The sequence below is a fragment of the Lathyrus oleraceus genome, chromosome 5 (genome assembly GCF_024323335.1).
Source record: "Lathyrus oleraceus cultivar Zhongwan6 chromosome 5, CAAS_Psat_ZW6_1.0, whole genome shotgun sequence".
In the NCBI taxonomy this organism is placed as follows: Eukaryota; Viridiplantae; Streptophyta; class Magnoliopsida; order Fabales; family Fabaceae; genus Lathyrus; species Lathyrus oleraceus.
The window spans coordinates 69811149-69883237 of NC_066583.1; the positions used below are offsets into that span (position 1 = coordinate 69811149).

Sequence of the window (72089 nt, forward strand, 5' to 3'; positions counted from 1 at the left end):
GTGGATATGGCGCCGGATAGGGACCAACTGAGGTCCATGTCTCAGAAAGATAAGGAGACATTCAAGGAGTATGCGCAGTGTTGGAGGGAGTTGGCTGCCCAGATCACTCCTCCTTTGGAGGAGAAGGAGATGACGAAAATCTTTCTCAAAACCCTGAGTTCATTTTCTTATGAACGCATGATTGCCAGTTCCCCTAGTGATTTTATCGAAATGGTAAACATGGGGATGAGACTTGAAGAAGGGGTCCGTGAAGGACGATTGTCGAAAGAGGAGGCGTCAACCAGCAAGAAGCATGGGAGTAATTTCAGTAAGAGGAAGGACAATGAGACCAATGTTATTTCAATTGGGAGGCAGAGGAGGCCTAAAGCAAGAAGAAATCAACCACCCCGTCAACATCATCATCATCAAGTATCTTCCATTATTCCAGTGTTTTCAAATCAGCCAGCAACACCAATTCAACAACAACAACATCAGTATCAAAATCAATGTCAACAACAACAACCGCAACAAAGAACAAACACCTACAACAACAACAATTCCAACAACAATCATCATCAGCAACAGAACTTTGAGAGAAAGAAGGTCTCTTTCGACCCGATTCCTATGTCGTATGTCGAACTGTACCCATCTTTAGTCCTCAAGAATTTGATTCAACTGAGGAATCCACCACAGATACCAGAACCACTTCCTTGGTGGTACAAACCTGAACTTCGATGTGCTTTTCATCAGGGTGCACCTGGGCACGATATTGAGAACTGTTATCCGCTGAAGTATGAGGTGCAAAAGCTTATGAAGAGTGGAATGGTGTCTTTTGAAGACCGCGCGCCTAATGTGAAAACTAATCCTTTGCCCGCTCATGGGAATAACTCAGTGAATATGGTGGACAGTTGTCCTGGTGAATACAAAGTTTTTGATTTGCGTTTTATCCGTGGGTCCTTGGTGCAGATACACAAGGACATTTGTCTGGTGAGTGAATGTGAACATGATCACGATGATTGTGATATTTGTAGTATGAACCCAAGAGGGTGTGTTTCCGTGAAAAGGGACATCTATCGTCTGATGGATGAAGGCATGATTCAAATTTGTCAATCCCATCATGAAGATGACGATGTTAATATCATTGTTCCTGTTTTCAAGCAACCCTCAGAGCGGTTGGTAATTCAGTATGATAGCAGCAAGAACGTCAGCAATATATCAGTTTCGCCGTTGGTAATACGGTTGGCGGGCCATGTCCCATATGCATCTGATAAGGCTGTACCATATCAATAAAATGCTACGATGATAGAGAAAGGTCAAGAGGTCTCGTTGCCTACGACCAATTCAATAGTGAGCATTGCAGATGTTACGAAGGTGACCCGTAGTGGTCGAGTTTTTGGACCGTTGATCCCGGAGAATAGAGAAGAATTGATTGTTGGTAAGAAGGCGGAGGTGCCTAGTGTAGATCCTGTCGGTTGTTCAAGAGATAAGTCTGGTGAATCCAGCAATTTGAAAGCCAATAGTGATAATGATGAGGTACTCCAACTGATCAAGAGGAGTGAATTCAATGTGGTTGAGCAGTTGCTCAAAACCCCCTCTAAGATTTACGTGTTGTCTCTGCTTTTGAATTCTGAAGCACATAGAGAAGCACTCCAGAGAGTTCTCGAACAGGAATACATGGAGCAAGATGTTATTGTGGCTCAATTTGATCATATTGTAGCTAACATCACTTCATGCAATAATTTGAGCTTTTGCGATGAAGAACTCCCTGAGGAGGGAAGAAATCACAATTTGGCTTTGCACATTTCGATGAATTGCTGAAATTCTGGTATCAGATATGAGATGTCGAAGGTAATGTCACGATACTAATATCTGAACAATATAAACAGGATAAAAGATAAAGAACAGTAATGCAAGTGACACAAGCAATTGTTAACCCAGTTCGGTACAAACTCACCTACGTCTGGGGGCTACCAAGCCAGGAAGGAAATCCACTAAACAAAATTAGTTCAAAGACTCTCAGTAAACAACTTCAAGTTACAGTCTTTTCACCTAATCTCTACTCGTGTGACTTCTACCTAAGAACTCTTAGATATGAGATCCTACTCACTCCCCCTCAATCACAACAGTGATATAAAACAAGAATTACAATGAAAAGAAGACACTCTTCAAGAACACATACTTGATCTTGCTTAAAAGCTTCAATCAAGTAAACACACACTCATGCTTCAAAGCTTAGAGTGGACAAATTACAACTCAAAAATAAGTCCAATTCAATCATCTATGGATGAATGAATGGCTCACAATACACACGACCACACAAGACTAAAACCCTTATTCTCTCTCAATATTTCGTTCGTTATTTCTTGTGTATAAAACCAGGTTTTCCATGCCCTATTTATAGAATCGTTTGGCTGGGCTTGGACATCATAAAACCCTAAAACTATTTTACATTCATATCTTTTCATGACAGCTGATTATATCTCGTTGGAAAATAAGTCAATCTGGTTGTAATTATTGATTGAATGGCGCGTTCAATCATCTCTTTAATCATACATAGATTAGCATAAAAAACGCAATCACACAATACATACCATTCAAACTGAATGTTCTGTACACAGATGTCATGACATCGGGTCTGACATCTCAATGAAATCCTGCATATTCACATTTTAAACACCCTGCAGGTACATGTTATCTTATGTCAAGACAACACTTGTGATAACTTGTGAACACTCTAGGTTTTACCAAAATTGTTGCCAGCACATAGAACCAACAAACTCCCTCTTTGGCAAATTTTGGCTAAAACATACATCAGACCATTTGTTCACAAGAGTAAAAAAAACACATCAGCAGTTTAGCAGCAGAAGTAATAAAACATACATTTACTAGCTAAAATAGCAACTAGTAAACACACATTAAACACACATGTGCTTCTTCTCCCCCTCAATCTGCTCAACACAGACATCTCCTTCAACAACACCTGTAACATACACCTCCTCATCTGACATCTCTTTCAACAACACATGTACTAAACAGATTATCTCAAACATGCATCATCTTCAATATCATCTGTCATCTGTTTATAGCATAGCTACTTTAGCTACAGCTCTTTTAGCTACTTCTCCCCCTTTTTAGCCAAAAGAGACCAAAGAGGCCAATGAGACAAAAGAAATGTCTATTAGTCCAACAGAATGTCACATAGAATGTCAAAACATATTATTAGGTGTTACAGAACCACAAACAAACACAACTATATAAGCTGAGATAAAATTCAGAGACATAAAAAAGAACCCAAAAATTACATTAAGGCATCAAAACAAGAGTGCCAAAAAAAAACACCATCAGAATATCCAGAACAGCACACCATCAGACAAGTGAGAGACAACTTCAACAAAACTTAGTCAGAGGAGCTAGCATCTTCATCAGCTTCAGAACCAGAACTGCCACTTGATTCATCTTGAGATTCAGACCTCTCACTGGAGGTTTAGACTTCTGTTTCCTTGGCTTGTCCAACATTATCTCTATCACCTTGCTTCAATCTATTAATCAGAACCTCCAAAGCTTCTTTCCTGGCTTTAGCTACCCTTATCCCAGTCTCCAATTACTTACAAGTTTCTTTCAATTCAGCAATCAGACCACCTTAGAGGTTGGCTTCTTCACAACAGATGTCATGACAATGTCATTGACATGACTGCCTTCAAATTATTTGTAATGAACTGACAGGTGAGGTTTTCTTCTACTAGGAATATCATTTGTGCTCAGAATTCCAGGTTTCTGGCTCATGATTATCCCATAAATCATTGAGGGAAAAGCTATGGGCAGCTTCACTGTATTTGTAGAAGCATGTTTGACAATTTGTTCAAACATGAATCTACCATAATCAAAATTCAGCTTGGTTCCAACAGCAAATATGAACCTTCCAAGAGCATTTGAGATTGTAAAGATGTGATTGGTTGGTACCCAATTTGCTGAGCCTATCTTGTGCAAGATAGCATATTTCACAGTTAGCTTTCCAGCATGAAGATGCTTCTTGCTAGGCCACTCCTTGATTTGTCTAGCAGTTATTTCCTTATAGACCTCATTGTCTGTGGCTTCTAGTTCACACGCACCTTCTGTTCCTCTTCCTAGGAACTTATTAATCATAGTTGGAGAAAACTTGATACACTTCCCTCTAACAAACAGCTTACAAAACTCTTTGTTGTTTTTATCAGCAATGTCCTCAGGGATGTTCACCACAAATTCTTTAACCAAACCTTCAAAACACTGAGATAACCCACTAACAGTTTTCATTAATCCAGAAGATTTAATCAGGTTCATGACCTCTTTAACCTCCACAACATCCTTGCCCAGTTCTCTTTCCACAACCACTCTCCTTTGGATTACAAACTTCCATTTTGCTGCTCCATCTTCAAGATGAAAGGAAATATTATCCAAGTGTACAACAACAACTTTTGTAGGGGATTTTCTAACAATTGTCTTCTTGATAGGAGAGATGTTAGGGACATCTTCTTCAATATCTTCATCTGAGTCAGAACTTTCTCGTACTTTTCTCTTCTTCACCTCCACTTTACTCCAAGACTTTGAGGGGCCTACAGCAGTAGCCTTCTTAGCAGTTTTGGTTGTCATCATCTCAGCCACCGACCTACCCTTTCTGGTCTTCATCCTCTTAGCTACACTTGGCTTCAAGTGATGAAGCAAGTTATCATCTTCATCATCCGAGCTCTCATCTTCCAGGTCAATCACATTCTTAGCAGAGTCATGCTTCTTAGACTGAGAAGCATTTGCAGTAGGTGATGCTACAGATTTCTTACTAGACAAAGTTTTCCCTAAAGAACACAATCCTTCAGCAATGGATAAAGACACACAATTTTGTTTCTTACTAAACCATGATATTAAGTTGTTCCCCAAGAAGAAACATCCTCCTGATGTGCTTTTCCTATCATCAGCACTTCAAGCCCAGTCAGCATCACAATATCCAGTCAGCATAGATCCAAATCCATGAGTATACAACATCCCATAGTCACTGATGCCATTGACATATTTCAGTATCCTTTTCACTTGGTTTATGAGACTGACTTTTGGTTCAACTTGATATCTAGCACAAACACCTATAGCAAAAGCAATGTCAGGTCTGCTTGTTGTGAGATATAGCAGACTTCCTATCGTGCTTCTGTAGAGACTTTGATATACACTAACACCATTTTCATCTTTGGAGACTTTCAGATGTGTAGGAGCAGGTGTCCTTTTATGACTTTCATTCTCCATGCCAAACTTCTTAACAATGTTTTTGGCATATTTGCTTTGAGATAGAAAGATAGAATATTCCATCTGCTTGACTTGTAGCCCAAGAAAATAGGTCAGCTCTCCAACAAGGCTCATTTCAAATTCAGACTGCATTTATTAACAAAATGTTCGACCATCTGATTTGACATCCCACCAAACACAATATCATCCACATATATTTGAGCCACCATGAGTTTTCCTCCTTCATTCTTAACAAATAGGGTCTTGTCAATGTCTCCTTTCCTATATCCATTGTTAATGAGAAACACTGTGAGTCTATCATACCAAGCCCTAGGAGCTTGTTTCAAACCATAAAGGGCTTTCCTCAGCTTATACACATGTTTTGGAAGATTTGGATCTGTAAATCCTTTAGGTTGTTCAACATACACTTCCTCATTTAAGTAACCATTCAAGAAGACACTTTTTACATCCATTTGGAACAGTTTAAACTTCAGAATACAGGCCACTCCAAGCAATAGTCTAATGGACTCAAGGCGAGCTACAGGGGCAAATGTTTCATCAAAGTCAACTCCTTCAACTTAAGTGTATCCTTGTGCTACTAATCTTGCTTTATTTTTAGTAACCACCCCTTGTTCATCAAATTTATTCTTGTAAACCCACTTTGTTCCAATGACATTTATTCCTTCAGGTCTTGGAACCAGTTCCCATACTTCATTTCTCTTGAATTGGCCTAACTCTTCCTGCATGGCATTGATCCAGAATTCATCAGTCAAGGTTTCCTTGATATTCCTAGGCTCAATCTTGGACATAAAACAGCCATGTGAGATCATTTCCCTTGATCTAGTTGTGACCCCTTTATTTTGGTCTCCTATAATGAGATCTTTATGTTGATCCTTCTGAATTCTAATAGAGGGTCCCTTATTAATTTTGTCAGCTTCAGGTTCAGCTTGAGTGAGTTCACTCTCATTACTTTTGTCTGGGAAATCAGCTGGGGGATCATTTAGGGATGTCTCAACATCGTCTATGACATCAGTCTGCTGATCATCAACCACAACATTGATAGATTCCATCATTACTTTTGTTCTGGAATTAAAGACTCTAAATGCCCTACTGTTTGTTGAGTAACCCAGAAATATTCCTTCATCACTCTTGGGATCCATCTTCCTTCTTTGTTCACGATCAGTCAAGATATAACATTTACTACCAAACACGTGGAAGTATTTGACTGTAGGTCTTCTCCCTTTCCAGACTTCATATAAAGTAGTAGAAGTCCCTTTCTTCAAGGTTACTCTGTTGTAAACATAGCAGGCTGTGTTCATAGCTTCAGCCCAGAAGTAGTAGGGCAATTTCTTAGCATGGATCATAGCTCTGGCTGATTCTTGGAGAGTTCTATTTTTCCTTTCTACCACACCATTTTGCTGAGGAGTAATGGGAGATGAGAACTCATGACTGTATCTGGAGAAGTCATTCACCACCACATAAGCTTACTTCTTCCCACCAAGACTTTCCACCTGCATGGGTCTCATCAAGTCCATGTGAAGAAGTTCCAGCACTCTGGAAGTGGTGTCATGTCTGAGCTTCTGATGTGACATCTTTGTCTGTTTTCCAATCTGACATTCTCCACAAACTCTTCCTTCATCAATCTTCAAGTTAGGAATTCCTCTGGTAGCTTCAACAAATATAATCCTCTTCATTCCTTTAAGATGCAGATGGCCCAATTTTTGATGCCATATCTTCACTTCTTCTTCTTTGGCTAGAGTACACATTGATGAATAACCAGTTTCTTGAGAACTCCACATATAACAGTTGTCCTTAGACCTGACTCCTTTCATGATCACTTCATTTTCTTTATTAGTAATCAGACATTCAGTTTTTGTGAAGTTTACAGTTAGACCTTGGTCACATAGTTGGCTGATGCTTATTAGGTTTGCAGTCAGTCCTTTAACAAGTAAGACATTGTCAAGGTTAGGGACTCCATGGCAGTCTAGCTTTCCAATCCCCTTTATTTCACCATTTGCTTCATCACCAAAGGTTACATAACTAGTGGCATCAGGATGAAGGTCAATTAGTAGGTTTTTGCTTCCATTCATGTGTCTGGAGCATCCACTGTCAAAATACCAGTCTTCTTTGGCTAAAACTCTAAAGGAAGTGTGAGCTATCAGGTTAGTAGCACCAGTCCTAGGAACCCACTGTTTTCTGTTGACAGGGATGTGGTGTTTGGGTCTAGGTTGATGATGAGAAGGACTAGGATAGCCATACAACTTATAGCAGAATGGTTTTATGTGGCCAAATTTTCCACAGTAATGACATCTCCATCTTTGGTGTTTTCCTTTATGCTGTCTTTCCTTATGATATTGTGACACATGATGTGACATCTTTGATTTGCTACCAGTGTGACTACACTCAGGTTTGGATTCATTGAACCAAAGGCCAGACTTGACTCCTGCCATTTTTCCAGTTTGGAGAATTTTGTCTAAGGTGTCAGATCCATTGTTCAGCATTCTGACATACTTTGTCATCTCATCCAGTTTGGAGTTCAAGAACACTACTTCAGTCTTCAACTTAGAGATGGTTTCCAAGTGTTATGCCTTCTCATTCTCCAGTTGTATTATCACTTTCTTCTGACTTTCCACTTGTTGACACACTTTTTCACTTATGTGACACAACTTTCTGTAGGTAGTGGCTAACTCATCAAAGGTTACTTCATCATCACTTAAGTCTTCATCAGAACCCCATCTTTCAGTCAAGGCAATCACAAGATTTGCAGACTCTCCTTTTGTTTCACTTTCATCAGACCAAGTAGCAGCAAGACTCTTCTTCTGTTTCTTGAGGTAGGTCCCACATTCAGCTCTAATGTGTCCATACCCATCACATTCATGGCACTGAACTCCTTTTCCTTCTTTGGACTTTTCATCAGATCTTGTTCTTCTACCAGCATTATTGGACCTACTGATGTCAGATGAGATGTTCTTGACATTAGAATTAGACCTTACATCCATCTTTTTCAGAAGTTTATTAAACAGTCTTCCCAGCAATGCTACATCATTTGCTAGATCCTCATCAATATCTTAACCACTTTCTTCCTCTTTCTCTTCAGTGTTTGACATGAAGGTTATGCTTTTGACTTTCTTTTCAGATCCATCACACATTCCCAATTCAAATGTTTGGAGGGATCCAATTAGCTCATCCACTCTCATATTGCAAATGTCTTGAGACTCTTCTATGGCTGTTATTTTCATGGCAAATCTCTTAGGAAGTTACCTGAGTATTTTCCTCACTAGTTTTTCATCTGACATCTTCTCACCCAGGGCTCCTGAGGCATTAGCAATTTCAAGGATATTCATGTGAAAGTCATGAATGTTTTCATCTTCTTTCATCATTAAATTTTTAAACTTGGTAGTGAGCAGTTGCAATCTAAACATCTTCACTCTAGAGGTGCCTTCATGAGTGGTTTTGAGAATATTCCAAGCATCTTTAGCCACCTCACAGTTGTTCACCAATCTGAAGATGTTCTTGTCAACCCCATTGAATATATCATTCAATGCTTTAGAGTTTCCAAGGGCTAGATTATCCTCCTCCTTGGTCCATTCTTCCTTAGCCTTCTTCTCAGTTGTAGCTTCTCCTTCCTTAGTAATAACTGGATGTTCCCAGCCTGTTAAAACAGCCTTCCAAGCCTTATTATCCAAAGATTTCAGGAAGGCTACCATTCGAGGTTTCCAGTAGTCATAGTTGGATCCATCCAGGATAGGTGGTCTGTGAACAAATCCTCCGTCTCTACCCATAGTACCAGAAAGTACCGTCCCTAGATCTCACCCAGAACCAGGGCAAGATGCCTGCTCTGATACCAATTGAAATTCTGGTATCAGATATGAGATGTCGAAGGTAATGTCACGACACTAATATCTGAACAATATAAACAGGATAAAAGATAAAGAACAGTAATGCAAGTGACACAAGCAATTGTTAACCCATTTCGGTGTAAACTCACCTACATCTGGGGGCTACCAAGTCAGGAAGAAAATCCACTAAACAGAATTAGTTCAAAGACTCTCAGTAAATAACTTCAAGTTACAGTCTTTTCACCTAATCTCTACCCGTGTGACTTCTACCTAAGAACTCTTAGATATGAGATCCTACTCACTCCCCCTCAATCACAACAGTGATATAAAACAAGAATTACAATGAAAAGAAGACACTCTTCAAGAACACATACTTGATCTTGCTTAAAAGTTTCAATCAAGTAAACACACACTCATGCTTCAAAGCTTAGAGTGGACAAATTACAACTCAAAAATAAGTCCAATTCAATCATCTATGGATGAATGAATGGCTCACAATACACACGACCACACAAGACTAAAATCCTTATTCTCTCTCAATATTTCGTTCATTATTTCTTGTGTATAAAACCAGGTTTTCCATGCCCTGTTTATAGAATCGTTTGGTTGGGCTTGGACATCATAAAACCCTAAAACTATTTTTCCATTCATATCTTCTCATGACAGCTGATTATATCCCGTTGGAAAATAAGTCAATCTGGTTGTAATTACTGATTGAATGGCGCATTCAATCATCTCTTCAATCATACATAGATTAGCATAAAAAATGCAATCACACAATACATAACATTCAGACTGAACATTTTGTATACAGGTGTCATGACATTGGGTCTGACATCTCAGTAAAATCATGCATATTCACATTTTAAACACCCTCCAGATATATGTTATCTTATGTCAAGACAACAATTGTGACAACTTGTGAACACTCTAGGTTTTACCAAAATTGCTGCCAACACATAGAACCAACAATTGCGAAGAAGATGCTTTGTCAAATGTGCTAGTTGACACCGGTTCGTCACTCAATGTGCTTCTGAAGTCAACTTTGTCGAAGCTATCTTATCAAGGAGCTCCCATGAGTTATAATGGAGTAATTGTCAAAGCCTTCGATGGCTCTCGCAAGAATGTCATTGGAGAAGTGGATCTTCTAGTCAAGATAGGTTCGAATGATTTTCAAATTACTTTCCAGGTAATGGATATTCACCCAGCTTATAGCTGTTTGTTGGGAAGACCGTGGATTCATGAAGCAGGAGATGTTACTTCCACTCTGCATCAGAAGCTTAAATTTGTTAAGAAAGGTAAGTTGGTGATTGTTGGAGGTGAGAAAGCGTTATTGGTCAGCCATCTGTCATCTTTCTCGTATGTAGAAGCTGAGGATGAGGTTGGAATGTCGTTCCAAGCCTTATCTATTACTGCTGAGAAGAGAGTCGGGGAACATATGTCCTCTCTGAAAGATGCTCAAAAGATTGTTTAAGAACGTCCTGTTGATCAGTGGGGGCGCGTGGTAGAGGTCGCCGACAACAAGGGAAGAACCGGTTTGGGGTTCCAGAAGGGCTCGTCAAGCGTTAGATCAGAAGAGATGCAACTAAGCTTCCGTAGCGGAGGGTTTATTCATGGGAATGAACAACACTAAGCTGTTGTGTTAGAGGATAGTAAAGAGGCAGACTGCACCAACTTTATGACGCATGGACAGACATGCAACAATTGGACTGCGGTTGATATTCTTGTTATTTTGCATTGATCTAAGTAATTGCTTTATAATTTAAAATCCTTCTCCTATGCCTAAGGGAGAAGTGAACATTGTTTGGGCATTTTAAATTGATCATCAATAAAATTAATTCTATTCATCCACATCTTTGATTTTTATTTTTACTTTTTGCTTATTTCTGAAAATGGTAATCACAAAAAACATAAATAAACAATATAATTTTCCATCTGCATAATATTTGGTCACAAATTCACTTCTCTAAAATCAAAATATTAAATCATTATGCAGGTTGGTTCCTAACCCCATTGAATACAATGACCCTTCTCCTTCTTCGAATTTTGTATTCCCTGTGTTTGAAGCCGAGGAGGAAAGTGATGTAGAAGTAAGTGATGAATTGTCTCATCTTCTTGAGCAAGATGAGAAGATTATTCAACCATTTGAAGAGAAGATTGAGCTAGTCAACTTGGGTTCCGAAGATGATGTGAAGGAAGTCAAGATTGGGTCTCGACTATGTCTAGATGCTAAGAAGGGGTTGATTGATCTTCTTCGAGAATATTCATATGTGTTTGCTTGGTCCTATCAAGACATGCCTGGGTTGGATTATGATATTGTGGAGCATAGATTGTCGTTGAAGCCAAAATGCCCGCTAGTCAAGCAGAAGTTGAGAAGAACGCATCCTGATATGGTTGTGAAGATCAAAAAGGAAGTTCAGAGGCAGATTGATGTCGGTTTCCTTGTAACCGCTGAATATCCGCAATGGGTGACCAATATTATGCATGTACCGAAGAAAGATGGAAAAGTCCGCATGTGCGTCGATTATAGAGATTTGAATAAAGCCAGTCCGAAAGATGATTTTCCTCTACCATACATTGATATGTTGGTAGACAATACTGGTAAATTCAAAGTCTTTTCGTTTATGGATGGATTTTCCGGATATAACCAGATTAAGATGGCATCCGAGGATATGGAGAAGACCACATTCATTACACCCTGGGGAACATTCTATTATAGAGTGATGCCTTTCGGTCTAAAGAATGCTGGTGCAACTTACCAGAGAGCAATGACTACTCTTTTCATGATATGATGCATAAAGGAATCGAGGTTTTTGTCGATGACATGATTGCTAAATCAATTGATAAAGAGGAACATGTTGAGCATTTGTTGAAGCTATTCCAACGTTTGAGGAAGTATAAAATCTGCTTGAATCCCAATAAGTGTACTTTTGGTGTTCGTTCTGGTAAGTTGTTGGGCTTTATTGTCAACGAGAAAGGTATTGAAGTTGATCCTGCCAAGGTCAAAGCAATACAAAAGATGCATGCGCCCAAAACTGAGAAGCAAGTTAGAGGTTTTCTCGGCCGCTTGAATTATATTTCCAGATTCATTTCCCACATGACTGCCACATGTGCGCCTATATTCAAGCTTCTTCGAAAAGATCAGTCTTGTGATTGGACCAAAGACTGCCAGAAAGAATTTGATAGTATCAAGGAATATCTGCTTGAGCCTCTGATTTTGTCTCCACCTGTTGAAGGAAGACCGTTGATCATGTATTTGATTGTGCTAGAAGATAATATGGGTTGTGTTCTTGGTTAGCAAGATGAGACTAGAAAGGAAGAATTTGCAATTTACTACCTCAGAAAGAAGTTCACCGACTGTGAGACTCGGTATTCAATGCTTGAGAAGACTTGTTGCGGATTGGCTTGGGCTGTTAAGCGTCTGCGTCAGTATATGTTGGATCATACTACTTGGTTGATGTCCAAAATGGATCCAATCAAGTATATATTTGAGAAGCTTGCTTTAACTGGGAGGATTGCCCGTTGGCAGATGTTGTTATCAGAATATGATATCGAATACCGATCTCATAAAGCGATCAAAGGTAGTATCTTGGCTGACCATTTGGCTCACCAACCAATTGAAGATTATCAGTCAGTGCAGTACGACTTTCTTGATGAAGAGATTTTATACTTGAAAATGAAAGATTGTGATGAACCATTGCTTGAAGAAGGGTCAGAACCTGGTTCCAGTTGGGGCATGGTATTTGATGGAGCTGTTAATCAATATGGAAATGACATTGGGGTAGTGATTATTACTCCTCAAGGCACGCATCTACCATTTACAGCTAGATTGACTTTCAAGTGTACAAACAACATGGTAGAATATGAAGCTTGCATTATGGGGCTTGAAGAGGCCATGAATCTCAGAATCAAGTATTTGGATGTCTTCGGTGATTCGACTTTGGTTGTGAATCAGATCAAGGGAGAATGGGAGACAAATCAACCCGGTTTAATACCATATAGAGATTATGCGAGGAGAATTTCAACTTTCTTTACAAAGGTTGAGTTTCATCATATCCCTTTAGATGAAAACTGGATGGCAGATGCTCTTGCAACGTTGGCATCAATGATTATGGTGAAGTATGGAGTGAAGTTCCCAATTTATCTGTGATGCGTCTTGGTAGGCCAGCTCATGTGTATGTTGTTGAAGAAATCAAAGATGAGAAGCCGTGGTATTATGACATCAAATGTTTCCTCCAAAGTCAGATTTACCCGCCCGGGGCATCTTTGAAGGATAAGAAGACTTTGAGAAGATTAACCGGTAATTTCTGCTTGAATGGTGATGTACTATACAAGAGAAACTTCGACATGGTTTTGCTCAGATGCGTGGATAGACACGAAGTGGACTTGTTGATGACCGAAGTGCATGAAGGTTCCTTTGGTACTCATTCTAATGGACATGCAATGGCGAAGAAGATGTTGCGAGCAGGTTACTATTGGCTGACAATAGAATCTAATCGTTGCAAGTTTGTAAAGAAGTGCCACAAGTGTCAAATTTATGCTGATAAGATTCATGTTCCTCCGAAACTATTGAATGTTATCTCTTTCCCAGGGCCCTTTTCCATGTGGGGAATTGATATGATTGGGATGATTGAGCCCAAAGCTTTGAATGGACATCATTTCATTTTGGTGGCAATTGATTACTTCACAAAATGGGTTGAAGCGGTATCATACACAAATGTAACCAAGCAAGTTGTTGTAAGGTTTATCAAGAATCAAATCATATGCTGTTATGGTGTGCCAAGTAAGATCATTACTGAAAATGGATCGAACTTGAATAACAACATGGTGGAAGCTCTTTGCAAAGACTTCAAGATTGCACATCATAATTCTTCTCCTTATAGACCCAAGATGAATGGGGTTGTTGAAGCTGCGAATAAGAATATCAAGAAGATTATTCAGAAGCATCTGAGGTTCCCCAAGCAGTAACTCTTCGAGTATCTCTAGACATCAGTGTTGATTCATTTCCTCAGCAGAGTGTTGTTATCCCTAGCTAACGGATTCAGTTCCCCGGTGGAGTGTTTGTTCCCCAGTGGAGTTTCTTTCTGTTTCCCCAGCTGTGTTGGTTGATTCAGATACCCTGTGGCATGTCCTTGTCCCCAACAGAGTTTCGACCTTCCCAACGGAGTTCGTATTTCCTCAGCAGGTAGATCATCATCAGAAGACGTTTGATCTCTCCCCAGTAGAACACTTTGGTGTCCCCACCAATTGTCATATCTTCGCTCCCAGTCAGAGTTTCCTCCTGGTTCCTGAGCATCTTTTGGTTTTGTTCCCCAGTAGGGTTGTCTCCCATTTTTATGGTGTTGACCTAAAATTCCCTATGGTATGGATGTTTTATCCTCAGCAGATCTCCATCCCCATCCAGGGTTGAGCCTTTGGGTTGTTGATCTCTCTGTTCTCTGACAGTTTATCTCCATGATTTTTGTGGATTGATCGAGGATTATACCGGTGGTTCAATTTCTTTGCGACACCTCTGTATCCTTCATGATCGTTTTATCAGCATAATCACCATATATACATATACATGTACACTCATATAAATTCATGATTTGCATATCTTACATCTTCATATTTGATTTGTTTGAGATTCTCATTCTTTGTTATGGAGGTACTTCATCCCCATACTAAATCTGGTGTATGTCCTCTTTCAATTGTAGAGTGTCAGCCCCTAAGTAGAAAATACTTTAACCTTTCTCTATTTCCCCACTGAGTCTGTTTCCTCGTGGATTATTATTATTTCAGTTTCCTCTCCAGCGAATTTCCTTGATGGAATTACTCCCATTGAGTTATGTCCTCATGGGGTTGAGTCTTGATTGACCGTTTTCTTTCTAGCTCTTACCTAGATAGATATCTTGGTCCCCTAAGAGTCTATTACCCAGTAACTGGTAATATTCTTCTTAGTTTGCAGTTTGTTACTTCTTGCCCAAAACCCGACAAAAGTACCCTCTTTCTCTCCAGTAGAGCCCCCTTGAAGTATCCTTGATGTGTTCATCCTAACCGGCGACAAATATCTTTCCTTCCCCCCGCAGAAGTCTATCCTTGATATGTTCACTTTAACCAGTGACGGATATTCTCTTCTTTGGTATGCTACCCAGTAACCGGTAGTTATAAATCCTATTGTTCTCCTCAACAGAGTCTATCCTTGATATGTTCATCTTAACCGATGACAGATTTTCTCTTTGATTGGTCTTCGACCCAGTAACCGATAGTTGTAAATCCTATTGTTCCCCTTTCAGAGTCTATCCTTGATATGTTCACTTTAACCGGTGACGGATTTTCTCTTTGGTTGGTCTTCTACCCAGTAACTGGTAGTTGTAAATCCTGCTTTATCCCCTCGCAGAGTTTAATCCTTGATATGTTCATCCTAACCGGTGACGGATTTTTCTCTCCAACAGTTTTCTATCCAGTTTTCGATAGATGTAATTCCCTTTTGTGGATTCAGTTGGTATATCCTTGATATGTTCGTCCTAACCGATGAGGGGTATCCTCCTTGACATCCTCAGGCAAGTCTATCCTTGATATGTTCATCCTAACCGGTGACGGATTTTCTTCCCTGTCGAGTTTATCCTTGATATGTTCATCCTAACCGATGACAGATACTCTCACCCTTGGTCTTCTGCCCAGTAACTGGTAGTTGTAAATCCTGTTTTCTGCAGTTTTCCCCAGCAAGGTTATTCTTACCCAGTAACCGGTAATGAATATTCCTCATGGATTTTCCTCAACGAGTCATCCTTGATATGTTCATCTTAACCGATGACGGATGTTCTCTCTGTCAGATCTTTATTATCTCCTTACCCAGTAGCAGGTAGTAGGTAATAGATTTCTGCTCCTCCTGTGTTGAAGTTTATTTCTTCCCCAGTTGAGTTGAGTGTGTTTTCCTTAATGAAATCGTTTTGTCTCCAGCGTGAGTCAAGTCTTTCAATCTTACTCGTATCCCCTGCAGATGTTTGTTTCTCTCCTACATGAGTAGAATATTTCAGTGTTATCCTGATTTATTCGTATCTCCTGCAGATGCTTGTTTATCCCCCGACTGAGTCTTTCCATTTTTTATGGAATCCCTCGAATCCTCAGCAGTTTTAAGTCGTAGCCTGGCCTACGCATAAGTCCCTTTTATCCCCCAGAGTCTCTGTCTCCCCAGTAAGTTTTCCTTACGAAATGCATTATACTCATGCGGACTTTCGGTCTCTCTGATTTCTTTTCCTTTGTGGCAATATTTCCCCACAAAGCATTAACTTTTGCATTCATGTCATATGCATCATGAGGTCTCTTAGGGACCAAAATTTATTTCTCTATATTGTTATTTAAGCTCATTCTCCTGAGTCGAGACGAAGATTTTAACCTTCACCTCCTCAGTTAGAATGTCCTTAAATAGGGTCAGCTGTAAGACCCCAATGTCGAAGGATTTAGATGAAGATGATGTCGACCCAACCCAATATAGAAGACTTATTGGGTCACTTCGATACCTTTGTCACACAAGGCCTGACTTAGCATACAATGTAAGTATGGTGAGTAGGTTCATACAGAAGCCAAAGGTATCACATCTAGCAGCGACAAAGAGGATACTAAGGTATCTGAAAGTAACTCTCGACTATGGTATTTTATTTCCTGTAATTGATGAAGGAAAAGAATGCAAATTAGTGGGATACACCGACTCAAGTTGGTGTGGTGATACTGAGGATCGAAAATCCACAATTGGTTATGTGTTTATGCTAGGTGGTGCACTAGTTGCTTGGAGTTTGAGAAAGGAGCCAGTAGTGGCATTATCATCATGTGAAGCAGAATACATAACTGCTTCTCTTTGTGCATGTCAAGCAACATGGATGGTGAATCTGGTCGAAGAGATAACATCGAAGAGTCATGGAGAAATTGCCATGAAGATCGACTGCTTGTCAACTATCAATCTGGCGAAGAATCCGATAGCACATGGTCGAAGCAAGCACATCGAAATGAGGTTCCATTATCTTCGAGAGCAGGTAGCAGATGGGAAGATGAATGTGGAACACTGCAGAACTGAGAATCAGATTGCAGACATCATGACAAAGGGAGTGCGGGTCGAAGTGTTCAGAAGACTAAGAGCTATGATGAATGTAGATAGTTTAGACACAATAAATTAGGTGATGTGTTGAATTGTAATTCCTTGTGTCGAAGCAGGTTGCTCGACAGAAGCAAGGAAATGTCGAACCACCTAGTGTGTTGAATAATGTTAGCTAATTTTTGGCTTTTATAGTTTTGGACTTTGGCTTGAGGTCCAAGTTAAACTAAATCTATAAATAGAGGGAATAACCCTTATTTTCATATAAAAGTGAATAGAGTATCCACAATACACTGTATTCACAATATTTTGCAGTTGCAAAGTGAATAACAAGTTTTCCACAGTTTGTGGGCAGAGAGAAACTCTGCAGAATTTTATTACTCTTCACCTTCGTCATTCTATACACTATCTTTTTCTCCATTGTTCTTCTCTTTTCGTTGTTATTGTGTGGGTAATAACAATCTTGTTCGTCAAGATTGATTGAAATTCTCCAAAGGTTTTGGAGGATTTCCAACATCGTATTTATACAACTTTGCATTTATCATGGACCACACAAAACTGTCGGTGCAATCACAGCGGTTCGAAACTGTCGACAAAATTCTGACCGTTTAAAATTTGAAACAAATTAAACTACCAAAAATTTCACTTTGGTTGAAATTTCCATTATAACACAGTACTTTTAATATTTTCGATAATATTGCAAAAATGCAAAAATTTCAAAAATTCGACTATATTAAAAATTATAAATACACTATCAAAAATTTAACTTCTTTCAAAAGTTTTAAATTTTCTACCAAAAATTTTATGCAAAAATGTGTTTTAAATTTTTATCAATAGCAATTATAAAATCATAAAATCATAAGAGGTGTCAGAGTGACAAGTTAAAAACTCACAGGGGTGTCAGTGTGGACCCGAATGAAGCGAGCCTAAAAACCCTTGGGCTTGGGTCGACCGGGATTGATTGAGAGTGCCGCGCGCCAACCATTTGTGTTTTGGCGCTTCTTTTTGGCGAGTTTTGCTCTTTACACTTTCCGGCGAGAAAGGAAGCAACGGTGACTATCTATGACTTGGTGGGAAGGCGTTCAGGAATCCAGGGTTCTCGTTGCCCCCGGTAACAACACTCTCATTTTTTTTATAACTTTTTTCAATTATTTTTTTGTTTAATAACTTTTACATCAAATTTTGATTCTTCTTTGCAAGTGCAGATCCTGGCACCGATGGAAATGGTTCGGGACGAATGCTATTGCTTCGTCATCCTAAATCTGGTAACGCAAATATCACACATTTGTCACACTCACAAAAATATGATTTAGGTCTCTTTGAATAAACAGCTTAATTAAGCACTTATTATATAAGAGCTTATCTATGAAGCATAAACACAAAAATAAGCACTTATTATGCAGTGTGAAGTACCTTCACTTGTATAAGGCATGTTTGAACTGACTTATTTTTGTGTTTATGTTTTCATTTGCTTTGCAGGAAAGGCAACACAATATCTCTTTGTAAATGGAATGCTTCAAGAGTTTCAATGGTTTAAGAACTTGTACGGGTCTTGGTTTTTGGGAGATTATACTAGTGAAGGTAGATGTTTGATTATCTAAGATGCAATGCAGTGCATTTTTTTTTCTTTCTATTTCATGTTTTTATTGTACTTATGCACATTATTTTCTCTCAATCTCATCAACCTTTTGTTTGTCGAAATCATCGCGTATGCTTTTCTTTGAAATAATGTCTTTGTTCCTGCTTGGTTTATCCTCTGAATGAAAGCATCATGATTTCTCTTGTTAAGTTAATAGTCTTTAGGTTTTTTCACTTGCGAAGAAACTCTAGTGAAACAAAGATTTTGGCAGATGTTCTATCATGTTTTATCATTAGTCTTACTACTAATTTTTGTTTTCCAACAGATGGTCGACTGTATTTATCCACGCCTGTTGATCCTGTTTTCATCATGCTGCCCATATTTGAGGAAGCTAGAATGAAGGTAATTTCTGTTTCTTTTCAACCATGGAAACTGAAAACAATGGTCATTTATTTTCATAGTTCTTTCCCATTTAAGTAAATATTTCATATAGTTGTCGAAGCATAATAAAGTTTTAGTTGCGCATCTGATACGTCATGTGTAGACTAGATTGTGCACGGATTTATTAAGTCTAAATTTGTATGCCACAACCCCCCAGAAATTGTACCATGCATAATGCATATTACTGGTTCTTTATAATGTATGCAGAAAGGCGACGATCTTGGCAAGTTCAGGCAATTGGATGAGATGTTGTTTATTGACGGGTATCCAGGATATCAGCAAATAATGTCGCTTGTGGAGAACTGTATGCAAGTAGTTTGTGAAGTCAAAGGTAGTATTCTTGTATACCCTTTACTTACATTTTATGTTGGGCATTTGCACATTTTTTACAAATTTAGTTATTTAATGGGAAGATATTGAAGAAAGAAAATGAGAATGGCTTTATGTATTTTATACGGGTTGAGTGCCATGTATAGTTATGGTGACCTGATTGTTAATATTTTCTTTGTTCTTCCGGTTCTGTGTATCAGTAGTTACACGTTAGGTGGCGGGATAGATTCCCTTTAGTTATGGAATATAAATGTTATTGTGGTGATTCTAAAACTGTCATCTTCTATCCTTGTGCATATGCAGAAGTTGGATCCTTAAAATTCTTTAGACTTGATGACACGAAGGTTCTGCGTTGGCTTTGCTATAAGGTTTGTCTATATCTCCTTATGTTTACTTTTTCTGTTATGTAATTTGAATGCATGGCTTTCAATCCCCCCCAAACTATCGTACACAGTTTAGTTGTCCAGTAATTCTATCATCCATGTGTATAAAGAGGCATGACATTTAGTCTATGTTAGCAGATGGACGTCTGAACCTCATGATGTTTTTCATGTAAATGTGAACTAAGACTGAAACATGATATACGACTAATCTTTCATCAGATATCATAAACCTTGCATCATTTGTGTCATATAGTTTGTAACCAGAGTTGGTTGCTAATATAGGTGTACTCGTAAAAGTACACAATTGTTACTCCATTGGTGCAGAACCAATGAAGCTCAGTTTGTCCATAAAATTCCCTTTAATGATTATCAGTTTATATAGTGTCTCTTATATAGTGTCTCTGGTCCTTTCAGTATTTAAAGCTCGTTAAGGGTCATTAAGATGATTGTCCCTGATTGAATGCCATTCTTAATGGGGATTGCAGATTGGAATCAACCTTTATTGCTAGATTATGCGGCATATTGTTGCCAATTAATCATAAGTGCACTACCTGTGCATTTAAGTCTCAATATTCCTCGTGCACTAGTTTCGGGCCTCAAAGACCGATCTATCCATGAAATAGGTTTATCCAACCCCACTATGATGGGCGGATTATCAACCCGGGGCGGGCTCTTGATAGTCTTGGACAAGCTCTTGATACTCTTGGGCGAGCTCTTGATACTTTGACAGGCTTTTGATACTCTTGGGCAAACTCTTGATACTTTGACGGGCTTTTGATACTCTTGGGTGAGCTCTTGATATTTCGGCAGACTCTTGATACTTTGGCGGACTTTTGATACTCTTGGGTGAGCTCTTGATACTCTGTCCTACATCCCGGCCTATTCCCTTGGTCTATGCTTTTTATTGGCTATTGAAGTCCCTCCGTCCAAAATAGGATTAAAAGTACATAGTTCCCAAAGCATGAGGCGCGTAGGGGCGAAATGCTTTCGTGAGTCCTAACGAGAAGTCGGACATGTACAATAGGTATCTTAAGGAATAATACTACCTGACTTGCCTTATAGAATTTACATTGTAGCTTACTTTTTTTGTCTTCTGGTATATGTATGCTTGGCCCATCTATTGTGTTTTATTGCTTCAAAAATTCTCACCGGCATTGAACTTTTTATTTTGATTTCTTGTATTTTAGGTTTGTCAGCTGAAACAGACACTACCCAAGTTGGACAAAAATTACGCTGTTCAATCAGAGAAAGACACTTGTAAATTTTCTATTACCATTCTGTTCAGCTAGCTTTTGAATGATTTTATTCTGTTGAGGTTAAATTGAGTAAAAAAACAGATATTTTGTACATAAGAAAGGAAAAAAGTGATAAAGAGACTGATTCCTTGAAATGTGTGCTTACTAATGTTATTGATGCAGTGGTTGATGCAGTTTCAATATTAGGAGAGTATTTAAATGAAGAAAACTGGTTGCAGCTTTTGTGTAATCATCTTAAGTATGGCCTTTGAGAATGTCTTTTATGATCATTTTACTTATAAGAAAAAGCCATGATGGATTGGAATTAAGTAGATTTTGCTTTTGCAGGTTAAATATACTCGAGGTCACAGGAAAATTACAACAAGCAAATGCTGAGGAAAGTAATCCTGGTTTGTATAATGATGTATTCCAGGTATTTGCTCGACACAAGAACAATGAGTTTGGAATATTCTATTTTGGATTGTAACTGTTTTTGCTCAAAACAAGTGTTAATGTTTCAGCAGGAGGAACAAAGTGATGATAAGAAGGCTACAATTGTGAAGAAGGGTAGACAAGCAAAGAAAATAAAACTTGAGACAGAATCACATAACATCAGAGATATGTTTTCTAGGGCCTCCAGAAAGAAAAACTAAACCATTCCATTGAAACTGATGAAAAATTGAGATGGGTCATTATCATTTTGTTGTTTAGATTTATAAAAATGGAATGGAGTATTATGTAACATGATGAAATTTATTTTATCATCTCTTATTTTACTTTTCGTTCAATTTGAGGTGTATCTAATCAAGTGAAATATTTTGATTAAAAAAATATTTTTCCACCTTTATTTTTATTTTATATTAGTGAAATGTTAGTTCCTCTTTTAGTTACTCTTTTTTTTTCTTCACCATAGTATCTTCTATTTCTCTAGTTGTATTGTCTTGATTCATTTGGTTATACACAATTCTACCATTATGCTCTATTAAACTCTATTTCCTCTGTTTTAAAATATCTAAACATAACATGAATTTATTATGACTTTTATAGATTACTCAAAGATGGCCCCGCAATGGCACATGCAATTTATACACATTTTAGCTCAAAATAAAATTTATGAAATTTTAAGTAATTCAATAATACTTTTTTTCTCAAGTTAAAACATTAATTTATTATTGTATATGATACCTTATCTTTTAAAAATGTTTTTAACAATTTTAGTGACACTACACTTTGTCATATTGAATTTCTCACTTGGGGTGTACAAAACGGCCTCATGATTAAGTTATGGTAAAATTAAAAGAGTTTCCACACACATATTTTACTAAAAATTACTATGAGTTTTTCAACTTATGAATTTCTGAATGACACCGTCTTATAACTTTTGTAGATTAGATTGAATAATGGGGGCTTTTGTGAATAGATACTAGCTGAATAATGGAGTAATGAAGCTTTATTGAATATAACAGAGTAGCGTAAAACGTTTTTTTATTTGATAGTATCCATTTTGGCATTAATTTTTTTTATCCTCTCGAATAAGACAATACTATGCTATTTTTTATGCTAGAATTTAGGTTCATGAGGTTTGTCCAATGATAAATTTTATGGAGGTTCTTTGTGAATTTTTATTATGAGAAATATGATGGATTGTTTTTCTTTTTAGTTTTAAAAAGCAAATATTTTTACGAAAATAGAAATATCTTTAGATATCAAACACATACATATGGAAAGAGGGGGAATTGATATTTGAATTAGAAACATTGAAAATTGAGTTTGAAACGACAAAAAATGTCTCAAACTTAATTGAGAAAATTCCATTTTTAAGTAGTTGTACTTAAATCAATCTTAAACTAGTTAGTTTCATGGAGGAAAGGGGATCGATGACTTTTATAAGTGATTTGAGCAATTCAACTAAAGTGAAGAAAAAGAAAGGATCTTATTTTCATCCAAGCGCTCTGTACGTGGTGTGCTATTTTGACATCTCATTACTACCTATCAAGTTAAACTTGCCTATGGTATACCCACCTATAGAGTGGCGGAATGCCCACAATGATGGTGAAAATGCTAGCCAGATGTCCGATCTTATAGGGGGTTACTTAAGTTGTCCAACATTAGATATGTATGATCGTTATCGCCTGTTAAGTAGCGTACACTTTAATCACTTCAATATTTTTCTTCCACCAAATGAGTATGATCTGTGTAATGAACAAGCTCCAGGGTCAGGCCTTTCAAATCAACAGTGAATGGAACAAACTATGTTAACAAAAGTAAGTAATCTATTGATTTAAGACATGATAATAGGTTGACAAATACGCTGACAAAAGTATGTATTATCCACTTTATTCTATTTTTCCTACAAAACTAACATTTCTATTTTTCCTACAAAACTAGCACTTCTTGTAATAGACAAAATTGAGAATTTGTATGAGAAAGTCTAGGATAGGAATCACAATCCTAAATTTTGTTTCAAAATTTCAAATTTAAATCAAACAAAAATTCTTGGTATATTAACGATGGTCTAAGATAAATATTATAATAGGAAAATTTTGATAATCAGAACGGTCTATGAGAATGATAACTCTTTTTATTACTTCGATAAATATCATGTACTAGCGGTTTGTCAAGTTTTTGGCGCCTTTGTCGAGAACAATGTTTTTGATATTGAATTCTTCTATTAGACTGTCTAGACTAAGACACCTATTTTTCTATTTTATGCTATTTTCCTATTTCGTTATCGGTTGAATGCAAAAAACCTGAAATCTTGGGAATATCACTAAATTAGTTAACGAAATTGAACATTTTTTACACGAAAGGTGTCGATTACAACAAGAACGACTCAAAGCAATGGTTTCACCAAAACACACACTCTGAAAGACTATGTTACTCCCACAAATGAGGAACCTCATTTGAATATAACACGACCCACTGTCAAGGCTAACAACTTCAAATTGATGCCTTTTTTTAATGTCCTTGGTACAATAGAACTAGTTCTCCGGTTATTTATGGATGACCCAAATTTGCATTTGTCCATATTTATCGAGTTCTACAACACTCTTAAAATGAATGAAGTTGACCCATAAGCGATAAGGCTGAGATTATTCCTTTTTCCCCGAGGGACAAAGCCAGAGCATGACTACAGTACCTATCAAAATATTCCATTACAATATGGAATAAGCTGAATGTTGTTTTTCTTGCTCGTTGTTTCTCGTCGAGTAAAACAACATAATTGAGAATCCGAATAACTTGCTTCAAGATAGAAGATGGGGATCACTCTATGATGTTTGTGAATAGTTTAAGGAAATGACGAGACACTACCCCCACCACAGACTGGAAAGATGGTTGATAATCCACACATTTAATAAATGTCTTCTATATTCCACAAGAATGACACTTTTATGCGATTACATGCGTGGCATTAATGAATAAGGATATTGAAGATGCGTTTGCACTCATAGAAGACATGTTGCATAACCATTACCAATGGGGAAACGTACATGCTCCTATTGAGAAATAACCCATAACATGAAGGCATATATGAATTGAACGCCCTGGAACATATGCAAAAGTCGATGCTCTATTTTCAATTTTTGACAATTTGAGTGTGAGCGTAGTAGCCCCTGAAACCCCTACTTGTGAGATATGTGGGATTAATGGCCATTCTTATACCAATTTCCAGACGATCCTTGCTGAAAGAATTGACCAAGATTCGATAAACTATGTCAACAACCTTATATAGAACCCTTATTCAAATACCCACAACCCTGGGTGGAGAGACCATCCTAATTTTTTCCTATAAAAATAATTATCCCCGGTTTGTAGAAAATTCTACACCATCTAGTCCTCATGGTTCCCAAGGAGATATAAGTGGCAAAGCTTATGTGAAGTCTAATATGGAGGTAATGATGAACATTTGCATCATATGTATGACCAAGTAGAATAATGAATTAAAAAAAAATAGAATATACATATGCGTGAAGTTTTCAAATAGTTAGTGTCTAAAATGGATTCGATAGCCACACATAACAAGATGTTAGAGACTCAGATCTCTCAAGTGGCGCAACAATAAGCTTTATCTGCTGCTTTTGCAGAAACATTTATTGGACATCCTGTGCAAAACCCCGAAAAGACATGTGAACATGGTCACTTTAAGAAGCACAAAAGAATTAGAAGACGCTGGTGAGAAAAATAGTGGGAGCAAGAAGATTGAGAAAACTCATCCTTCATGTGAGGTTGTGGAAGAAGAACATGAACAACCTCATGTACCTCCCTACCATATAATTCTTCTATCTCATTTCCGTAGAGATTAGAAAAAGCCAAGGTAGAAGAGCATTTCAAGAAGTTTGTTGAGATTTTGAAAAAGTTGTATATCAACATTCCTTTCATAGAAGCATTATCCCTAATGCCATCTTATTTTAAATTCCTTAAGTAAATTCTATTAAACAAGCGGAAATTGAAAGACAATAAGCTATAACGCTGACAAAGTAGTGCATCACTATAATACAAAACAAGTTGCCTCAACAATTGAAAGATCTTGGGAGCTTTTCAATTCCATGTGTTATAGGTACAACAAGTTTTGAGAGAGCTTTATGTGATTTAGGGGCGAGCGTGATATTGATGCCTCTGTCAATCTATGAAAAACTAGGCTTGGGTGAGATGATGTCTACCAGAATACCTCTGCAGCTGAAAGATATGCCAGTCAAGTACCCATTAGGAGTCGTGAAGGATGTACCAACAAGGATAATGAAGCTTATCATTCCCGCGGATTTCGTCATGGTGGATATAGAAGAAGATTCGAAATTCCAATCATGTTAGGAAAACCCTTCCATGTGACACCTAGGACAGTCATAGATGTTAAATGCGAGAAACTTACTTTTGAAGTAGGGGATGAAATATTCAATTTTTATTGTCAAAACTTATAAAAGACCTACTAATAAGGACTCTTTCTGCAGGTTCGACTTAGTTGAAAAACATGTCAGTGAGTTGATGGACTAAACTAGCAAGTGTACCGATAATGTCAAAGTAATAATTTTTTTGTCTCCATAGGGATTGTAAATTTAACAATGTAATAACAATGTGATTTAAAAGAAATAATTGGGGAGATTTTCAATAGTGTTTTTGTACGTAAACAAGAACGAGGAAACTAATGGATTGAAGTTCGATAATGAAAGGTGATTAGATATTTATTTCGAATCCTCTAATTATACTTGTTGATGAACTGTGTACTAGATAAATTACAATTACGTTATAATCTCACAACGAATTAACAAGACCACTGTATCAAATTTATTGGTGCACAACTCACTAATTTACACAATAATTCCCTAATCCCTAAACCAATTTAGAGTTAAATCAGGTGCTACTAAGTTCATTAATTCATAAGCCACAATTTATAATTACCTATTCCTAGTTAATTACTAAGTCGAACAATTTTCCTAGTTCATATCGGCAGACTTACAGTCAATAATCCTTACTCATCTGATATCAATTTGCATGCTCGTCAACACACGGAAGATAATAAACATAAGAACAATTAAATAAGATGATAAAATAAAAGAATTCAAATAATATCAAACAAACATATGATCCAACATAGTACAATTAAGTTCATCTCAAAAGACCTAATCTAAAACAACTTAGCTACTCATAGTGACGATACCAATTACCTTGAGTTGATAAGGAGTAGTCATTAAAATATATGGAAAATACGCTCTCCAATGACTCTAATGCTCCATAAAATCATGCTCAAAAACTCCTAGACACCACTTTCTATTTCAAATTCGGAACCCTAAAAAAAGTAGAAAAAAACCCTATTTATAGCAGCTAACGCGTGTTAAAGCAGTGCAACATCGCACCCGCGTTGGAATCCATCACGTCTGCGATGTGACATCATCACACCCACAATGTCAGCATCACGACCTTGAGAGAAACAGAACCAAAACTCACTGTTTTCTTCCTTTTTCTTCAAATTTTCACTAAGTCCATATTTTCTTTCTCTTGTAGTTTTTGCTCATTTCTTCATATTTAGGCACGACTTTTGCTCATAATTACACCGATTTTATCCGAAATTGCTCGTAAATATTACGTAATGATAGAGTGTCATCATGTATCCTCATTTGAACCAACCCCTTATGACAAAGTGGAGGTATACCTAGTGAGTCTTATTAGTTAGGGTCGCAAAAATGAGGAAATTGAGGCATACAAAATGACATTGGACGGAAGTCCTGCCACTCAAGGTCAAAGCTTTAAATTATAAGGCTAAACACTAGCACACAAGACAATCCCAAAAGTAAAAAAGAGACCTTTACCACCAGACCGCAAGTATGAACCCCCTCAAAAAAATAAGAAAGAAAAGGGTAGAATGTCTGGAAAGTGGTTGGATATCTTCAAATGGAGCCCTAAAGTTTTTGGACACAATGTTAAGAATTCAAAATTGAAGGAAGCACCCTCTTGATCAAGAGGGTCAAACGATCAAGCTAGTTACGTAAAAGAAGAGTTGAATGGGAGACAACTCATAATATTATGTGTTTTATGTGTTTTGTAGGTATTGCTTAGAGATTTTTCCAATAGAAACAAGTTGGTGTTAAAATCAGAAAGAAGTTGAACAAGAATTAGAAAAAAAATCACCCAAACAAGCAAAATTACATGCAACTTGTAGTGAGAGTTACAACCGTAATTTTGCCAACCCCAAAACCACCAAAAACTTGCAAAAATCCCATATGAGATAGGGAGTTTTACACGCAGTTCGTAATTTAGAATTACACCCGTAATTCTCCCAGGGAAATAAAACTAAAAAACTCTGCAAAAATTACGGGCAATTCGTACTCTTATTACGACCGTAATTTTTGTGCGACCAAATTTTTGGAAACCTTCCCTCTTCTTAGTGGTGAACCCTAATCCGCTCTCCACCGCTCAAACCAACCCAACCCCTTTTATTCAAAAAAATCGAATTTTAAATCTCATTTCTCACATTTCATTCTATCTCGTACTCCAAAAACTATCCATCTTCTCATTCTTCTCTCTAAAAATCTAACCTTCATTACTTAAAAATTTCATTCACCCATAAGCGCCACACCACCAAAACCATATTTCTCTCTATCAAATACCAAACCATTACCTCTTTAACATCCAAAAACTCACCCATTTCTTAAAAATCAATTCTTTTTCAATTCCTACTCATATCTCAATAACACCCAAGAAAAGAAATAGAAAAGAACCAGAGACATCTCAGGAAGCTGGAACAAGGAGGAAAAAAAGTGGCACTTCAGCTATCACCAACCCCCATAGGATAATCTTCCCCGATATAGAACAAGAAACACTGTATAATGCTTTGGCTCACCGTAGGATTCTTCCTACTAGGCATGTACACGAACCTACCTTGCAAGCTTTATGTTTTTTTGATGACGTTGACTGGATGTTTCAGAAAATTGGAATGATGATTTTCTCTCTCTAAAAGCCCTAATATATGCTAGGATTACACTAGAATTCCATTTTGTAGCTACCTCGTATCTCTTTTCATATATTCACGACCTTTAAGAAATAATAGGGTTAGGCTCTTCAGTGGCTTCAAACTCGGAGTAAGAAAATAGATTAACCGTATGTACATCCGTTTTCTCTTGAGGGTTCAGATGCAAGATGCACGTCTTGTCCGTTCTAACCCTAGTTTTTATCCCTGAATACAATTTAGTCATTCTAAGCTTCGTTCATTTTTTTAATAAATTAATAACTAAAGTGCACAGAATAAAAGTCGGTAAATAGACGTACATCTATTTTAACCATTGAGTTTGTGATATGCAAGTTGCACAAATTGGTCATTTCCATTCTCCTTTTTTTATATAAACAAAAATCGAATTAAAAGGGAATAACTGGATTCACATCCATTTATCCTCGAGGAAACAAACATAAGACGTATGTTTTTTTTAAGGTTGAATACTTGTTTTCCGCTTAAAAATAATGATAAATAATTCCTTTCCCTCCGATTAAAAAGGGATAACTGGATGTACATCCTTTTATCCTCAAGTAAACGAACGCAAGACGTACGTCTTGTTTAATGACAAATACTCGTCTTCTACTTAAAAATAATGACAAATAAATTATTTTCGCTCGGATTAAAAAGGGATAACTGGATGTACATCCTTTTTATTCTCGAGTAAACAAGCACAAGATGTACGTCTTGTTTAAGGTCGGATACTCGCCTTCCTCCTAAAAGCATCGACAACCAACAAATTTTTATTTTCTACCGTAGTGCGAACAAATTCTTTTTTATTTTCAATCAACGAACCTTTTTCCGTCTCTAAAAATTTATAACACATCAACTAGTTGACTAGAAACCTTTTGACAGTCTTCTTTCACTCTCTATACTCTTATTCAATTTTTTATATACATTAACTATATTTTATTTTGAGATAAAATATACTCTATAGTTACTATTGTAATTTTTGAGCTTAAGTTAGATGCATCAACACATGAGATTTTAATTTTTTTATCTCATCGTAAACGAAAAGAAGAAATATTTTTTGAATTTGTAAGGTGTAAAGGTTGAAATTTAAATTTGTGTTAAAATTTTGGTATAAAAGTTGCAAGTTAAACCTATTTAAGTGTTTGATTGTTAGAATAATCTCAAGGTGTTATCCTTGAGAGTTGGTCGTATGTCAAGTAATTTTAGATCAAACTAGTATAAATTCCGATGTGATATTTCTTATCCCTAATTTCTTTTACTTCCATTTATTTAACTATTGTTTTTCTCTACATCTTACTATTCTTCAAACTTTTCAATTAAAATCATTTTTCTTAACACATTAAAAAAAAACCTCTCCTTCCCATTTTTTCTTATGTTTGGAGCCACTTATTCAATAAGTACAACCTAAATACAAATGACACTAAAAACTTGAATACACACAAATACCATAAAATACAATATACACGCTAATATATGGTCAAATAGTAAGTTGAAAAAATGTTAAGCACATTGAGGAGTGACATTCACTATCAAGTGATTTTTTTATGTCTTGTTATGTATTTAAGGGACAGTCAAACACAACTCAACTTTTAATATCTTTACTGACTTGAGAAATTACTACTTTAGACATTTATGATAAAATACAAACATTCACCCTTCCAATGCAACAATAACTTACTTTTAAATCATCGTTGTGTGCCCTTATCCTAGCATTTCATAAAGTTTCGTGTGTTCTAAGTTGGAAAAAAAGTTGTGTGTGAATAGTGAAAAAAGCTTTGAGTTGCTGGGTGTGAATGAATTGACGACAGGGATTTTTTTGTTAGGAAAAACAAAGTATAGAGAAAAAAGAGGAACACAATAACAACACAAGATATTAACGTGGAAACTCCAAAATAGGAGAAAAACCACGATCGTTGTCAAATGACAACCAAAGAATAACACTATGTGAAAATTGTTATAATACATAGACTACCCTCAACCATCCCAAGGCCCCAATACACCCACAGTCTTCAAAGCAAATATTTAACTACCCCTCACAACACTTTAAAACAAGAGTATATGAGAAAATATAAAAAGTCGAATACAAGCTTAAAGTGCTTTTGAATGGTACCTCTTGGAATGAAGAACTTAAATTCTATATATACCTTAGACTCCCTCTTCCTTCACAAAATTAAGTGATATGGGACTTCAAAGAACTATATCTTTTATATATATAACATTAGACCCTCTCTTCATTCATAAAACTATCCGATGTGGGACTTCTTCAACATGTATATTTTTAACCAACCCCAACAATCCCCATCTTGATTAAAAATAATACATAAGCTTTCATTGTCTTCATTGACAATCACACTCCATCATAAAGAGTATAGTTACTTGAAGCTACATCACTCCAAGAATTTTCACATTGTCTTCACCTACAATCATAGTTTTAAAAATTATCATGCTCCACCTAAAGAAGAGTATACTTCACTTGAAGTTAAACCAATTCAAGAATTTTCACATGTCGAAAACCAAGTTGAAACTTTATGGTGCAACTTCCATGTTTGTTGGAAGTCCTTCAACCATCAGCATAATCTCATAACACACTTTACATTAATGCCCATGTGTTAATCCGCTAGCAATAACTCATCGTGTTCTATGACAACAAAAATTTCATGAGGACACACTTCTCAATTTTTAGAGAAGATCATCCTCTATCAAACTGAGAGAGACATTGCTAGCATTTGACTCATAATCCTTATCTGACGTTGCCCCATCAGAACACTTATACTTTATATGTCCAAAATTTCCATATTTTCAACATCTCACACCCGTTCACATACGACATTCCTCTAACAACCAACACTGAGTTTGATGAAGTATTCTCCTCACACTTCAATCTTCTTTCTTCAGAAATAATCTTACTAACAACTTCTTCAAAGCTCAAAGTTTTCCTCCCATAAATTAAAACAAGTTTAGTATGCTCATAGGAATATGGAAGAGACCATATAAGTCTCAAAGCTTTATCTTCACCATCAATCTTGACTCCAATAGTTTCTAATTCAGAAAAATACCATTTAGAACACTTAGATGATCAGATGCTTTTGTATATTCATCCATACACAAGCTATGAAACTACTCCTTCAACAATAAACCATTTGATAATATTCTTTCCTTGATATAGCCCTTCAAGTCTCTCCGAGATCTCTTTGGCTGACGATGTACCAAGAACATTGCAAGAATATTCTTAGTCAAAGACATGCAAATTATACTTGAAGCTCTCAAATCTAGTCTCTCTCACTTCTCGTGTAATCCTAATTGTATCAAAACATCTTTGACTTGAATTTTCCATAAGTCAAAATTAATTCTTCCATAAAATTTCTCTAAGTAAATCTTCATTGCACTTTAAAAACTTGACATTGAACCAGAACCTTTCCTGCAGCAAAACAAAATTTTCCCAACCAACACAGAGTATAAAGTTTCTTTTCTGATGTTAAAGATCATTCAAAACTGCAACCACAAAGCATACTAAAAAAATTTATATCCCACCAAACTAAGGATCTTAATACCACTTGTTAGAAAAAAAAACATAGAGAAAAAAGAGAAACACAATAACGGTTGAGAATGTATCAAGTGTGAGTAGTGTGGATAATAGTTCCACATTGGTTGAAAATGTGAAGACTTGAGCATTTATAAGTGAGAGAATTCACTCACCTATCACCTTAAGGTTTTGAGTGAATATGCGGTGTATCTCTCACAGCTCTAAAAGAATAAGTCTCACAATGTTCAATGCTCCCTAGTGGAAAAAACTCCCCTAACAATAACAACGCAAGAGATTAATGTGGAACCTCCAAAATAGGAAAATTATTTAAAAGTTAAATAGTCATATTCATGTTGAAAATTAACACAATTCATGTCGACATCAAAATATTATTCAAGTCAACATCCAATTGTGCAAAAAATAAACCCTTTCCGACAACTTCCATTAGTGAAAGACTTAAAATGAAGTTTTGATCTCCCATCCCCTTATTTCTATTTATTTTTTAAGTTTTGATCTTCCATTTTAACATATATTACAACTTTCTTAACTTAACCAAAATATAACTGTAATTTAACCATAACATGCATTCAGTAACATGTTTTTAGAACCATCACATAACTTCTAATGCACTTTTAACATAATCTCTATTGTAACTTTGGCATAACTTAATTATAGCATAACCGTAATTTAACCAGGACCCATTTTGCAATTTTAATATAATCCTAATTTAGTCATAATCCATTTGTAATTTTGATATAATTTAATCTCAATCTAACGTACATACAGATTAAAATATAAACGATATTTTTTTATGTTTATTTTTTATTTTAATTTAAATAACTTATAAAATATTTTATTTTAATTTAAATTACTTATAAAATAATAGAATAAAAGAAGATACGTAAACCACCCTATAAAAGTTGAAATTTAACAATAACATAACCATTATTTAACCATAACTTGTTTGCAACTTTAGCTTAATTTAATTGTGATATTTACAACTTTGGGAAACTTTAACGATAATAGAGCCATAATCATAACCTATTTATTTCATTATCATAATTGAACCATAAAATTAAAAGCACCTGACATAAAGAGGAGTTAGATAAGCATATTTGCACCTCTCAAAAAAAATGTCCGCATCCTTTTTAGTAGTAAAAGCATATTCCCAACCTCTTGATAGAATTAAATTTCACAACAAAACACACAAAAATATCACAAAGAAAAAAATTATTTTAAAATGAACATCATTTTCATTTTTTAATATATAAGTATATAAAGAAAGAAAATTTAAACCACAGACATTTTGAAATAGAGCATTTTATTGTGTCTAAAAACGTGTATTTTTGTCAAATTAGGACTAGTTTCAAATTTTTGGAACTTTATGATATTCTAAAATAAAAAATAGAACTAGGATAACAAACAAAGTTTCTGTGTTCATACCATATAATATGACATGACACGATAGATATCTCTTATTCAACATGTCACTCTCACACAGTTCTAAGTAACATCATCATCTCTTCTTGGAAACTCAAATGAAAGATTCTCCTGCAAAAGTATTCAACAAATCTGTGGCTTACATTTTTATGGAATCAATTTACATGTTTCTTTTAAAACTCATTTTTTCTCTCAATCTTGATTCTGTAGGTTTTCAAGAAAGCTTGTAAACAAGATCTTTTTTCTCTGGCTCCTATGGCAGGGTTGAACTTTGAAGCTGAATATGTTGATAGCTTTGATGTTCTCAAAGTTTTTGCAGCCCATGGTGTTGAATTTCTCCTATCTTCTCAAGGAAAGGTATATATAGCTTAGTTTCTTGAAAATTCTACTTCTGTTTTATGTTTCTCTATGTTATATTGAACAATAGATAGGTGAATTAAAGATAAACAAGTTTGATAATTTCATTAGTTTGTGATCTTGGTTAAACTAGCTTACTATTTTCAATTTTTAGGTACCTTTGTTAGATTGCAATGGAAAAATCATCTGTCTATTTTTCTCTGCCAACTGGTGTAGGCCTTGCAAACTTTTCATTCCTCATCTTGTTGATCTTTATGAGACACTGAGGAAGAGAGGGGTAAATATAGAGATTATCTTCGTCTCTTTTGATCGCGACGAGGACGGATTTAAAGAACACGTCGAGAGTATGCCGTGGCTAGCGGTTCCGTTTGATGTGAATTTGCATAGGAAGCTTATTGATAGATATAGGATTGATCGAATCCCGTCGTTCATTCCGTTGTGTTCTGATGCTTTAACTGTTGATGAAAAAGTGATTGAGTGGATTGAGGATTATGGTGCTGATGCGTTTCCTTTCACAAAGAAGAGACATGAGGAATTGAAGGACTTAGATAGAAGAAAACGCGAAGAAGTTGATTTGCAAGAATTGTTGACACGGGAGGGACGCGATTTTCTTATTGCGGGAGATGATAGAAAGGTATTGCGATCACGATGATATATAAACCTCGTAGCCGAATCTTAGAGCGTGTTTGTGAAACTTTCTAGTAGTAACAAACATGACATGTTTTATTGTTGTGTTGCAGGTGGTTGTATCTGAACTAGCCGGGAAAACGGTAGGCCTATTTTTCGGCGCGTATTGGTCTCCTCCTTGTCGTGCCTTCACGGTTCAACTCACTGACGTATACAATAATCTGAATGATACGAAAGGTCGCTGCTTCGAGATTGTTTTCGTTTCAACAGATAAGGACCTGAAAGAATTCAATGTTAGCAGAACTAGCACGCCTTGGCTTGCTATCCCGTACGAAGACAGAACAAGGCATGACCTTTGTAGAATCTTCGACATAAAGAAAATTCCAGCTTTGGTCATCATTGGACCAGATGGTAAAGTCGTTAGTTTGAACGGTAAGTTTATGGTCTCCTCGTACGGCGCGGAAGCTTTCCCGTTTACCGAATCGAGGGTTAAAGATTTAGAATCGGCTCTGAGAAAGGAAGGAGAGGCTTTGCCTCAACAGGTTCAGGACGTGAAGCATGAACATGTACTCAAATTGGAAATGGCGAAAGCGTATGTATGCGATTCTTGTAAGAAACAGGGAAAGTTTTGGTCATTCTTTTGTGATGTTTGTGACTATGATCTTCATCCAAGTTGTCTTGAGAAGGTCAACAAAGACTAATGTTGGTAGAGAATAGAATCACACAAGATTGCAACAAGTTATACTCTATTGTATGATAAATTTAGGCAAAACCCCTTCCTTTAAAAGGTGTATGGGACATATTTATAGCATGCTTGTATGATAAATTTGATACATATACTATATAATTTAAACCAGTTTATAGAGACTGATTCATTCGGCTCAGTCGTGCAGTTCGACTAATGATCCACTGGTTAGACCGGGTCGATTACAGTTTTTAAAACAGAAATAATTTTATAAGCTTCAAATAAATCTCTTGGAAATAATAACTTTTTTGAAATCTGATTAAAATATAACAATAAGGTCTTATTTGGTCACTAGATTGTAATTTCAAGAAAGACCAAGTCAAAGATAGCCCGCAAAGTTTGGTAATTCTAAAACAAGAGATTGAATGGAACAATATTTGTGGTTGTTACATTTCTGAAAATAGCTCAAAATAGCAACAACAAAAAATCCAAAAATGGTTGCTACATGTTACATGTGAAACATTGAATATTTACTAGTATTATTTTGTTTTGAACACCAAAAGAATCTGCAACAAAATAAAACAAACCAAACACATACTCAAAAAGTCTTTTCCGGCGGAAAAACAAGAAACTTTTAATGGTTCCTTGCGAAGCAAGAAAGGAGATAAGACATTTTGGTTTGTGTTCATTGAAAGAACACCAAGAGTTTTGGTAGAAAGAGAGGAATGTGGTTGCCAAAGAATCAACCAGATAAGAAGGATGGTGTAAATGGATTAATAGCAGTGGCAATAGACAAAGAAAAAGGGAGCCAAAATGCACTCAAATGGGCTATCGACAATCTCCTCACAAGAAACGCAACCGTAATCCTCATCCATGTCAAGGTTGTGGCGTCTTCTTTCTCTTCAACGCCTTCGATTTTCACCGCAAGCAAATCTACAAGTAAGTTTTTCGTTATATATCATATCATTATTTTGCTCTTTCTAGCATCAATGGTGATTCGTCACTTGGTTCATTGCAGGGGGCGCGACAAATGCTAATGGTAACGACAATTTAACAAGAAGCAAAGATACAGAAGCTCAAAAAAATATTTTCCTACCGTATCGCGTCTTCTGTACGCGCAAAGATGTAAGTTGCTTTTTTCGTTTTAGAATTCCATGCATTATAGAGTTTTTTCATCTCCTGATTCTTGTGTTGCTTTATGTGGTGTAGATACAATGCAAAGATGTTCTACTAGAAGATTCAGATGTAACAAAAGCATTGGTTGATTATGCTTCTCAGGCAGGAATTGAGCATCTGGTTCTTGGATCTTCAACAAAAGCCGGTTTGCTCAAGTATGAATCCGTCTTTCTAACTAGCATCACATTTTGCAAAGTTTACTAGGAATTTTAGCTTGGATAATGGATGTAAAATCGGTATGTACGCGATTTCTGAAGGTTCTTTTTTTCTTCTTATCAGAAGATTCAAGGTATCAGATGTTTCGGGAACGGTGGCAAAAGCTGCACCGGATTTCTGTACAGTCTATGTCATTGGAAAAGGAAAGATTCAATCGATGCGATCTGCTTCTCGTCCTGCTCCAAGCATTTTCCCTCTACAAGTTAATGAAACTACTATCGTACAAGACCAATCAGACACAAACGGTATGTCGGAACAAAGTGTAAAATGTTAGATTCATACACCATCACACATCTAGTTTTTATCATGTGTAATATCATATAACCTTGTTGCTTGCTCACTAAGAAATATGGTTTCTATTAGATCAACAAGAAAGGAATTCTTTTGATACTACACAGCCGCAGGATGGAATCGATTCCTTCAGGTAAACGACATTACCTGAATGATTAAATTGTTTTGTTTTTTCGGTAGAAACCAGGTATCCTCTGCGCGCAACTGCAGCAACTGAAGAAAAAAAAATGTTTTTGAATGCAGGTCACCATTCACCAGGAAAGGTTACAATACCAAACAATATATGGAAAATTCGAAGGCGAATGGTGATATATCTTTTGTGAGTTCTGGAAGGTCGAGTACCGACCGCATGTTGCCTCCATTGTATAACAGCTCGGAGACGGGCACTAGGATGTCATTTAGCTCGGACCAAGATTTAAACTACAGCTTTGAGTCTATGTTTCAAGGAAGGAAGTCTCTCGATTCCAGCAATCCTGCTGAATTTACATCACTAATGTTCGATAACGAAAGGCTTTCATCTTCTTCATCGCAAGCCGTGGTAAGGAATTTCATATTACACGTTTTCATTACTTATGTATATGGATAATTAATCTTGTGATGCAATTTTAGGATGAAATGGAGGCTGAAATGAGGAGATTAAAGTTGGAGCTCAAGCAAACAATGGAAATGTACAACACAGCTTGTAAAGAAGCACTCACAGCACAACAAAAGGTATAAATTAACGTTTCAATACGTTCTTTGTCTCTCGAAAAATATCAATTTTCGCTTTCGGCCAATCTGAGACATGTTTCGCAATCTGCATGACAGGCAATAGAGCTTCAAAAATGGAAGTTAGAAGAAGAACGGAGATTGGAAGAGGCGAGGCTAGCCGAGGAAGCTGCGTTGGCAATCGCTAAAAAGGAGAAGGAAAAATCTAGAGCAGCCATTGAAGCTGCTGAAGCGCAAAAGAGGATAGCAGAACTCGAAGCGCAGAAGAGACTTCAAGCGGAAATGAAAGCACTTAGAGAAGCAGAAGAGAAAAGAAAAGTAATGGATGCTTTGGTAAATGTAGATGTTAGATATAGAAAGTATACGATAGAGGAGATTGAAGCTGCGACAAATTTTTTCTCACAATCCCTCAAGATTGGAGAAGGAGGATATGGTCCAGTTTTTAAGTGTCTTCTAGACCATACACCTGTTGCGGTCAAGGTTCTTCGTCCTGATGCTGCACAAGGAAGGTCGCAGTTTCAACGAGAGGTAAGCGCACAAGCACAAGCAAACATGCAACACTACATGCTAAATTCATGGAAATTTCGGTCTTTTTTATATTTCCAAGTTAACATGATAACTTCGCAGGTTGAGGTATTGAGCTGCATACGGCATCCAAACATGGTTCTCCTCTTAGGGGCCTGTCCGGAATACGGCTGCCTAGTGTATGAGTACATGTCAAATGGAAGCTTGGACGATTGCCTGTTTCGGCGAGGAAACAGTCCTCCGCTTCCTTGGCAGCTAAGGTTCAAGATTGCGGCCGAAATAGGCACGGGCTTGTTGTTCCTTCACCAGACAAAACCAGAACCGATAGTCCACAGGGACTTAAAACCAGGAAACATCTTACTAGACAGAAACTTCGTATCCAAGATCAGCGACGTAGGTTTGGCAAGACTAGTTCCACCGTCTGTCGCCGACACTGTGACGCAATATCGGTTGACAGCAACAGCTGGAACATTCTGTTATATTGACCCGGAGTATCAACAGACAGGAATGTTGGGTGTGAAATCAGATATATACTCACTTGGAATCATTTTCCTTCAAATTTTGACAGCAAAATCACCAATGGGACTAGCACATAATGCTCAAAAAGCCATTGAAAATGGAACTTTTACCGAGATGTTGGATCCTGCGATAACTGACTGGCCAATGGAGGCTGTTATGAGTTTAGCAAATATAGCAGTCAAGTGTGCGGAGTTAAGGCGAAAAGATAGACCTGATCTTGGTAACGTTGTGCTTCCAAAACTCGACACATTGAGAGAACTTGCAGAAAATAGTTACCAAAATTCAACACCAGATAGTCCTCGCTCGATGAATGCTTCCCACGACAGACAAATTTCACTGCAGCTGGTAAATCTCTACATTGTTTTCTATGATAAATTTTTCAATACTCATCGAAACAATGTTACGATGAATTTGAGCTTATGCGATGTTGAACATTTTGCAGGGTGAAAGCTTTCCTCTATCTGCTCACTCTGAGGAGGTTAGAAGAAACACAACAGTTGGTTTTTGACAGTCAAAACAAGACCAAATGTAAATTACTTAGGTGTTTGATTTTGTAGAATGTTTGATTAATCTTTTATTTTTTTTTCTATGTCAATATAGTCTGCAACAAAAGTGTAGCCTTTAAGGGCCCGTTTGTTATAGATAAAAAAAATGTTAATAGATAATCATAGTATTTGAACAAAAAGAGAATTCGTATAGACATACATGTGAATATTTTTATGATAAAGATAGCAACTACATGAAGTTGTTAAGCTACAAGAGTTTTTCTTTCATAGATTGAAATTGTATAGATAAGATTGTAGATTGAGAAACTTTCAACTAAGAAAGAGATGAATTAGAACAGTTACAAAAGCTTTGGCAGAGATTTTTTTTATATAACCAAGCCATGTTGTGTTTTAGTTATATAGAAGTTTACAGAATTTTATCAAAAAAAAATTTAAGCATGTATCAAAAATTTTAAAATTTTATATTTTTTATTGCAACATATGTACCATTAATTTAAATTTTCAGCAAAAAGAAACATACCGGATATTTTACAGGAGTGAAGTATTTTTTCAAAAATCATAAAATTTTAAGAGATATTACCAAAAATTATAAAAATTTTGTGAAAAGTCACACATTCCAAAAAAAATTTAAATTTTCGTTACAGGCCCAAAATTGCAAAAATAAATAAATTTTCAGTATTTTTCATAAAAATCTCCATAATTAATTGTTTCGATAAAAAAAAACCACTATATAGAATATATATATATACATATATATATATATATATATATATATATATATATATATATATATCACAAAAACTGAGTTACATACAAGATTATGATGACTCATAACTTCATCTTCTAAGTGTCTAATTTGTCCTGTATATGCTAATTCTCATGTTTTTGCATCTTTTGTACAATTTTGTCTTCAACAATAAGTAACGGGAGACAATAGACAATCAGGTTTCAACTTTATCTAAACTCAATTATTGTTATTGACAGATCCAATAACAATGATTTTAAGGATACTCGTATAGATAGTTGGAGCTAAGGCAATGGACAATCGGATTTCAACTTTACCTGAATCCAATGATTGTTGTTGACAAATCCAACATCAACAATTTTATGCACACATCTAACTATCGTTTTCCAACCTCTATCACTCGGGGCAGATCTCATCCTATAAGGACATTTCACTTTCATACTATAAATGTCTTCTGAAAATTTATTACTTTCAGATGCATTCTTCTTTTTATAATCTCCTCCTCTCTCACACCACATAATCAATTTATCTTTCCTTCATACTTGTCATTTGCAGTATTAAAACAAACAATTACAATAATAATATCAGGTTGTTTGTCAATATTTTATGTTCATGCTAATACTTTAGCTCGGGACATAAATATATGTCATTTACATCACATAAGATTATACTATCAATATCATATAGAGGCGGAAAAGTATTTAAATTAAACTTGTTACATATAAAACATATTGCTTCAGTGGTGAAGAACTGTGTTAAATCTGTGCACGAATATGTAGATGACCATGTCGGCTCTAAATCACGCAAATAAAGCATTTTTTCTATTTTCTGTACCCTTATCGAAAATTTGGTCCATATTTTTAATTTACATAAGTTTTTATTATTCCCCAGAATTTTTGACAATTTTAAGTATGGATTTAAGATTTTCCAGAAAAATACCGGATTTTTTTATATGTCCGGTATTTTTCACTTGAAATTTTCAAATGTCCAATAGGAATGGATAATTTTCAGAAATACAAAAAAATGCGTACCAGAAATTTTATTTGTACCAATGTTTTAAAAATTGGACTAAACCGTCCGATTCAACCGGTTGAACCGGGAACCGGAGATGAATCCAGTTGTGTCAAGCTTTCAAAACCGCTAGTGAGTCAAAATCGGAATAAAATCGAAAAAACCGGATTAAATCGTCCAAAACCATTCGAACCAAAGAACCGGAGCCGGTTTTAAAAAATCGTTCGATTAAAAAAATGCATCAAATTGATCATTTTTTTAATTTTAATTTTTTTTTAATATGTCAATATCAAAATTTAACCTACATTCTCAATCACAAAAAAAAAACTGTATTTTTTTTATAACCATACGAACTTCTAAATTTTATCATTCCATTATAGTTTTCCTTTCAACCATATTCCATCATTATCACAATGTTCATTTCAAACATAATAACTATATCCAATTCAATATTGATTATCGTTCAAATCAGTATTGTTTTTTGTTGTCAATTAAGATTTATTTGTCGTGGTTCAACTCAAATTCGTTTTTTTTAATAAATTATATTATTTATTCTTGATATTTTATCTTATTTAATTTACATATTTTTAATTATTTAAATATTATTTTAGTTATTATATTCTATTATTTTAATTTTATTTTGAATTAATTTAACTTCGTTTATTATAATTCTTTAATTTGGTCAAATTATTCTTAAATAAAGGTTGAAATGAAGTATATAACGGTGTTATATTATTATATGTATTATCGATATTATTGTATTAAATTTTTAAAATGATTATTTTATTAAGTTGTGAACATATGATTATGTGTGACATATTTATGATATTCAATTTTGTATTATTAGTTTATTTAATAAACGGTTCGACCATAGATTTAACCAATTGAACCATAAATCCATAAATCCGCAAGTTTCACCGGTTCAATCTTCGGTCCGATTTTTAAAATATTGGTTTGTACTATCAAAAAATTGTTTTTTTAAACGTTAGAAAGAGTGAAAATTTTTTTAAAAAAATAAGTAAATTTTAATTAATAAATAATAGCAAGTTAAATTCTCCCAATTGAGTTAAGGATCGAAAAGTGTTACAGATCCAAAGACAAAAAGATGACAAAAGCATAAATATAGTATAAACGGCAAACAATTTAACATTAAAAAAAACCTATTATTATTGCCTCTAAATTAAAAGACTTATTTCACAAACCTGCTAGGTCCAATCATAAATTTAGGGCAGAGGCCTACAGCCAAGAAACTATACATAACAATGCAAACAATCAAACTAAAGAAAACTTGGGCATAACAAATTACAGGCTAGCAATGAAATCATAACTAAGCAATTGGCAACCGGCTGGATGAACTGCAGATGATAAGATAGCAGGAAATCCCTCCATCAGCGTTCCACCCGTTAGGAAAAAAATAGACGTATTCAATTTTTAGTTTAATATAAATTCTACTTTACTGAAAATCATAAATAATAAATAGAACACATTTGGTCTAAGTTACAGATTATGGAATTCCAAACAATAGTTATGTAGAGAATAATGTTGACACATCACACAAATCCAAGTGATGAGTGGAGTTAAAGCTTATACGGTTGAAGAGCTGTGTCCATCAACCCCAAAAAAATAAAGTAGAACGTGCCAGAATTAACACTGCAAAGTTTTCAAATAATTTGCCGTTGCTGATAAGGAGCAAATATTCTCCTGTGACGGAACTAAAGAAAACAAAAGATATAAAACTAATTAACATGAACTCGAGTCAATACTTTATAAATATACAGTAACCATAGTAAAAAAGATACAGATAATAAGATAATAAAAAAGATACAGAAACGATAATAAAAACTACCCAAACATAAAACTCGCAGCTCTTCCTAGCAAAACATAGATCCCTTTGTGAGTCATAAACCCTCTTAGATCAAACAATATTAAATTACAACACAGTAAAAAATAAGTAAAAATAAAGCCACAATACTGCAATAAAAAAGCCCAGTTTGAAAAGGACATGCTGTTGTGGTGAAGCCAAGAGAAATGTGATGATGCACATGAATGCCCCTGAAGGCAAGCAACTGGTGAAAAGCCAATGCATCAACGATAGTACATAAGCTGTTGTCTTGACGAATTACCAGTATATCCATCATACATGGCTTGAGATGCTGCAGAGTTAATGCCCATTGAAGCGGGAGCTAGCCCGTGCTGTCCAGACATTTGAAGAAGAGCTTGTCCGGAAAGGCCAGATACAGCGGCCTGACTCAGGGCCAGCTGGCGCTGATAAGCCAACAACTCGGCGGGAGAATAGCCTTGGTTCATCCCTGCAGTAGGAAGTATTTGATATGGTTGTGCAGCCGGAGGAGGTAATGGATTTGAAGCTGTCCCAGGAGGAGTTGGTTTGCTACCCCATGAACACTGCACAAATAAAGTAAAATAAATTATGCTAGCTGACTCAATTGATAACATACCTCTAGCCTTTAGAAAGCCTAGTTGAAAGGCTGAGCTTGTAATTGTTTGTCATTACCAGTTGTCAATCACAGATTGCTGAAAATAGAGGTTTTAGGAATTCCGCTATGCTACATGCTATAGCACCACTATAGCTACAATTTTGTACTAAATAGCGTCTCGCATAACAAATATGATGTAGCCACTATTGGACAACACTGGAACTCATTACTTGTTTCTAGCTGGGAGAAGTAGGGGTATGGATAGGTGCAAGCATGTTTGTATCGACACACGAATAACATTATACGGCTATTGGCACGAGGAAAAAAAAGATTTGCATTCCTATTCTTTAAAAATGACTTTACTAGGCAGTATTACATAAGGCGAACACTAACCCCAACACTGAAACGGCAAGTAATTAATGGACAAGATAAGCAACAGGTGAAAGGCTTCTCACCTTCATCGTCTTCCCACGAACTGGTCTTCCATTAGCCATCTGAATAGCCAGTGCTGCTTCCTCGTGAGTATTGTATCTGACAAATCCAAAACCCTTATCCCTCTGAACTCGGACCTCCTCAAGTACCCCAGCTCCCAATGCATGGAATTGACAATGGAGTTCAGCTTGTGTTACCTGTGACCTCAAAGAAAAATTGTTAAGTTACATATCCCAAAGATTGTGAACCAAAAATTCATAATTTGCAAAGAGATGGAAAGACTGTCATTCACGGATCAGATTAGATATTTATCAGAGTAGATGCAAGGAAGAGATGCAAATTGCAATACCAAAAAAGATTTTGTAAATTAAAGTCAGAAAGGGATATTAGTCTCGGCATAGTTTTGAATTCTATACTGCATCACATTGAAGTTGTTGTGAGTTCTGCAGCCACGCCACAATGCAACTGTCCACCCAGTAGTGTTAAATAGCTGTCATGGTAATACTACAAGCAGCAGTGACTTTTGCAATTATATCAAACTCTGCAACTGAATTTCTACACAAACCACTGGAATGCCTCTTTTTAATCAAGACTAGATCCAAAACAGGACAAGTGGAAAAGGGTAAAAGAGACTGAAAAATGAAAAGACAACATTACACTCTGTTCATAAGAGCAAAATCACAGGCTATTCTTTCAGTTACAAGAGACCCAAGACCGAGTGAAGACAGAGGTGGTTAAGTGAGGCATTGAGATTCAGGTACTTCATAAGAAAGCTGCAGATAAGAGAGTCATAACAATACATGACTAAAATTAAGTCGGGGTGTAAAAAAATGTATAACCCTAACCCCAAAATCCATCATTCAGTAAAACAAGCAAACAAGTTGTATTCACCCGTCCTTTAATAAACTAAAGTTGAATAGAAAGAACAATGTATCTGAAGATGGTTTTAATCATTCTAGAGCAATTAATGAGGAGAAAAAATCACTCTTGGGAGCCTGAAGGGCCACTTTGATGGCTTCGCTGACATTAGAGGTCATGTTGGTGTTGCTAATAAATAGATGGCCAATGTGAAGCCAAGTATATATTTGGAGGATAAAAAATGACAGTTACTCTAAAAGTAACATATTCAAATAAAATAAGCGTTATACATTTGTCAAAGTTGAGCATGAAGCCCTGAATATGCGTCTCTTTCAATTAGAATCATTTCTATTCATTTGTTGGATGATGAACAATAGAATGTATAAAATATGCATTACTAACAAAATGACTGCCTTTTATATTCAAATATAGGAAATAACATATATATTGGAAGCAAGGGTTTTCCCCCCTTTGAATCCATCCCTGCTTGTCCATTGATAAGGTGCAAATCAAGATCGTTCCTACACCGTTGAATAAATTTTAATATTTTTATCGAGCAAATCTTTCACAAAATCCACCAGTGATTGGATGTATGCATTAGGCGAAAAACAAAACACAAACCAGACCACAAACTCCGCTGGTTGAGAATTGTCAAACTATCAGTCAAGCAAACACCAAGCACAAATTGTGCTTGAATTTTTAATATTACTCTGCTCTATCAGAATATTCTGATTACTATTGTTAAAACTAAATTAGTTACAGAGTGAATTTGGTATTTATCTACGGTTTAGCTATGGTAATCTTGTTACGACCGAAACTAATGAGCCTGAGAGCCCAAACATAATAGGGCACATGCGCGCAGCCCATTCTTATTTCCAAGCAAATACAAGATGAAACTATATAAACCAACATCTCTAACACAAACAATAATCATGATATTTCATTCTTCAATTCATATAACTTACATCATGGGGAAGGTTGCCAACATAAACTGTGGTGTATGAAGGATTATTTTCAGGAGCATCCTCATTGCTGTTATCTTGACCACCATCTGTAAAACACATTAACAAATAACTAAACTTATCTCCCAGCAAATGAGGGTATAGAGCATTAGAGCTTAATGGGGCCTTAATTCCAACAAATTCCAATCACTATAGTCATTCAATAACCCTATAAACTTAGCTAAAGAAAAAATATTCAAAAGAAGTAATGAACAACACGCATTGCCAAATACAAATAATAGTAGATATTTAGAATACTCAGCATGTAAACAAACAAGAATTACCAAAGTCTCATTAAAACTAAATTTTCTTTGTTGTCTATATTAACGATTTGGATGGCTCTACACATGCCTTTTAAATACAGTATGATAAAAGTATACAAAATCAATACCACACTACAAGCACAAAATGCTAAACAATGGATCAAAACTGGTGCCTAAAACATCAAGCAATAAGAAATATCCACTTCCATTTACTATATTTAGAAAGGTGAGTCATACCTGAAGACCCATTTGTAAGCACAACAGCATTTTGGCTGTCATTGATCTTCTCTTCATTTGAGCTGCCACCAGCACCTTTAGTTGCCCAATTGCATCTTATTTGTCTATTTCCCAGCCATTTACCTACATGATGCATGAAACACAAGTTGAAAGGAACAGTGTCAAATAACAACAGAAGCATAATAGCAGAAGTATGAACAAAAAGTATGAGAGTAAACAACAAAATGTCTAACCCGTCATATCATTTATAGCACTTTGGGCATCCTGCATAATAGTTGCATAAAGACTAATCATTTCAATAGTTCAGCAAATTATTAATACAGTTAATATTGGAATTAAGAATTTCAATGATTTGTTATACGAATAAGTTTATTTTTGTACTAATTTATCTAGCTAAAAGGGGAAAATAAAGTGAGAGCAATGATAACGATCTTAAAAGAAAAAATTGCAGGAATTGATCTCTCCAATATATTCTAGCATACAGAATAAGCAATACCTGATGATCACGGAAAGAAACAAAACCATATCCTTTTGAGCGACCAGTTTTGTGATCCCACATAACCCTAGCATCACTGTAAATAATAAGAGAAAAGATGGAAAAGTAAGTTCCAAAGAACCAAAATGTCTTGCAGGACTGAGTAACTCCCCTATATCATTTATCTTTCTTCAACTTCTCGCCACTAACAATGACTAGAAAATTCACTATAAAAAAGAATATACATATTCCGCTGACCCAAAAAAATGTAATGAAGGGGAAAATAAGCAACGAGGAACTCACGAACAAGTAGTATAGACTGAGAAGCATGCAAATAAAGTTGCATCAGTAACCTCTGGACTCAAATCACCAACAAATACATTGAAGTGACCTGATCATTTTGAACTAAAAATTAAAGAAATATACAACGGGAAATAAAAAAGAAAAAGAATGTCCCCAAGAAGCATGGAAATAAAAATAACAATAGATGGGTTGCATTTAAAGGTAACCAACCTGATGTATCCTCCCTACTGCTATTGGCATATGCCCAATTCACCTTAAGTGCTTGACCATATCTGCAAATACAAATAACAAGAGTTAATTGTTGTGATGTTGCTATATATTAAAGAAAACATAAACACCCTTGTCAAGACTGCATAATTAAAAATTGAAAACAAGTCAGTCAACATAGAATGAATGAAAAAACTGTAGAGCCGTTGGAATAATATTTGCATTCCCGAGTATGTGAAAAATGATAATCATTCATCTATCTCCAGAAAAGCCAGAAGGAGAACATGTTCACAGTTTAGATGCTAAGCAAATATGCCACAGAACAAGAATAAATATGAATTAACATAATGCTTACAGTTGTCGTCCATGCAATGTCATTATTGCAAGTGCTGCGGATGCTCGATCATGGTAGTCCACAAAACCATAAGAAGACTGCAACAGTAATTTCACCCCAAAAAGACAAATAAATCAGCAGAAACCAAAAAGTAAGGAACGGGAGTAGAAATAAGGACTAGAAAAAGAACATAATACATGTAGTCTACATAGATACCAGACTAAGAGCAGCTGTCAGGAAAAGTTTACTGTACAACCCACAGCAAGGATGATAACTATGGCAATTGACTTTTAAGTTATAACACACAAGCAGGATCTAAATAGTTTATGACCTTAGCTGTCTTACAGGTACATTATCAAGGTTGGTATCATGACAAATAAGTGATCAATAATTTAGACAACAAGGACAACACACTACTACCCCATTCATCAAGCAGTAGAGAGTTCTCTAGGTTCTCTAGAAGGGAGACGGGGAAAACTCTTTGCTGGCAAACAACTTTTGTATCAAGTACTGGCATGTGTTACTTTATTGGAATATGATGTGTCTCATTTCAGAATTCCTTGACAACCTATCACTTGTAAAGGATAAAGATCTGAGTATTGGGAAAAGCTCAAGTCTCGTATTGAAAAGAAATAAGGTCTGAAAACAGTTTATAAAGAAGGACATACCTCAGCCCTCACTTTACAAGTCGATTTAAAAGGATGAGTTAGACTTAATCTAAAAATCTAATATGACATTAGCGCCTGTTGATTGGGCCACCCACCATATTATCCATGCACTAAGCCAAATAGTATACCCAGTGTGAGAGGATGAATTGGAAACTACCCAAGTCCCACATTGAAAAGAGTTAAGGTCTGAAAATAGTTCATAAATAAGAGGTGGAAGTGAGTGTAGGGAAAGGGCTCCTGAGACTTGTTTGATTCAAACTTCTAAGCTTGAGGGGTTTGTTCTCTAAAATGCTATAAATCTTTTTTATTCAGGTTCAATGAAAAATTCATTAGAGTAGTGACAAAGTAATAGAACAATCTTGAAATGATAGTCCTTTCATTCCACTACTACAGTAATGTCAGTCGAGTGATTGGGTTTTGAATTAGAATGGGTAGAGATAGGTCGGACGGGGAAGATAATTCCATTTTAAGTTGGGGAAGGGGTTGAAAAAAAACCTTGTATACAAACCTTATAAATCAGTTATGTAAGGATGAGTTAGGTCCAATCAAAAAACCTAATACAAGGAGAGTCCCCAGAAAGAAAATTCGAGTGAAGTATCCAAAACAGACATTTAAAAAAAAGTACATACTCATCAAGTACTTATAACCATATTTTGTCAAAAATATAGGAGTCCTAATAGTTGTTAAAATGGGGCTAATGAAAAAGAGGACATTAATGAGCTAAAATAATAGTAATTGTATATATGATCATCATTCATCAGCAAAGAGCATGGAATTGGATTATAATTCAAACCTTTTCTTTTCTTATGAGCTTGCACCCAGCAAGAGGGCCAGCACTCTGAAAAACTTCTGCGAGAAGTTTATCGGTGACATTTACATGAATATTTCCTACATAACTGAAAGCAAAAACTTCAGATTAGTTAGGTATCAAAGTAGAAAACTACAAATTCGGATCAATTAAAATCATCATTATGTAAAAGAAATTTGCATCTGCAGTTAGAAATTATGCACCGAAAGGAAAATTTCCAGATTTGGGGAAAACACAAAAACTGAGGACAAAAAGCATATAAAAGCAGAAAGAAACCCAACACTCACACACTACGGCATGCAGAAGCATCAAAACCAGGAGGTAGATTTCCGCTTGGTACAGGCTCCATCTGCAAAATTTCCATAACAAATATTTAAAAAGGGGGGAAATATCCTTCCTACAATAGGAAGATACCCGAAACAGAATCGTAGGAAGAAAGGGAAAAATAATTAATTTCAATGTCTCATTTATAGTAAAATAGTAGAGACTATGGAATTAATTTTTTTTCCCTTTCTTTCAACAAGAAGCATTTTTAGAGCCTAACAACACAAATGATAAACCACTCAATTGGGTAACAATTTTAGTTTACAGTATAATAACCAATAAAAATAATCCATCAACAGTTCATCCATTGTGAGATAATCATTAATATGAAGTTTTGTGATTTCCATTAGTTGTGTCCATTGGTTAACTATTCTTGACATTTATTTAATAGACTCTAACGGATTAGAGAAACTTTTGGCAACTTCGAGTTGTTTCTATTAGAATATTGAAATTTGAAGACCCGTTTATTTGTTCTTTCTAATTGGAAAGTCGTAGAAAATTATGCAGTGATTTGTTACTAAGTTAAACAAAACACAAACGAGTATTACAAATATGAGGTTGCCAAAATCTACTCTTGATTTTTCAATCAAAAGTCATGACTCCATCTTTTCCTCCAAAGTATGTCCCTTGTGTTAATAGGAGCTAATAACCAAACAAATGGAAAAAAAATATGTTCGGTCAATAATACAGACAAAAGTTATATAATTTTGGACATCAGAAGATTGCCTAACTTGCTCTATGTAAGGAAATAGGGAGAAACTGAAAGGAATAGTAAGAGACTAAAAGCAGCCACCAAATTAATCCAAATGGTAACAATAAATTACTCAGTTTTTATCCAAGTCATAGAGATTCGATAAAGTTTTATGTTAGTAGTCGATTGCCTAACACGGCCCTCTCCACTTATTCAGGCTTGGGACCGACTACGCACAGCAAAGCTAGGAAAGACCTAAGAAGGTGGTGAGTCAAAGCAAAGACTCAAGCTTTTGACCGGTTATACCAATCCTTAGGAATCAAGGAGGGAGAAAAATCAATACATAGGTTTGTTAAGGGAAGAGAAAAAAAGACATGAGAGACTTGGATCAAGTGAAGTGTGTTAAAGAAGAAGGAAAAAAGTTTATTCAGAAAAAGAATATAAAAGGATAGATGGAAGAAGTATTTCCATAATTTATTTAATGAAGGATATGAGATCTTACCGAACACTAGCAAACTAGACATTAGAAAAGAGGATCGAAACAATAACTACTATCGTTGGATTTAAAAACAGTGTGAAAGAAGCGTTGAAAAGGATGAGTAATAACAGCAAGGTAGTTGGGCCAGACAACATATCTACTGAAGTGTGGAAGACTCTTGGAGATAAAGCTATTGAATGGTTCACTAAACTTTTTAACAAATTATGAGGTCAAAGCAATGCCCAATGAATGGAGAGGAAACACTTTAATTCCAATCTATAAGAACGATAAGGATATACAAAATTATGCTAATTAAAGGGGGATTAAACTTATTATGAGTCATACAATGAAATTATAGGAAATAGTGATTGAACAGAGACTAAGAAAAGAGACTCGTGTTATTGATAAAGAATTTGGTTTTACTTGCGCCCGGGAGGGAGGTCCGCCATAGAAGTGGTTTATTTACTACGACATGTGATTGAGCGATATCGAATGGATCAACAAACATTGCACTTAGCTTTCATTGATTTGGAGAAGATGTGTGATAGAGTGTCTAGAGAGGGAAACTTGACAAGTGTAAGGACACAGGGTGGAGAAACGGATGATTTTTCCATAAGAATGGGATTGCACAAAGGTTCAACCTTAAACCCTTACCTTTTTACTTCAATTTTGAATGTACTTACGGAACACATCCAAGAGCTAGCACTGAGACGTATGTTTTAAGCCGAGATATAGTCTCACTTGGAGAGTCGAGGGAAGCATTAAATGAGATTGGAGACTTGAAGATAAGTCATAGCCTAAGCATAAGATGTAGTATAGTGAATGTAAGTTTAGCAAAAGAGATGTGTTTACAACTTAGAGGTGAAAGATAGAGATCATATCATACCATAAGTTACGTGGTTTAAATATCTTAGTTCGATAATACAAAACAATGGAGAAATAGAAAGAGACGTAAACCATATAACTCAAGTTAGGTGTTTGAAATGGAGGACTCAGGTGTGTTTACGTGATACGAAGGTATTGTCCAAACTGAATGGGAAATTTTATTGGACAGTTGGAAATCAACGATGTAGTCGGACCGTAAAAAACCAACACGAAAATAAACTACGTATAGCAGAGATGAGGATGTTGCGTTGGATGAGCGGTAAGAATAAATAAAATAAGACTATAAATGACATTATTGGAGAGTGTTGGGATAGCACATATAGTATAAAAGATGGTAGGAACTAGACTTAAGTGGTTTGGTCACGTAGAGAGAAGACTGGTGGAATATCTAATAAGGAGAGTAGAGAGTAGGTCAAATGGAGGGTTGTCAAATCGCTAGAGTTAGAGGGTGGGAGACCTTGAGAAACTATAAAAAAAATATGGAGATAACTTAATTGAATAGAAACAAAGTTTCTGACATAACATTCCACATAATGGCATAGCTTAATCCATATAATGGACCCGTAGGCGAGATTGCTGTTGTTGATAACAATGAATTACTCAAGCAGCCATTTCTCCAATGAAGAAAACTAGATGAACATACACACACAAAAGTCAATATAAGTATATATTAATAACTATCATTCGTCATTGATACCAATCGTTGGAGGCCAGGAAGTGACCTAAAAAAGTACTGCGAAATCCAAAACAAAATAAAAAGCATATCTAGAGTTACCATTGAAAAATATCTAAATTCTATATATTCTGGGTTCATTCATTCGTATGTTCCTTAACAATTTGATGTAGAAATGTAACATTGAAGGCCTTATTCATAGAAAAAAAGTAAAAGAAAAGATCTCGAAAGCTAAAAGGGGAAGGAAATGACCTACCTGAGTCATAGCGGCAGCGGCAAGCATGCCAGGGTGATGGTACATCTGCTGTTGCTGAAGCAAAGCTTGCTGCATGAGTGCTTGTTGTTGTTGCTGCAACTTGAGTCTTTGTTGCATATTCCCCTCTTCTCCAAAAAAAAACCTAACACTTCCCTCGATTCAGAGAGAAAAATTGATTTCTGACAATAAACAAAGAGGAATCGAATCAAAAAACATGAAATTGTGACGATAATTTGGAAATTAAAGAGAAATCGTGAAAATGAAAATTATGGCGAATCGGAAATTGAAATCTGGAGTAGACGCAGGAAGGGAGGGGAAAGGGGGAAATTGTTACCTTGATGATGATGATGTGTGCGTGAGAGAGAAGATGGAAGTGGTGGTGGTGGTTGGTTGGTTGGTTCAGAAATGGTGGATTTGGTTAGGGGAAATTTGCACTCTCCTCTCTTCTCGTATAGTCTCACGCCTTAATCCCCATTTTCCAATGTCAATCTCTCTCCTCTCAATCCATGTCCATCCACTCCCACTCTAACTCAACCCGGAACGAATCGGATCTTATACTCGGATCCGGGTAACTCGTCTTCCATAATCCATTCTATTTCTTTTTTCTTTTTTATAACTATTATTTACTTTCTTAATGGTAGCCTACTTCCAAGTTTTTAGTTTTTTTTTTAAGTTTTATTTTAAAATAAATATATCTTTTTGTACAAGTGAAAAAGAGAAAAGAACAAAAATTATCTAAATAAAAATAAAGTTTCAGTAGTGTCGATAAGTAGGTTTTGCAAAAAGATTTGGTATGTCGTATTATTACCAGCATCGTGTTTTGTTAGATAGTCAGCATAAGCATTCTCCTCCTTGAGAGTATGAAATATTTGAACTCACCATTCTCTAGTGATAAGCTTTTTAATATTGTGTAGAATTGTGGCATAGTAATGTCAAAAATTAACTGACTCTAAGATAAGTTTGATAGTAGAGTTGAAGTCAGAATAACACATTAAGTTTTTTATGTCAAGTTTTCAGGCCATATGCAAATCATGATATAACGTCATCAGCTCATCATGAATGATGTTGGAATAACTAATATTACCCGTAAAACCGTGAATTCAAACACCATTAGCATTTTGAATCAAGTCACCAAAACTCGAGACGCCGAAATTACTAAGGCTACTGTCATCAACATTCAAATCATACTACTATCTTTGTGTGTATTTTACGTGATCGTTCTCGTTGGATGAGACAAATTGTGCTTGAGAAAAAATTTAGCTAACATATTAGCATAATTAATTGTGATGAGTTTCAGAGTATAGGAAGATACCACTTCATTTGCTAGACATTGTTTGTTCCTAATGTGCCACAACCACCAGCAAGCTGCCAAAAGGATAAAGTCGACATTTGATGTCATGTCTAATCCAATCATATAAATTATCTCGTTAGAATAGTAGTGGGTCCAAGAAGCCAATAGATTTCCAAAAGGAATTAGCAAATTCACAACCTTTTGGATTGTGTAGAGTCGTTTCCGCGTCCTAATTGCATCTAGGACAAAGATTCGTCTATAGCATACCATGATGACACAACATTGATCTCATAAGAATGGACTTATGTAAAGTCATTCAGAGGAAAAATTACACCTTATCGGGAGCAGGAATATGCCAAAACCACTTCAATAGTTATTGTCAGTTGTATTCTGAACAAATTCAAGTCTATTGAGTCAGCCATAATCATCTCGAGCAGTATATATACTATTTAAATTACCTTTCTAAGTTAACCGTTCACGCATCATAGAGTTCAAATAAATGTGGAGCGTTTTGATAATACTGAAATTTACCGTATTTTCGACTCCGACTTCACATGCATTATAGTTGTTTTATTGTTATTTTATTGTATTATTGCTATGTTTTCCTTTGTTTTCAGGTTTTTACTTTAATCGGAGCCCCGGTCGAGAAAAGGAGTGAAAAAGAGCTAAAAACCCTAAAATTCAGCATTTTGTACTTGTGGCCTACCCCATGGCTGGTGTCATACGGTGAACTGGACTTTTTGTGTTTTTTATCGCAATGTCGCGGTTAGCAAGAGTCGCCACCGACTTTTCTTTTATCCAATTAGGAAAGGTGGAAAAGAACAGGAAAGACCTTAATTTAGATTTTGGGTTCGGGAGGTACATTATACAAAGGGAAGGTGTTAGCACCCTTTGTATCCATGGTTATCCATGGGCTCTTAATTGCTCGATCACTTATATTATTTTTGTCTAAAAAAGTGTTTGTGAATTGTTTGGAAAATTGTTTTGAAAAGAGAATTTAACTTTGTAATGATTCTTGTATGAATGTATACAAAGTGGTTATCCCGTTTTAGTTTTGAAAATTGTTTAGAAAAATATAACTCGGTAATGATTCTAGTATGAATGTATACCAAGTGGTGATTTTCTAAAGGCATTTTGAAAGGTGTGAGGTGCAAAAAAAATGTTTTAAGTTGTGAGCCAGCAATTAAGAGTTATACCGACCCAAGGTCTTTACGGGCATTTCCTATCCTTATGAGGGTAAAACTGTCCTTATTATTGAGAAATAAGTAGTTTTATCCTTTGGATGTAAAAGGGTCATCGTAGGGTCATCGATTGGTCATTGAAGGCAACAGTTATGAGGATACCTTAGCATTCGAAGGGACTATCATCATTTAACCGTAGGCAACATCGGAGGGTCATCGAGGGACAAAGTTGTATATTCGAAGGCAACATTCGAGGGACTATAATTTATTTTATGATGATTTAACCGAAGGGTCTTTGCTAAGGGTATCCCCACGTTCGCGGGACATGACCGTAATATCGTAATTGTAAGGCAACAAAGAGAGGTCCAAGATCACTTATTCAAAGGCAAAGTTTTACAATTAATTATATAATTAGGATGAAACTCCACATTAAAATTATTAAAAATAATATATTAAAAAATTAATACATTAGAAATTAATACATTAAAAATTAATTTAGGGTGAAACTCCACAAGGGTATCCCACAAATAAAGTGGAATACCTAGCCAATAACCTTTTCCTGGGATATGTGAACCTTTACGAAACTCAAAAAAAAAGAAACATGTCAGAACACCAAATCAGGGTGCAATCGAAGATTACACCGGAGAAATATCACAACAATAAATAGGATAGGATAAATAATGCATGGCTATGATAAAAACATAAAAAAAAACAGACTAGAAGAATCAGGTACTGTCTCGTTCGCCTCTGTCTCGCCTAGCGAAGGCCACGGATTTTGAATTTGAAAACAGCCCCATGTTAGGAACTTTGAATTTTATGGCATTTTATCACAGGAATAACATGGTCAAACATTTAGGGTATTCAGGCATATTTAAATTCCCATACGAAAGCAAATTATATATCAACATTTAATCATGATGCATTATATATGTAGATATGGCCAATTGAAAGTATAAACAATAGAGATACGCAAACCTGTTTGCCAATTCAAGGTTGAAGGGATTGACCACTTGTAGTATCGGAATAAGTTAGGCAGCGGGAATTGGACGGCGATGGCTTCGGTGCAGATGGGCTGCCTTCAGGGTTTCTTTACTCTGAATTCTCCGGGTAGGCAGGGTTCCTATGCCAAAGTTTCTATCCGTCCTTCTCTGTTCTCTCTCTTTCTTTTTCCTCAAGGTTTTGTTCCAAGGAAACCTCAGAGTGTTTTGCTTCTCTTCCTTCTTTCTCCAGTAAATCTCCCAGTGTAAACTCCCAATCTCACTCCCCTACTGAAACTTCAGTATTTATAGACTAATTTCGTGGGTAATGGGCTTGGAATGAGGGAGACCCAAGTCCAAAATAATTTGTTATATTTTATTTATTTATTTATTTTAATTATTTAATTAATTAATTAAATTTTTTTTTCTTTTTTTTTTCTTTTTTTTTTCGTTTTTTTTTTCGTTTTTTTTTTCGTTTTTTTTCGTTTTTTTTTTTTTTTTTTTTTTAGGAAAAATGATGGGTAATTTTTGGGGTATGACAGCTGCCCCTGTTCAATATTCTTGAACCGAGAGAGTTAGGATGGCGTGTATGCCATTCGTGGTCTGGAGGTGGAAGATTATTGAACACTAGAATGCCCCAAAAATTTGCACTTGAGAATCGACAGTTGGTCTTGATGGAGATGGGCTTAAAGATGCCATCCGGGAGGTTTGATGACGAAAGCTTCAGATCGCGCCGTATATTAGGCCAATTTGAAGACATGGGTGTCACACTGGGTCGTACGTTAGACCGTATAATGAGTCATCCATTAGGCTGCCGACTTCGCTGGGGAGTCGGAGTGTGTCATATGCTGTTGGGGATAAAGGATCAGAATGGACCATACGCTAGATCGTATCTGAGTTTCAGAATGAGCCGTACGTTAGGCTGAATCTGATGACGAAATGGGTAGTCGTACGTTAGACTACACTTCAGAAATGTACCGTATGTTAGGTAGCATCTGAGGGGATGGACATCCGAACGGGTCGTACGTTAGACCGTCGCAGAATGAGTCGTCTGTTAGGCCGCATCTGATGATGAAAGCGGTAGTCGTACGCCAGACTACACTTCAGAAATGTACCGTACGTTAGGTAGCATCTGAGGGTTGTAAGATCCAAACGGGTCGTACGTTAGACCGCGTTGGGGTTGTTGACGTTCAGAATGGATTGTACGTTAGATCGTATCCGAGTTGTAGAATGAGCCGTCCGTTAGGCTGCATCTGAAAAAGAAAGTAGTCGTACGCTAGACTACACCCCTGAATGTACCGTACGCTAGGCAGCATCTGAGGATTTGAAGGTCCAAATGGGTCGTACGTTAGACCGCATTGGAGTTGCTGAAGAAGTCATATGTTGGGCTGAATCAGAATGAACCGTACGTTAGGCTGTATCTGATAACCTGTATATGTTGTACTTGCAATAAATGTTTGGGATGGGCTTAGAGATGCCATCGTTAGGAGGATATCGAAGTGTTGTCAGAATGAATGTTCCCATGAACTGTATTTGAAATATGTATCTGAATCTTGAATGTGATTGATAAAGGTGTCTGTCTGAATGAACCTTTTACTTTGACTATATCAGGAGGATAATTAACCTGCAAAGAAAAGTTAGCTTCATGTTATGTCATGATGTATGAGATGTTTCATGTTATGCTAAAATAAATGCGAATGTTGTATGCATGCGTATGCTGTGAAATGATGTAATGAATGAGTTATGCGTATGAGAAGTTCTGCTTGGGGACTCTACTGGGGAAAATAAATCCCCATCTACTGATTTGAGACATTTGTGTCGATGACCCTTTCTCGGCTGGGGATGCTTGATTTCTGTCTGATGGTGGAAATATTCAACAGAGCCTGGCTGGGGATGGATGAGATGATCAATCTGTCTGGTGACGCCGACCTCTGTTGGGGAGTAACTGGCTGTGCCTGGGGATACTGCCATTTTCTGAGGAAAAAAAAAACAGGCTTGCTGGGGAAGAGAATTGGTAGCGGATTCATTGGAAGCATGATTAGACCTTCTCCTCGATCCTGAAGTCGGGTAGTAATTGCTATTGCTATTCTACGCATATATTTTGGTAAACATTTATCATATTCAAATGCACATATTAATTCAAATTAAATCAATGGACATTTACGCAACCAAAACAGAAAAGTAAAAACAAAAGCATCTTTTTTTTGAAAGAGGGTTGTATTGATTTTGAAAGGAGGCCTATAAACAGGCAATTTGTGTACAAGGAGACAGAAATCCTAGTAAGAGGAAATTGTCGAAAACAAAGAGAAAGCTATGTGGAAGAAGTCCTATTGATTTTAAGCCTACTACTGTCATTATGTCTTCGAGCATCTCATCCCTTGCTGTCGGATAGAAGTGATTGGCTTGGTCAGTCCCTCGAACTTGGATGAAAGTTGACTGAGAACGGGACATAGTCATACGCTTTAATCCCTAATTTTTGCCTGGACCGCCTTTTCAGGTTTTCAGTCCACCAGGATACCCTTTTTTGCCCAAGCCGCCTTTTCAGGTTTTCGACTTGCCGGGTGTACATTTTTTTTTATATATCCCTAATTTTTGCCCGAACCCTTTTGGTTCGCCGGGATGCCCTTACTTTTGCCTAGATACGTCGATCTAGCGGGTCTCTTTTATGCGTAGTATTTTTTAACTATGTCCGCGTTCACGGGATGTGGGAAGTCTTCACCATCCATAGTAGCGAGTATCATGGCTCCACCAGAGAATACCTTCTTAACTACAAATGGCCCTTCGTATGTGGGAGTCCATTTGCCTCTGGGGTCAGTTTGTGGTAGGATGATACGCTTGATCACCAAGTCGCCAAGTTGGTACACCTGTCTCTTAACTCTTTTGTTAAATGCCTGGGTCATGCATTTCTGATATATCTGCCCATGACAAACAGCCGCAAGTCTCTTCTCATCAATCAGATTTATCTGATCGAGTCGAGTCTGAATCCATTCATCTTCATCTAAGCCCGCCTCTTTCATGATTCTTAGAGAGGGAATCTGAACTTCCACTAGTAAGATGGCTTCCATTCCATAGACTAAAGAGAACGGAGTTGCCCCTGTCGTAGTGCGCACTGAAGTGCGATAACCGTAAAGAGTAAAGGGTAACATCTCATGCCAGTCTTTGTATGTTACTGTCATTTCTTGCATGACCTTCTTGATATTGTTAGCAGTCCCCACGGCGCCGTTCATCTTTGGCCGGTACGGAGAAGAGTTATGGTGTTTTATTTTGAACTGCGTGCAGAGTTCAGTAATCATCTTGTTGTTCAAATTAGTACCATTGTCAGTGATAACTCTTTCAGGAGACAGCAGGTTTCTCAAATAGGTATTTGATAGAATCCATCTTAGAAGTCAATAAGGTGGTATGATTCAACATATACTGTCTTAGTCGGCGAGCAGCCCAGGCCAAAGCACAGCAAGCTTTCTCGGGCTGTGAGTATCTTGTTTCACAGTCGGTACCTTTTGCTAAGGCAGTATATGGCATGCTCTTTTCGACCAGACTCGTCATGTTGCCCCAACACACCTCATTGAATTTTCTAACACGGTCAAATACGTAATTAAAGGTCTTCCTTCAACTGGTGGCATCGGAACGGGAGGTTCTTGGCGATATTTCCTGATTTTGTCATAAGCTTCTTGGCATTCATCATTCCATACCATCTCTTGATTTTGTCTCAGTAATTTGAAGATGGGTTTGCAGGTAGCAGTCAAGTGTGGAATGAATTGGGCAATGTAATTCGAGTGCCCCAAGAAACCTCTGACTTCTTTCTTGTTTATTTCAGTACCCAGATTTACAATTTCAATTGATTCCTCATGCGGCTGTATAGTCTTTTCTTCTTGCAGTAGTCGGGCAAGTTCTCCAGGGACTTCACAATCTTCCTCGCTTCCATCCTCGGCTTGGTAGATCGGATTTTCAAAGTCATAATGAACAGTAGCAGAGTCATTACCAACAGGATCCAGAGTGGATATGGATCGGCAAATTGTTACGTGAGTGTGTGCAAGAAACATAGCTTGTTTGAAAAATGACAGGAAAGATAAAGAGCGCAATATTTGAATGCAAAAAGTCCATTGATCTATTGAATATGAATATGCTTATGAAAATGACAAACCCCTAACAAATTAGCCATTGTGCCTCGGGCATAGACACAATGCTTTAAGAAGTTTGATTGTAAAAGAAAATTAAAATTTGCAATTCTAGAATAAACAATAACAATTACTCCTGACTAAAGGAAATCGGGATAATGTCTTCAGTCTTCCAATTGTTGAGTCCGTCACCAATTGTTGGGAAAATCCAGCTATCCAAGTCGCAATCACTATCAGCATCTTCCATAGCATTAATCTGATTTTTGACTATCTTTCCAGAGTTAAACCCCAGGCCAGCTTTATCAGACTTGTACGGTACATTGATCAGTTGACCCCAACCAGCACGATCACCATTTTCAATCGCGGCTTGAGCATCTTTCAGAGAGATCATGACAGGGGGAGCACGAACAACCTTGGGCACAAGGGGAGTTGGCTTAAGGACAGGACTGGGTGGAGGAACCACTTCAAATGACTGAGAAGGAGTCTCAAAGAATTCACCATCCATCTCGACGTATTTGAAGGCTTGCACACTACTGACAATATACTCTTCTTCTCCACATACAGTGACAACCATGCCTGCTATTGGATACTTCAGCTTTTGATGAAGCGACGAAGCTACCGCACCTGCCCCATGGATCCAAGGGCGCCCCAACAAGCAGGAGTAGGCGGGACGAATGTCCATCACGTGAAAGGTAGTGTTGAAGACTTGAGGTCCTATCTTGATAGGGAGAACCACTTCACCATAGACAACACTCTTCGCACCATCGTAAGCACGCACCACAACATCACTAGGTTTCAGTTCAATGCCTTTGTAGTCAAATTTATCGAGTACAGCTTTCGGGAGCACATTCAAGGAAGAGCCGTTGTCGATCAACACGTGAGCCAGGGTGATCCCCTCACACTCGATGGAGATATGCAGAGCTTTATTGTGATTCTTTCCTGCTGGCGTCAGGTCAGCATCGGAAAAGCCTAGGCCATTGTCAACAGTCAAATTAGCAACATAATGTTCGAATTGATCGACGGATGTTTCTTGAGGCACATGAGCGGTCTTCAAGAATTTCATCAATGCATTGGCATGGGATTCAGAGGATAATAACAAGGACAACATTGAGATTTTAGACGGAGTATGCCCCAATTGTTCCACTACATCAAAATCGCTCTTACGGATGATTTTCAGCATCTCTTCCATTTCCTGTTTGGCAACATCTTCATAAGTAACTTCGACCGATGTCTCTGACTGAGGAGGATTGACTGGTCTTTTTCCTCGAATTTCGGGAGCGGGAGGTGAGATTTCTGGGGAGTAGATCCTTCCACTTCGAGTAACTTTACTAGTCCCCACAATATCATTAGGATTAGCAGAACTACCAACTTGCTTTATGCCATGGATGTAAACGTCGCCTCCATAGTTCCACGGAATAGCTTTGCTGGCGGAATATGGCACGGGGCCAGGTGCGGTAATAATCAGGGGAGCCCCTTTGGGCTCAGCGGTAATCTTCACAGGCACTTTAGTAGTGGTAATCTTCACTGGAGCTTTGGACCTAGCAATCACAGATACCTCTTCAATAGAGTTGTCCACCTTAGGAACCCTTTCAAATAGAATTGTACGATCATCCATCAGCCGTTGAATGCCGTTCTTCAACTTCAAACAATCATTGGGTCGGAGTACACAGAGATCGCAATCTTCAGCACAACCTGGAAATAAACCAGCTTGCAATAAATTCTTCTTAACGATCAGGAGAGGAGATGCTAAATCAGCAACGTCAGTAACGTGAGAATTGTCGTCCACAACATTAACATTCTGGTCATGATTAGGCATAGGTGCTGTGATGACATTGGGGGTCGCCGGAGGATCAAATTCAATTTCTCCAGCGTCGATCATATCCTGAATCTTGTTCTTCAACAACCAGCAATCATTCGTATCATGCCCGGGGCTATCGGAGTGATAGGCACACCTGGCGTTGGGATTATAACGAGGAGAAGTAGTGTTGGGATTTGCAGGAGGGCCTCTGAGGGTAATCAAATTGGCCTTTAACATACTCTGCAGTGCTTGGGTTAAAGTCATATTGATCTTGGTAAACTGTCCCTCTCGACCTGTCTTGTCTGTGTTGGAAGTTCTGAGATGGCGGTGCGGCAATTGTAACTGCCCCAATAGTATGGTCACGATTCTTCTTGTTATGCTTCCTCTCACTGTACACAGCATTTGATTCATTCTTTTCCTGATAGGACTTTTTGGTGCTTGTAGAAGTAGCTGCCTGTATCTTTCCACTTCGAATGCCGCTTTCAACCCGTTCACCTGTCAAGATAAGTTCAGTGAAACCTGACGAGGAACTTCCCAGTAGATGGCTGTAGAATGGGCCAGTCAGTGTACCCATGAACATGTCCACTAACTCTCGATCAGTCATAGGGGGTTTGACTCTGCCAGCCAAATCTCTCCACTTTTGAGCATATTCTTTGAAACTTTCTTTAGAGCCCATAGTCATATTTTGTAGCTGTAGCCGAGTAGGCGCTAACTCAGAATTATACTGGTAGTGCTTGTAGAAAGCTGTTGCTAAATCAGTCCATGTGCGGATGTTAGAGCTCTCAAGCTGATAATACCACTCTAACTGTGTGCCAGACAGACTCTCTTGGAAGAAATGGATCCACAGTTTCTTATCAGTAGTGTGCGGCTGAATCTTTCTCACATAAGCCCTTAGATGCATCTGAGGACAAGAGGCACCATCATACTTAGTGAAAATGGGAACCTTGAATTTGCGGGGAATGACCATATCAGAGACCAGACCCAAGTTTTCGAAATCCAGACCGGGCACTTTCTGCCCCTCCATAGCTAGCATACGTTCTTCCAGCAACTTGTACTTATCATCCTTCGGAGAGTACTGTTCATGTTCATAATCTTCATCGTCGTCCTCAGAATTGACGAGATTAGGATTCTCATCTTCCGAATCATTCTCGGTCTCTTCTTCTGAATCCTTCGGAATTCTAATCTTGACTCCTGTAACCTGTCCCTTAAGCCTTCTCCCCGGGTTGATGTAACCCACAGGTTTCTGGTCCTTCTTCTTCTCCATCAAAAGAGCTTTCAGTTCTTCCTGCCCCTTAGATAAGCTCAGCATCATTTCCTGGAATTGAGCATTCTGGGCCTGGAGATCTTTGACAGTTTGTTCGAGAGCCATTGTTCAATCTGTTTGAATCTGCTGGAATCTGTTGGAATCTGTTTGATAGGAAAATCGTGAGAACACTGATCCTTTAGAATACCTGTTATGCGATGCAATGCAATGTATGAAATGTTTTCAAGGACTTTCGGGATTTAACTTTGCATAAACTAACAAAAAGAGCTTTTTTTTTTCTTTTCTCTTTTGTTTTTGCTTTTGTTTTTGTTTTTTTTTAGCAGAGTTAAATCCCTAAATCCTTGAAATGGTTAGTACAATGCCATGATGTTATGATGTTATGATGTCATGTTGTTAGATAAATAACAAGCACAAGCAAGTCACACAACAATCATTCCTAGGTTTTAAGGCTTGCGTGAGTTCCATAGGTAAATACCCTCCCCACTGAAGTTTGGTTGGTTCAACCTGTCTTAGAATAGTAACCGGGTTCTAGAAGGATCTCAAATCATTGACCTTTCCTTAAGTCCACTTCAGTGCAACACCAAGTGGTTGACCGAAGCTTCCCTAAAGTCCAATCTCAAAGAGTGTAGTATCGAGTCTCAACCAACTCCAGTCGGAACCGAAGCCAGTTATCTCACTACTTTCTAATGGCCAGGATGAGTCAATTAGGGTTCTAAAGGTCTGGTTAATGCTTTTATGACACCACGCGAATGCCAAATATTTCCTCAACTAACATGAGGAACATCAGGACATCCAAAGTGCCACATTAACCGTAGCCATCATTTTGACCATTCCAGTATACGCCGGACAGTCGCGATGATCTCTTGCTACTTACCTAAGGTACACTAGATCCGGGTGTAGGATCTTTCACTCAAGCATAACATACCCAAGCAATCCCTTAAAAATAAATCAGACAAATTGAATAAGTGATCTTGTTTTTAAGGTAACCTCTCTTTTTAAATATTTAGGGTCCCCAGCAGAGTCGCCAGTTCTGTCATACAGTGAACTGGACTTTTTGTGTTTTTTATCGCAATGTCGCGGTTAGCAAGAGTCGCCACCGACTTTTCTTTTATCCAATAAGGAAAGGTGGAAAAGAACAGGAAAGACCTTAATTTAGATTTTGGGTTCGGGAGGTACATTATACAAAGGGAAGGTGTTAGCACCCTTTGTATCCATGGTTATCCATGGGCTCTTAATTGCTCGATCACTTATATTATTTTTGTCTAAAAAAGTGTTTGTGAATTGTTTGGAAAATTGTTTTGAAAAGAGAATTTAACTTTGTAATGATTCTTGTATGAATGTATACAAAGTGGTTATCCCGTTTTAGTTTTGAAAATTGTTTAGAAAAATATAACTCGGTAATGATTCTAGTATGAATGTATACCAAGTGGTGATTTTCTAAAGGCATTTTGAAAGGTGTGAGGTGCAAAAAAAATGTTTTAAGTTGTGAGCCAGCAATTAAGAGTTATACCGACCCAAGGTCTTTACGGGCATTTCATATCCTTATGAGGGTAAAACTGTCCTTATTATTGAGAAATAAGTAGTTTTATCCTTTGGATGTAAAAGGGTCATCGTAGGGTCATCGATTGGTCATTGAAGGCAACAGTTATGAGGATACCTTAGCATTCGAAGGGACTATCATCATTTAACCGTAGGCAACATCGGAGGGTCATCGAGGGACAAAGTTGTATATTCGAAGGCAACATCCGAGGGACTATAATTTATTTTATGATGATTTAACCGAAGGGTCTTTGCTAAGGGTATCCCCACGTTCGCGGGACATGACCGTAATATCGTAATTGTAAGGCAACAAAGAGAGGTCCAAGATCACTTATTCAAAGGCAAAGTTTTACAATTAATTATATAATTAGGATGAAACTCCACATTAAAATTATTAAAAATAATATATTAAAAAATTAATACATTAGAAATTAATACATTAAAAATTAATTTAGGGTGAAACTCCACAAGGGTATCCCACAAATAAAGTGGAATACCTAGCCAATAACCTTTTTCTGGGATATGTGAACCTTTACGAAACTCAAAAAAAAAGAAACATGTCAGAACACCAAATCAGGGTGCAATCGAAGATTACACCGGAGAAATATCACAACAATAAATAGGATAGGATAAATAATGCATGGCTATGATAAAAACATAAAAAAAACAGACTAGAAGAATCAGGTACTGTCTCGTTCGCCTCTGCCTCGCCTAGCGAAGGCCACGGATTTTGAATTTGAAAACAGCCCCATGTTAGGAACTTTGAATTTTATGGCATTTTATCACAGGAATAACATGGTCAAACATTTAGGGTATTCAGGCATATTTAAATTCCCATACGAAAGCAAATTATATATCAACATTTACTCATGATGCATTATATATGTAGATATGGCCAATTGAAAGTATAAACAATAGAGATACGCAAACCTGTTTGCCAATTCAAGGTTGAAGGAATTGACCACTTGTAGTATCGGAATAAGTTAGGCAGCGGGAATTGGACGGCGATGGCTTCGGTGCAGATGGACTGCCTTCAGGGTTTCTTTACTCTGAATTCTCCGGGTAGGCAGGGTTCCTATGCCAAAGTTTCTATCCGTCCTTCTCTGTTCTCTCTCTTTCTTTTTCCTCAAGGTTTTGTTCCAAGGAAACCTCAGAGTGTTTTGCTTCTCTTCCTTCTTTCTCCAGTAAATCTCCCAGTGTAAACTCCCAGTCTCACTCCCCTACTGAAACTTCAGTATTTATAGACTAATTTCGTGGGTAATGGGCTTGGAATGAGGGAGACCCAAGTCCAAAATAATTTGTTATATTTTATTTATTTATTTATTATTTAATTAATTAATTAATTAATTAATTAATTAATTATTTTTATTTTTTTTTTTTTTTTTTTTTTTTTTTTTTTTTTTTTTTTTTTTTTTTTTAGGAAAAATGATGGGTAATTTTTGGGGTATGACAGCTGGCGCCATAGACCCTGCCATGACGTGTCCAAGCTCAACTTCCCTCAACTGCCACGTTCCCCACTACTTCCACTAAGGCGCCTCAGATTGGCCTTGTGGCGGGCGTCATGGCCTTGTGGCGGGCGCCACAAGAGGAAAAGTTTTCCTTCTCATTTTCAAGTTGAAGGGCATCCTTGTCATTTCCATCTTTTTACTTGCTTATAAATAGAAACTCGAAATCACTTTTACAATCATCCAAACTTAGAGCAGAGGCAAACTCGGAGCAACTTTGTTTCACTTAGGCATATATTCAGTATTATAAAGTGGTAATCGCTTCGCATTGGAGTGTTACCACAATTGTGTAATCAAGTTTGTGATAGAGTCTGTAATCGAGTTTGGAGCACTTTGGAAGGAAGTTAATCCTGCCGCCATTTTCATTTCCGCTTTGCAATTTATTCAACCCTCTGATTGGAGCAGGTTTTTATTACTTGTCTTTATCTTATTTATTTCCTCGCACTCGCTTTACTTTATTTATTTCCCCGCACTCCCTTTACTTTATTTATTTCCTCGCACTCGCTTTACTTTATTTATTTCCTCGCACTCGCTTTACTTTATTTATTTCCTCGCACTCGCACTACTTTTATTTACTTTCCGCACTCGCACTACTTTTATTTAAATTAATGCACTTTTACTTTACCATGTCTAACTAAATTTATAAGGTTAGAATGTAAGGATCGTAATTGAACCGATAATCCGTACAATTGTTCGTAGAAACACTTAAGGGCTATTTTAACTTTCAACTTAAGTTTTCCCGCACTTCAATTCCGTTGGGTAAGATCGAAAGTCGTCCAACGTCTATTTAAACTTAATTGTTTTTAACTATTTCAAAAATAGCGAAAGCGCTTTGTTTAGTTCATTAGGAGTTTTTAACTTAAGAAGAAAAGAGATTTTAAAACTATTTTCGGACGCGTTTATAAGTTTAGAGTCTGGTTCGTGAGAACCTCTTTTGGTTAAGAAATCCAGGTTATAATACTTTTCAACTTAGTCAAGATACTATATTTCTTAAAAATAGGTTTACTACTCTAACGCAATGCGCGCCTTTTTATAAGTGACAATAAGAGGGTTTGATTAGGGAGTACAACTCGGTTCTGAATACGCGAAAGCGATAGTTCCTGTTAAATTAGTTCTTTTCAAAGTAGGAAACACTGCCCATAAGTAGCTTTATTAGCAAGTACATGGATTATTAATTGATTACGTGAATTACATTCGACCCTGTCTTTATTAATTGAACTTTATTCAATACTTTACTTTTCCTTGCACACCCAAAAAAACACTTATTTTGATTGCCTTTGATAAACACCATAACAATAGATAATGATAGATTGACACTTGGTCTCTGTGGATTCAACAATCTTTTATATTACTCTGACGCGTTCGTATACTTGCGAAACACCGCATCACGGTTTTAGGCGATCACAAACACCTAGAGGAATATTAGTATAAAATAAATTGAAGTTTCAATTCTCATTTAAGTAAATATCATTCACTCGTATTTTTAGATCTGGATATCCATATAGAGAACCTGCTCCGCTAATTTCCCTACCCCAGACCCATTGGTAAACTAGAAAGAGGGGTTATAATTCCCTAATCTAAATTTAAATCCATATTTAACAGTAGATTGAGTTTTCATAATTGCATTTCAAGTAAATGATCCAGGTTTCTTTTTCATATTAAGGAACGTTTCTTCACTAATGTACTTATGCTTTGGAACTTGGACGCATAGGAAATCACAATCCAGGTGGAGACTCCAAACCAGCTTACTCAATATATAAGTATTGTCCTATCTTACTTTTCGGATCCCAAGACCGCCCAACTTTTTGGACTTAATGATTTTATTCCACCAACGAGATGCACGCCGGATTGTGAATTACCTTTCCACAAAAAAAAATTATAGTCATTCTATCAATAAAATCACAAGTTGGCTGAGGTAGTTAAGCCACTTACATATAATAATTTAGTATAGAGTTAATGAAAAACCTAACCAGAGTCAAACGACCAGCCTTGTTTAACAATTTATGTTGCCAAGATTCTAACATCTTATTGGTTTTCTCCTCTAAAAATACCCGCGTTAGTTTGAAGTGAATTTGATTTGAAAAACACTTGACTTTGGATTAAGTGTGCTTTTATTCTTTTGAAAATGATCTTTTTATCGTTTGATTTTATCTTGTTAGTTAACATGCAATGGGAAGTATTAAAGAAAAAGGAAATCCTAAGTTATTACATGTTCATGGGAAAGGGGGACATATTACCCACAAGGGGGTGATACCAATCAATACAAGGAATGGGAAATGGAACCATACAAGTTACAAACCAAAAATATCATGCCTAAAATAATCAAATGGACATGGTATACTTTAAGTAAGAACACACAATACAATAGAAATGAGAGATGCAAACAATGATATCATGCTAGTGGATACACATTAGATATTAGGTTTGAGGTCCCATGATCAACAAGCACACAAGGCAAATGCTAAATGGAATTAAAGTTGAATCAAAGAAAATAGAAACATGCATCAAATGGAAATACACATCGAAGTGAGAATCCAATCAAAAGGAAATGAATACAAAGTAACCACATGACCAAATGGGATATTAACAAGCTAAACATGGAATGGCATCATGGTGAATTGAAATGGCATTTTCAATTAAAAGAGAAATACAATCTAATGGTCAATTAAATGAAAGATTAACCAAATTATCAAAATGAGATTTAACATCTAAACATGCATATGGCATACAGAGCTATCTAAGTGAATTAATATGAATCATTAAGAACCAATACAATTCTAACTTAATCAAGACTTAGGCAAAATATATTAATCATGTTTTAAAGGTAATCAAAAATAGAAATTAAAATCAAAACATGTAAAAGTGATTAAAATCAACATTTAAAACCTATTGAATCCTAACAAATAATCATGATCAATTCTAATCAATTTGTTATCACAAAAATATAACAAAATGTATCAAGAAAAATGTATGAAAAAATGGTTAAAAAGCAATATCAAAAATAGAAAAAATGAACGAGAAACAGGGGGGGTTCAAACAAAAATATGGTGTAATTAAAAATCTGGCGCAGACCCGCATAATGGAGCCCCATTGCAAATTGCTTTGCTGAAACAAGGGAGTGTCATGGCTATGTGAGGTGCAATCATGAAAAATACCAAAGCCCAGGCAAGTGTTGGCCCAATATCACATGTGAACAAGGCAATGTGTATGCATTATAGTGAAATTTAAAATGAAAATCAAATGGGAAATTTAAAAGAGAAACAAAAACGTGTGTGCAACCCTCAATGGATAGATTAATTCAAACACTCAGACCAAAACTCCACCGCAACAAAGGTCGCCTCCGATGGCGGTGGAACACCAAAAGGGGAACCACGACCACCATTAAAACCGTGATGACAAGCTAAGCTTAAATCTACAATCAATTTCTGCTTAACCTAGATGTTAAACCATGGAAGAAACTTCAAGAATCCTAAAGCTCTTAAATAAAATTAAATAAAATACTCGAGGAATCAAAGCCCAAGAGGATGGGCTTTGATTCCTCTCATTTCCCTCTACATCTTGGTATCAAGAAAGCAGTGAAAATCGAAGTTTCAGAAAGTCACCTTGCAGGAGAAGATGAATTGAAACCGGAGCTCAAGTATGTTCTCTGAATTTCTTTCTCTTTCTGTTTGTTACCTTCTTCTCTTCTTCTTCTTTCTACTTGTTGATGAATGCATGTGAGTGAATGGTTTTAAGGGCTAGATTGAATCAGAGAGAGAGAGAGAGAGAGAGAGAGAGAGAGAGAGATAGAGGTTGAATTAAAGGTGAAGGATGATGGAGTTGTGATGTTGAGCTTTGTGGTTATGAGAGAGAAGAGGGATATTCAAAAATTTGAGAGGGTGAAAAGTGAGTATGTTGAAGGTTTTGTGCAGAAATCGAGTGAATGAATCATGGAGAGGTGATGAAATGATGATTAGTTGTTTATATATGTAGTTGGGATTGAACGGGGATTGGTGAATTCTGTTGGAATTCAGTTTTAGTGTGTAATTGAATTTGGGAATTTTGAGGAAGTCGGTTAGTTAGGTATTTCTATTTTTGATTTATATCTCGAGACAAACATTTTTGTTAAGTGGGATCATGTTTGGTTAGTTGATATGTGGCAATCAGTTCTCTTAGATTGAATGGTTGAGATAGTTGATATATGGTAGGATGTCAGTTGGAATCGTGTTCTTGTAAATTTGTTTAGCTGACTTAGAATGTTGCTTGCCCTGCTAATGTTGATGTTGCCTTAATGTTTGGATGTGTTGCAGGTGTATGTTAGGTTTTTGAATTGCATTGATCACTGAATTGTTGTAATGTTCTTGATGTGCCATGACCTGAGTTTGTTGTATGTGTTAACTGCATTAATTCATGCTTGAATTGTTGTTTGCAATGGAATACAACTTGGTGTATTATTGAATCAGTGATGGCTTATACTTGTTGCTTTACATGATGAGTGACTTATGAGTATTGCAGCATGTTACATGATGAAATGGTGATGACAAAGTTGCAACATGAATGACATGTTACTTGGACTGGCTGCAATGTGTTGCAGGCCTGCTACATGATATGGATGGTATGCATGGCCTGCTGTATGATGTATGTTATGTGATGTGGTATGCTAAATTACAAGTCTGTTGCTAATGCTCATTTGAATTGCCCTGTTAGCATTGTTGAACTGCTAGGTTATGTTTCATGTTGCCATTCGAATGCCAAGCTGCCTACTATTTTTAATGTATTGCATTGCTTAGGATTGCGAGATGATTGCTATGTATGGTTTGTTGCAGGACTGTTGTTACATGATAGTAGTTGCTTGTCATGTTTGGTCTGCTAGCATTGTGAGTGTTGCATTATTAGGTTTGTTATGTGTATTGTTCATGATTTTGTATGGACTACAACCTGTTTACATGGTTGGTTGTTGTATCAGGTGGTGATTGCAGAGCTGTTTAATGATTGTCATGGCCATGATGTGTAAATGTTAGGCTGTTAGGTCTTGCTACCATGGTGTTAGGCTGAAGTGGTGGTTATGACTTGCCATGATTACTTTGATGTTTGTGTTGCATTGTAGCCCTGCTTTGAATGTCAAGTCGCTTGTCATGTTGTGAATGGCTTGATAGTGGTAAGAATTCATGATATTGTGCTTTGGCTTTGTTATCTTGCTTGTGTTTGCCTTGGTGAATTAATGGTATGCATTGCTAATGATATTTTGTTTAATTGGTTATGGGCAAGTGAATGGTATGTATGATTGTACATGGTATGTGGATGCATAATGGTTGGTTTTGTTGACATGGCTAATCATGGTTTGGTTGGTTCTTTTGTAGGATAACATGCATACATGGTGGACATCAAAGCTTAGAAAAAGTGACTTGGAGAAAAATGATTAAAGCAAGTGAAGGATCATGGACTTTAATGGATCTCAAAAGATTAGGAACATGAATTTAGGGTTTGGGGATGTAAAATGGGTCAATTGACTTTGATTAACTAGTTGACCAAAAAGTCAATAATTGACCAAAAGTCAACTTAGGTAAAAATTGATTTGTTTGTAATCTTTTTCTATGTATGGACATTTGAATGTAATTATATTTGTATGAATGTAAGTGATATTTGGTTTATGAAATGAATGAGATTAAAATTGAGATGAAATGAATGATAATGGACTTGGATGATCCACTATGACACATATGACCTATGAGTGCATGATGAAATGAAAATGAGTGACACAAGACTTAGATGAATCAAAGACCTTAGTATGGACCAATGGATAATGAGATCGCATGAACCAATGGACACATGAACAACTATGACCTATACATGAACCAACCATGAACAAACTATGGACTAACCATGAGTAATACCATGCTAGAAATGAGGAAATGGCCAAATGAAATGCAATGAATGAATTGAATCAAGTGGGAGTTTGAAGTGCCATGGAAATGGGTTTGAACCAATGAACACCATCAAACAATGCCATGAGCATGTGAGACTTTAAATTGAATCTTAATCCAACCAATGAACCCTCCATAATGGATTAAGAACAAGTGGGGCCTTGAATGAATCTTGATCAAGTAAATGAAACATACATAATGGATGATAGTGAATCAGATGAAATTAGGGTTTGGTTTGGCCATGATGATACAAATGAATCTTCAAAGCAAGATGCACACACAAAGATCAAAGATGTAAACACATA

The 72089-nt window shown here is 36.5% G+C and overlaps 4 protein-coding genes across 7 annotated transcripts; 3 read left to right on the forward strand and 1 right to left on the reverse strand.

Annotated features, from left to right (window-relative positions):
* The first annotated feature begins 18006 nt into the window (after nucleotides 1-18006).
* LOC127085373 (uncharacterized) lies at nucleotides 18007-21948 on the forward strand. 2 transcript variants are annotated; one of them, XM_051025890.1, is made up of 10 exons: nucleotides 18007-18244; nucleotides 18339-18398; nucleotides 18613-18714; nucleotides 19038-19114; nucleotides 19361-19484; nucleotides 19787-19851; nucleotides 21054-21123; nucleotides 21285-21360; nucleotides 21450-21534; nucleotides 21626-21948. In XM_051025890.1, the coding sequence occupies exons 1-10, from the start codon at nucleotides 18196-18198 to the stop codon at nucleotides 21752-21754; spliced, it is 837 nt and encodes a 278-aa protein (XP_050881847.1). In that variant the 5' UTR covers nucleotides 18007-18195; the 3' UTR covers nucleotides 21755-21948. The 2 variants fall into 2 exon arrangements, with proteins under 2 accessions (XP_050881847.1, XP_050881846.1); XM_051025889.1 differs by having other exon boundaries at nucleotides 18008-18244; nucleotides 21623-21948.
* Nucleotides 21949-33470: 11522 nt separating this feature from the next.
* LOC127085265 (probable nucleoredoxin 3) lies at nucleotides 33471-35357 on the forward strand. Of its 2 annotated transcripts, XM_051025796.1 has the most exons (4): nucleotides 33471-33636; nucleotides 33728-33874; nucleotides 34029-34508; nucleotides 34615-35357. In XM_051025796.1, the coding sequence occupies exons 1-4, from the start codon at nucleotides 33616-33618 to the stop codon at nucleotides 35200-35202; spliced, it is 1236 nt and encodes a 411-aa protein (XP_050881753.1). In that variant the 5' UTR covers nucleotides 33471-33615; the 3' UTR covers nucleotides 35203-35357. The 2 variants fall into 2 exon arrangements, with proteins under 2 accessions (XP_050881753.1, XP_050881754.1); XM_051025797.1 differs by having other exon boundaries at nucleotides 33617-33874; nucleotides 34091-34508.
* Nucleotides 35358-35486: 129 nt separating this feature from the next.
* Nucleotides 35487-39467, forward strand: LOC127085264 (U-box domain-containing protein 52). Of its 2 annotated transcripts, XM_051025795.1 has the most exons (10): nucleotides 35487-36125; nucleotides 36205-36311; nucleotides 36396-36517; nucleotides 36642-36823; nucleotides 36942-37002; nucleotides 37113-37407; nucleotides 37479-37580; nucleotides 37677-38105; nucleotides 38205-38966; nucleotides 39064-39467. In XM_051025795.1, the coding sequence occupies exons 1-10, from the start codon at nucleotides 35912-35914 to the stop codon at nucleotides 39127-39129; spliced, it is 2340 nt and encodes a 779-aa protein (XP_050881752.1). In that variant the 5' UTR covers nucleotides 35487-35911; the 3' UTR covers nucleotides 39130-39467. The 2 variants fall into 2 exon arrangements, with proteins under 2 accessions (XP_050881752.1, XP_050881751.1); XM_051025794.1 differs by having other exon boundaries at nucleotides 38205-39467.
* A 3156-nt stretch (nucleotides 39468-42623) lies between these two features.
* On the reverse strand, nucleotides 42624-52745 carry LOC127085267 (RNA-binding protein 208). Its single transcript, XM_051025798.1, has 13 exons — nucleotides 52546-52745; nucleotides 52212-52390; nucleotides 49192-49253; nucleotides 48890-48992; nucleotides 47450-47526; nucleotides 47098-47159; nucleotides 46888-46975; nucleotides 46606-46681; nucleotides 46343-46373; nucleotides 46110-46232; nucleotides 45574-45659; nucleotides 43774-43947; nucleotides 42624-43286 (listed from the first exon to the last, which is right to left on the reverse strand). The coding sequence occupies exons 2-13, from the start codon at nucleotides 52326-52328 to the stop codon at nucleotides 42969-42971; spliced, it is 1317 nt and encodes a 438-aa protein (XP_050881755.1). The 5' UTR covers nucleotides 52329-52390; nucleotides 52546-52745; the 3' UTR covers nucleotides 42624-42968.
* Between the last annotated feature and the right edge of the window lie 19344 nt (nucleotides 52746-72089).

What these genes read in the sequence shown, in the direction of transcription:
- LOC127085373 (XM_051025889.1), top strand. Translation starts at nt 18,196, where the DNA reads ATGACTTGGTGGGAAGGCGTTCAGGAATCCAGGGTTCTCGTTGCCCCC. An exon ending in CAGGGTTCTCGTTGCCCCCG is followed by an intron (nt 18,245 to 18,338) that starts GTAACAACACTC and finishes TTGCAAGTGCAG; the next exon opens with ATCCTGGCACCGATGGAAAT. An exon ending in TTGAGGAAGCTAGAATGAAG is followed by an intron (nt 19,115 to 19,360) that starts GTAATTTCTGTT and finishes TAATGTATGCAG; the next exon opens with AAAGGCGACGATCTTGGCAA.
- LOC127085265 (XM_051025796.1), top strand. Translation starts at nt 33,616, where the DNA reads ATGAAAGATTCTCCTGCAAAA. An exon ending in TGAAAGATTCTCCTGCAAAA is followed by an intron (nt 33,637 to 33,727) that starts GTATTCAACAAA and finishes TTGATTCTGTAG; the next exon opens with GTTTTCAAGAAAGCTTGTAA. An exon ending in TCCTATCTTCTCAAGGAAAG is followed by an intron (nt 33,875 to 34,028) that starts GTATATATAGCT and finishes TTCAATTTTTAG; the next exon opens with GTACCTTTGTTAGATTGCAA.
- LOC127085264 (XM_051025794.1), top strand. Translation starts at nt 35,912, where the DNA reads ATGTGGTTGCCAAAGAATCAACCAGATAAGAAGGATGGTGTAAATGGA. An exon ending in ACAAAAGCCGGTTTGCTCAA is followed by an intron (nt 36,518 to 36,641) that starts GTATGAATCCGT and finishes TCTTCTTATCAG; the next exon opens with AAGATTCAAGGTATCAGATG. An exon ending in GGTCGCAGTTTCAACGAGAG is followed by an intron (nt 38,106 to 38,204) that starts GTAAGCGCACAA and finishes ATAACTTCGCAG; the next exon opens with GTTGAGGTATTGAGCTGCAT.
- LOC127085267 (XM_051025798.1), bottom strand. Translation starts at nt 52,328, where the DNA reads ATGCAACAAAGACTCAAGTTGCAGCAACAACAACAAGCACTCATGCAG. An exon ending in TCAGTCTATACTACTTGTTC is followed by an intron (nt 46,682 to 46,887) that starts GTGAGTTCCTCG and finishes TATTATTTACAG; the next exon opens with TGATGCTAGGGTTATGTGGG. An exon ending in TTGGCAACCTTCCCCATGAT is followed by an intron (nt 43,948 to 45,573) that starts GTAAGTTATATG and finishes TTGAGGTCACAG; the next exon opens with GTAACACAAGCTGAACTCCA.